The sequence below is a fragment of the Schistocerca cancellata genome, chromosome 9 (assembly GCF_023864275.1).
Source record: "Schistocerca cancellata isolate TAMUIC-IGC-003103 chromosome 9, iqSchCanc2.1, whole genome shotgun sequence".
In the NCBI taxonomy this organism is placed as follows: domain Eukaryota; kingdom Metazoa; phylum Arthropoda; class Insecta; order Orthoptera; family Acrididae; genus Schistocerca; species Schistocerca cancellata.
The window spans coordinates 329,375,511-329,447,599 of record NC_064634.1 but is presented as its reverse complement, the minus strand read 5'-3'; the positions used below and the strand labels follow the sequence as shown (position 1 = coordinate 329,447,599).

Below are 72,089 nucleotides of genomic sequence, written 5' to 3'. Positions count from 1 at the left end.
AGGTTGCAGCCTTGTCTTACCCCTGAAACTACTCTGAACCATGAACTCAATTTACCGTCAACTCTAACTGCTGCCTGACTATCCATGTAAAGACCTTTAATTGCTTGCAAAAGTTTGCCTCCTATTCCATAATCTTGTAGAACAGACAATAACTTCCTCCTTGGAACCCGGTCATATGCCTTTTCTAGATCTATAAAGCATAGATACAATTCCCTGTTCCACTCATAACACTTCTCCATTATTTGCCGTAAGCTAAAGATCTGGTCCTGACAACCTCTAAGAGGCCTAAACCCACACTGATTTTCATCCAATTGGTCCTCAACTAATACTCGCACTTTCCTTTCAACAATACCTGAGAAGATTTTACCCACAACGCTGATTAAAGAGATACCTCTGTAGTTGTTACAATCTTTTCTGTTTCCATGTTTAAAGATTGGTGTGATTACTGCTTTTGTCCAATCTGATGGAACCTGTCCCGACTCCCAGACCATTTCAATTATCCTGTGTAGCCATTTAAGACCTGACATTCCACTGTATTTGATGAGTTCCGACTTAATTTCATCCACCCCAGCTGCTTTATTCCACTGTAATCTATGGACTATTTTTTCCACTTCCTCAAATGTGATCCTATTTCCATCATCATTCCTATCCCATTCTACCTCGAAATCTGAAACATTACTGATCGCATTTTCACCTACATTGAGCAACTCTTCAAAATATTCCCTCGATCTGCCCAAGGCATCCACAGGATTCACCAGCAGTTTTCCTGACCTGTCCAAAATACTTGTCATTTCCTTCTTACCTCCCTTTCGAAGACTGCTAACTACACTCCAGAATGGTTTTCCAGCAGCTTGACCCATGGTCTCCAACCTGTTTCCAAAGTCTTCCCACGATTTCTTCTTGGATGCTGCAATTATCTGTTTGGCTTTCTTTCTTTCTTCAACATAACTTTCTCTGTCTACCTGGGTTCTGGTATGTAGCCATTTTTGATACGCCTTCTTTTTCCTTTTACAGGCTGCCTTGACTGTATCATTCCACCAAGCTGTTTGCTTCATCCTACTTTTACACACTACTGTTCAAAGACATTCTTTAGCCACTTCTAGTACTGTGTCCCTGTACCTTGTCCATTCCTTTTCCAATGACTGTAATTGACTACATTCAACCAACTGATACCTTTCTGAGATCGCTGTTATGTACTTGTGCCTGATTTCCTTATCCTGAAGTTTCTCCACTCTTATCCTCCTACATATGGGCCTGATCTCCTGCTCTTTCGCCCTCACAATCCCAATTTCACTGCAGATTAAATAATGATCAGTGTCATCAAAGAATCCCCTGAATACACGTGTGTCCCTCACAGCCTTCCTGATTTCCTGATCTGTTATTATATAGTCAATGACAGATCTGGTTCCCCTGCCTTCCCAAGTATACCGGTGAATGTTCTTATGTTTAAAAAAGGAGTTTGTGATTACTAAGCCCATACTGGCACAGAAATCCAAGAGTTGTTTCCCGTTCCTGTTGGCCTCCATATCCTCTCCAAATTTACCCATAACCTTTTCATACCCTTCTGTTCGATTTCCAATCCTGGCGTCAAAATCACCCATGAGCAGAACACTGTCCTTGTCCTTTACTCTAACAACTACATCACTGAGTGCCTCATACAAATTATGCATCTTATCTTGATCTGTCCCTTCACAATGCGAATATACTGACACAATCCTAATTTTCTTGCTAGACACTGTCAAATCTATCCACATCAGTCGTTCGTTTACGTACCTTATTGCAACTACGCTGGGTTCCATTTCTTTCCTGATGTAAAGCCCTACACCCCATTGTGCTATTCCTGCTTTGACTCCTGACAGGTAGACCTTGTATTCTCCCACGTCCTCTTCTTTCTCACCCCTTACCCGAATGTCACTAACAGCTAAAACGTCCAGCGCCATCTTAATTGCAGCCTCTGCCAGCTCTACCTTCTTCCCAGAGTAGCCCCCATTGATATTAATAGCTCCCCATCTCATTACCATTTGTTTGCCAAGTCGTATCTTAGGGGTCCCCGGTGTGTCAAATAGAGGTGGGACTCCGTCACCTCCAAAGGTCCGAGGCATTTTGCTCTGATTGTTGCCAGCATCATATTTAAAGTACCGGGGAAGCAGGTTGCTAGCCTTACTTGCCCCGCGTCCCATTGGGTTTTACCCCTAACGGCTGAGGGACTAACCGGTGGATTTGATAGTCTTTGCCGTATGAGCACAAAGGTGACCACGACTCAGAATATGTCCGAGATGCCCAGCCTTATTCCAAAGTAACTGGTATCCCGCCTGTCGGGACCACTTACTTGGCCACTCATACGTTGCCCGTGGTTCATGAACTAGGACATGACTACAGGAACCCACACCATGAACCACATAAGGGAGGTTAACCGGATTGATTAATCATTCGATATGATAATCCAAAACAGTTTTAAGTCAAGAAGACCTAGCAATAAAAATATCCGGTTAATATAAGGGAGGTTAACCGGATATTTTTATTGCTAGGTCTTCTTGACTTAAAACTGTTTTGGATTATCATATCGAATGATTAATCAACACACAAACATTTTATATTTCATACTACATATTTGCAGGTGATATATATAAAACTCTGCTCCATTTTCCCAAAAATAATCAAGAGTTTTGCTCAGCTCTCTCATTCGAGAGAATAAGCAAGAAGATCACTTCAAAAAAGACTAACAAAAAAGTGTGAAGAAAATTCACTTTTTAGTCACGTTTCTCTGACATTTTTAATGATGTACTGTTTGTTTCATAAAACTGCAGTCGCGTTTTTCAATAAATACGTAATTTCACTTACAAATTTTTAAAACAAAACATTATACTTATCACCTACTAGTTATCACATTATCATCAGTAGCCTTTACCGTACTCTTCACAATATCTGCCACAAAATGATCATTTGCAGCCACAGTCTGCAACACATAAAAATCATTACTATAATGCTGGAAGTTGCAGAAATGAATTGAAATTCGTGCCACAGATTGGACTCGAGCCTGGGTCTTTTTGCTAACTATTACACCAGCGTTGCAATGTTGCCAATATCGCTACACGAACTACCCAAGTCGAATGCCCTCACCAACAAAAACTTCAATTCATATCTTCAGCTTATTCTCCCCTGAATTGTCATTATTGCCAGGGCTCTGCGGCACTGGAATAGCACCCCAGCGTTGAACATAATGGGGAAGTCCTGTACCACAGGTGGTCGTTTAGGTCTTATAATTAAATTTTCCCCAAAAATTTATGTCTCATCCCTATCTACGATAGCTCTGGAAGCTGCAGAAATTAATTAAAATTTATGGAAGACCGGGGACTCGAACCTGGGTCTTCTTGCTTACTAGGCAAAAATGCTAACCATTGTTGACGATTGTGCTGAGGTGGTATAATGGTTAGCATTTCTGCCTCGCAAGCAGGAAGACCTGGATTCCAGTCCCGACCGTAACACAAATTTTAATTCATTTCTGCAGCTTCCAGCATTATCGTAGGTAAAGATGAGACTTAAATGTCTCGGGGAAAATTTAATTACAAATATAATTGATACAAATTTTTTCATATACGTTCATCGAGGAATACACTTGCCACAGGCTCCCGTGCCTGCATACAATATTCATCAGTCTCAACTGCAGCTAAATCAATATCTCTCAAGCTGCTATTCACACACCACTCATTTCAGTACAGCACACATTTACTTCTTCTGGCATTACAACTGATTCAGAATCTGGATTCAGACAAAATATTAGAACTGGAACTAAGCTCACTGAATAACATATAAGTTACATCAGTAGTGCCAATAGCCAAAGTGCTTTTATTTTTACAACTAATATGGACAATTTAGATGTGGACAATTCAGACATGGAACTTCTCTTTGCAGGACCTTGCCCACCATTTTCTTTAACCTTGTTGTATACATCTCTTACTTTGAACGTTTCATTTAGACCTTGTATTGTTAATAGTTGATTGTGGAAAGTAAGTGTTATACAGCCTGAGAACATTTTAAAAACTTTTGCATTGTAGTTCTGACTACTGAATGTTGCAGCCTTTCTCAAAAGTACGTTTCTATACATAGCCTCATTTAGGCCTAAAAATCAACTGTCTGCTGCCTGCTTGGCAATTAACTTTTAGTCGCATCTGTTTTTCGCTCTTAAAGAAAGTAACTACTTACAGATAAGACAGAATTTTGTATGGTTACATAGTTTTAATAAAGAACTCAGAATTGGAAATAATGTAAGTTACACCCATTATGTATTCTTTGATGCTGTCTTTGGAGATGTGAGATGATATGTACAGTATTAGACATAAACCTTTTTTCGGTATTTTTGATACCTAATACACACTGCTCGGATTCTGGGGCACAATTCAGATCGATTAAATACTTTTGAAGAAGCTCACACTTCCTTACTTTTGTCATTTAAATACTGTCAGTGACACCCATTATGTAATATCTGATAAATAATTGATTAGTTTTGAACGTGATGCAAAGTTCAAGTTGTTTTAACATGCGCGTGATGGCAACTCTGGGACTACATTGTGATTGGGTGTTTCATTCTAATGGCTTCCATCATTTCAAGAAAAGAGGTGTGGCTTCTTGGATTATGAAGGACATCATAGATAATTTGCGTGTCTTGTGACTTCACCAGGTTTACGTCGTAGACAAGGGGCGCTGCCTGTGAGGCTATGGATGGGCCATAGATATGATCACATGATTTCACACATGTAAACAAAGAGTGCGCTGGAATGAACTTTTTAGCCTGTAGCAGAGTGCGCGCTGATACGAAACTTCCTTGCAGGTTAAAACTGTGTGCCAGTCCAAGACTCGCAGTCTCGAACTCTTCCTTTCGTGGGCAAGTGCTCTACCGAATTAGCTACACAAGCGCGACTCACGTCCAGTTCTCACAGCTTTACTTCCGCCAGTACCTCGTCTCCTACTTCCCAAACCTCACAGAAGTTTTCCTGTGAAACATCCAGGACTAGCAATACTGGAAGAAAGCATATTGCAGCGACATGGCTTACCCACAAAATGGTTCATATCAGTGCAACTCTGCTGCAGAGTGAAAATTTCATTCTGAAAACATCCCCCAGGCTGTGGCTAAACTATGTCTCGGTCCGGCACACAGTTTTAATCTGCAACGAAGTTTCAAAGTGTGCTGGAGTCTGCTGACTATTTTGGAGCCCGAAGTTATTCAGGCTATACGGAATGGTATGTGTTGTTTTGGATCCAACATATTAGAGGAACAAGCAACTATACGTTGCGTTAATACTGACCCAATGGGACCGTACTCGTCTAGCCCATTGGTCGGCCGATCCCTGAAGCTCGTCTGATGCAGCCGATTAACGCGCGACACACCTTCACCGGTCGGTCAGTACCAAAGTACGTGAAATGCTTCGTTAAACGATGCACGTATCAGAAAATTATAAAAATAATCTAACTAAAGTAGAAAGAATACTGGTTTAGTTCCATGTCGAAAGAAGGAGGATTTCATCATCTACATGAAGATCTGTAGAGAAAAAGAGCTACATTTCTCGGCTACTGACGTTTGATCACGAAAATTTTCAGTGTGTCCGTACAGGTATTAGGGATGAACACGTGCAGTTTTCCGATGATCTTCACTGGGATTAGAGTGCAGTAGAGGAGAATCTGAGTATCTGTATGGCCAAACAGCACCCTTACCAGCAATCAAGACGCCCCGCACGCCCCGCTCAGTACAACAATTGTTATGATTACACTCTCTTTAAAAACTAAATCAACACTTCGCAACACTAAGCCACGTCCCTTCACCTTAACTCAGAAAGCAGTAAGCTTTGTTACTTCAGTATAAGAAGATACTAGACAACCCAGAGGCTCCCATTCATGTCTATATTCCAAATGATACAAACAAACAGCAATAAAAACTACATTTTATATAGGCTGTAAATAGGATTAAATATACATTGAAGCGCCGAAGAAACTGTTATAGGCATGCGTATTCAAATACAAAGATATGTAAGCAGCCAGAATACGGCGCTGCGGTCGCCAACGGCTGTCTATAACACAAGTGTCTGGCGCAGTTAGTAGATCGGTTACTATTGCTACAATGGCAGGTTATCAAGTTTCAACGTGGCGTTATAGTCCGCGCACGAGCGATGGGACACAGCATCTCCGAGGCAGCGATGAAGTGGGGACTTCCCCGTACGACCATTTCACGACTGTACCACGAATATCAGGAATCCGGTAAAACATCAAATCTCCGACATCGCAGCGGCCGGAAAAAGACCCTGCAAGAACGGAACCAACGGCGACTGAAGAGAATCGTTAAACGTGACAGGAGTGCAACCCTTTCGCAGATTGCTGCAGATTTCAACGCTGGGCCATCACGAGTGTCAGCGTGTGAAACATTCAACGAAACATCATCGATATGGGCTTTCGGAGTCGAAGATCCACTCCTGTACCCTTGATGACTGCACGGCACAAAGTTTTACGTCTCGCTTGGGCCCGTCAACGCCAACAATGGTCTGTTGATGACTGTAAATATGTTGCCTGGTCGCACGAATCTCGTTCCAAATTATATCGAGCGGGTGGATGTGTAAGAGTATGGGGACAACCGCATGAATCCATGGGCCCGCATGTCAGCAGGAGACTGTTCAAGCTGGTGAAGGCTCCGTAATGGTGTGGGGCGTGTGCAAGTGGAGTGATATGGGACCCCTAGTACGTCTAGATGCGACCGACAAGTGACATGTGAGTAAGTATCCTGTCTGATCACCTGCATCCATTCATCTTCATTGTGCATTCTGACGGACCTGGGCAATTCCAGCAGGACAATGCGACACCTCAAATGTTCATAATTGCTACAAAGTGGCTTCAGGAACTCTCTTCTGAGTTTAAACACTTCCGTTGTCCTCCAAACTCCACACACATGAACATTATTGAACATATCTGTGATGCCTTGCAACGTGCAGTTCAGAAAAGATCTCCACTACCTCGTACTCTCACGGATATATGGAGAGCCCTGCAGAATTATCGTGTCACCTCCAGCGCTACTTCCGACATTAAGGAGTCCATGCCATGTCACGTTGCGTCACTTTTGCGTGCTCGCGGGGAGCATACACGATATTAGGCAGGTGTACCAGTTTCTTTGGCTCTTCAGTGTTGATCCCACACACAATTAGGAATGCAAACTGACCTAAACATCTGCATTAATCCAGCATGGTCCGATTTGCCTTGACTATGTAGAAGGTAAATAAAATCTACGCAAACCATCGAGTATCCTAGAACTTCCCTCTCAGATGGGGAAAAAAATTGCTCCACCGTCTTGCATTTCTGGCGAGATGCCAGACCATTATACAGATAGTGGAGGAGTGACCTTCAACATCGTATCCGGGAAATGCAAACGACGTCCTGACACTGACTCCAAATGCTTTTGACTGCATTCAGATGTAAAATTTAGTGCTTCAAAATATTTTACAGTGCCTGTACGATATTTGCACTCTATACTAATTTATTAATGATACCATTGTTTTATGCCCGTGTAATATACTACGTGTTTTACCATGATGTTGTTGTTGTGGTCTTCAGACCTGAGACTGATCTGATGCAGCTCTCCATGCAACTCTATCCTGTGCAAGCTTCTTCATCTCCCAGTACCATCTGCAGCTTACATCCTTCTCAATCTATTTAGTGTACTCATATCTTGGTCTCCCTCTACGATTTTTACCCTCCACGCTGCCCTCCAGTACTAAATTGGTGATCCCTTGATGCCTCAAAACATGTCCTACCAACCGATCGCTTCTTTTAGTCAAGTTGCGCCACAAACTCCTGTTCTCCACAATTCTATTCAATACCTCCTCATTAGTTATGTGATCTACCCATCTAATCTTCAGCATTCTTCTGTAGCACCACATTTCGAAAGCTTCTATTCTCTTCTTGTCTAAACTATTTCTCGTTCACGTTTCACTTCCATACATGGCTACACTCCATACAACTACTTTTAGAAACGACTTCCGGACATTTAAATCTATACTCGATGTTAACAAATTTCTCTTCTTTAGAAACGCTTTCCTTGCCATTGCCAGTCGACATTTTATATCCTCTCTACTTCGACCATCATCAGTTATTTTGCTCCCCAAATAGCAAAACTCCTTTACTACTTTGTCTCAGCCCCTAATCTAATACCCTCAGCATCACCCAACTAAATTCGACTACATTCCATTATCCTCGTTTTGCTTTTGTTGATGTTCATCTTATACCCTCCTTTCAAGACACTGTCCATTCCGTTGAACTGCTCTTCTAAGTCTACAAATGCTAGAAACATAGGTTTGCCTTTCCTTAATCTTTCTTTTAAGATAAGTCGGAGGGTCAGTATCGCCTCACGTGTTCCAACATTTCTATGGAATCCAAACTGATCTTCACCGAGGTCGACTTCCACCAGTTTTTCCATTCGCCTGTAAAGAATTCGCGTTAGTACTTTGCAGCTGTGACTTATTAAACTGATAGTTCGATTATTTTCACATCTGTCAACAAGAATTACTATATTCTTCTTGAAGTCTGAGGGAATTACGCCTGTCTCATACATCTTGCTCACCAGATGGTAGAGTTTTGTCAGGCCTGGCTCTCCCAAGGCCATCAGTAGTTCTACTGGAATTTTGTCTACTCCCGGGGCCTTGTTTCGACTTAGGTCTTTCAGTGTTCTGTCAAATTCTTCACGCAGTATCATATCTCCCATTTCATCTTCATCTACATCCTCTTCCTTTTCCATAATACTGTCCTCAAGAACATCGACCCTGTATAGACCCTCTACATACTCCTTCCACCTTTCTGCTTTCCCTTCTTTGCTTAGAACTGGGTTTCCACCTGAGTTCCTCATATTCATGCAAGTGGTTCTCTTTTCTGCAAAGGTCTTTTTAATTTTCCTGTAGGCAGTATGTATCTTACCCCTCGTGAGATAAGCCTCTACATCCTTACATTTGTGCTCTAGCCATCCCTCCTTAGCCATTTTGCACTTCCTGTCGATCTCATTTTTGAGACGTTTGTATTCCTTTTTGCCTGCTTCACTTGCTGCATTTTTGTATTTCCTCCTTTCATCAATTATTATCTCTTCTGTTACCCAAGGATTTCTACTAGCCCTCGTCTTTTTACCTATTTGATCCTCTGTTTCCTTCACTATTTCATTCCTCAAAGATACCCATTATCCTTCTACTGTATTTCTTTCCCCCATTCCTGTCAATTGTTACCTTATGCTCTCCCTGAAACTCTGTACAAGCTCTGGATCTTTCAGTTTATCCATGTCCCATCTCCTTAAAATCCCATCTTTTTGCAGTTGCACATCTGCTCCTGGAAATGTGTTACAATTTAAAACCTGGTTCCTAAATCTCTGCCTTACCATTATATAATCTATCTGAAACCTTCTAATATCTCCAGGGTTCTTCCATGTATACAACCTTCTTTCATGATTCTTAGACCAAATGTTAGCTATGATTAAGTTTTGCTCTGTGCAAAATTCTGCCAGCTGGCTTCCTCTTTCATTTCTTAGCCCCAATCCATATTCACCTACTATGTTTCCTTCTCTTCCTTTTCCTTCTGTCGAATTCCAGTCACCCATGACTATTAAATTTTCGTCTCCCTTCACTACCTGAATAATTTCTTTTATCTCATCATACATTTCACCAATTTCTTCATCATCTTGTGGGGCGGCGGATGGGATTATTGTTATGTAAATGAATGTAATGTAGAAAATATGCTTTTCCCTGCTGATTCACCATATGTGGGGCGGTGGGTGGAATATTTGTTATATAATGTTCCTGTTATTTATTTAATGCTGTTGTTTGCCGTTCTCAACACTGGCTCTCTAACTACAATATTGTCAACCAGAAAGTGATCAGCAAAACATGAAGCCTGTAATTAGAATTCCTAGTGCCCACTTCATCTGAGAAATACACTTATAGCTACAGCTTATAGCTCTGAGGAATTAGGAGATTGTCTGGGATTCATAATCAAAAACGATTCTCTCTAAAATGTTCACTATATTCTGAAAGTCACAGACCAAAAAAGAATCCACACAATCCAACTACCAGAGCAGTTCAGAGTCTAATGCGCTGTTGCAACTATAACTGTTCAAATTATATGTTTAAGTGAATGATCGCCATAATTTGATGATAATGTTCATCAAACGCCACACTAAATAATGGTAGAATGTCTGTTCCGCTGTGGCACGTGAAAATACGACATACACAAACTGAAGATAGATCATTAAAGTCATCCCAGAATTAACACTTCACTCGAAAACGATTTCATGGTTACGCATATCCCGAGTAACTTATTACAGCATCCGAGGCTGTTTATAGCAATGATACCGACGCGACGCAACTCCCGGCACAGGTGGTGCGCTAATCAGCGTCTGGAGAGAACTGGGGCCTTTCTTCTCGCGCAGCGTTCTTACATATAAAGCCGCGGTGCGGATGGCTAAGGGAACGCCTGATCAAATCCGCTCTCCCGACTAGCCGCTGGGCTAGTAATGCACCACTTTAAGTTATCTAATAAATCATTGCTTCCTTTGCTGATGGCTGATGAAGCTCTCAATTTAAATGTGCAATCAGCACACAGGTAAGTAATCATAATAAAAGTCTGACGTGGCTAAGTCAAATATTTTGGGCGAGAGAATTAATTTAATTACACTACACGCAGTAGACGAGCTCTTAACTTGCCCTATGGAGATACGCTATCGCTATAGTTTTATAGTTATTCAGTTGAAACTTCTCACATCTTTATGACTATAGTGGATCTCCCTTCTACTTAAATTTAAACATCCTAGCCTTATTTATTCGCCTACTTAATCTATCTTGCTTCCTTAATTTCTAAGACAAAAACCAGAAAATCATGAATTTCAACTAAAATTTTAATTTGTGAGATCCAGAATACTGTTTCTACTAAATTATTATGAAAAAGGAATCTAAATATAAATTTTTAAGTTTCTAGCTCTTTTCTGTTGCGCCAATGATTTTTACAGAAAAACGTCCAAATTTCTAAAATGGTTAAAGTTATTGAACTGATATTCAACACATATTGATTTAATATTACTCCTGACATGCTAGAAACGTTTCATGTTATTTACTTGATTTTTAAAGTATTGAGCAACATTTATGACGTCAGATCTAGTTACAGCGGACTGGCTGGCACACAATGAAAAGACTGATGTGAATTTTATAAGACGTGAGTATGCTGCTTCCCTACAATCTGCAGAGCTACTTGGCATATAAACTTGTATTACTATAGTAGGCATGGGCTTCATGTCTATCTTGGCCACAATAATGCGTTCACTATGCTGTTTGTAGTAGCTTTCCTGCACTCCTATTTTTTTATTCATTATTAAACCTACTCCTGCATTACCCCTACTTCATTTTGTATTTATAACCCTGTATTCACCTGACCAAAAGTCTTGTTCCTCCTGCGACCTAACTCCACTAATTCCCACTATATCCAACTTTAACCTATTCATTTCCTTTTTTAAATTTTCTAACCTACCTGCCCGATTAAGGGATCTGACATTCCACGCTCCGATCTGTATAACGCCATTTTTCTCTCTCCTGATAACGACACCCTTCTGAGTAGTCCCCGCCGGGAGATCCGAATGGGGGATTATTTTACCTCCGGAATATTTTACCCAAGAGGACGCCATCATCATTTAATCGTACAGTAAAGCTGCATGCCCTCGGAAAAAATTATGGCTGTAGTTTCCCCTTGCTTTCAACCGTTCGGAGCACCACAACAGCAAGGCCGTTTTGCTTAGTGTTACAGGGCCACATCAGTCAATCATCCAGACTGTTGCCCCTGCAACTACTGAAAAGGCTGCTGCCCCTCTTCAAGAACCACACATTTGTCTGGCCTCTCAACAGATACCCCTCCATTGTGGTTGCACCTACGGTACGGCTATCTGTGTCGTTGAGGCATGCAAGCCTCCCCACCAACGGCAAGGTCCATGGTTCATGGGGGGGGGGGGGGGGGTAAATAATCAAATACAAAATGGTCGAATTACAGAGAGGCGATTCCGTCTCACGCCTCAGAATGGACTTGAACACTGGGACAAGATACATAGTCAAAATATTTCATAAGCACGAAAGAAAGAATGGTATGTAGAGCTACCATGTCGGTCGAAGTGGCCGTGCGGTTCTAGGCGCTGCAGTCTGGAACCGCGCGACAGCTACGGTCGCAGGTTCGAATCCTGCCTCGGGCATGGACGTGTGTGATGTCCTTAGGTTAGTTAGGTTTACGTAGTTCTAATTTCTATGGTACTGATAACCTCAGAAGTTAAATCCCATAGTCTCAGAGCCATTTGCACTTTTTAGAGCTACCAAAAATATTCCTAAAAATGTGTAACAGACTAGACCATCTTGTAGTACCTGCTAACTTGTAGAAAATGTGTAGCCTACGAAGTTGGGTCGTTCTATGTGAAATGTTAAAGGTAGATGGACGCAGGTTTCAAAGAGTCGGTTTCATCTGGATCAATAACAAAGCGTTTGTTGCATTTTTATCGCTGTGTCCTGGAGAATATTGTTCTTTATGGAACAGTCGGCTCCCGGGAGGACTGTTCGACGACCAAGGGGTGGTACCTGGGGTAGGATTGTGAGGATTGTGGGTGTTGCAGTTCATGTCTAACAACGAATAGTTTTCTGTGAATAAGGACATTCTTCAAATAAAGGTAAGTGACTTAGGAAAACTGATAATCGCTTCACTCTTTTATAGCTATGCTGAAATACAATTCCCATTCATACAATACTTTTAAAATATTAGGTCTAAAAAGACATAAAACACGATAATACATTGTTTACTAAACATTACAATACTTGGTTCGGTTTCAGTAACTGTTTTTCACCCTGTTATTTAATCACAAGTGGTCAACAGACCTAATTAATTATGACCACACAATCCATGTAGCATACTATAATATCTGTTTACATCTTCACGGATAGAATAGACCACTGATATGGTTTCCCTTTGTGACAAATAGCATGCAGTAAATGGAGTGCTCGAGGTGTACATCAAGCGGCTATTACACTCATTTCAACAACACTTTAATAGTAGTAGTTCACTACGGTATTTCAAGTATTTGTGTTGGTACGACTATTACATTTCTTTGCTTTATAGAGTGAAATGCTATCGGGTTTAACTATAATGTTTTAACTTTTTTCTGGCAGAAAAACGCGCAACGATGCTCGAGTGTGAAAAAGACAAACACACACGCACACACACACAATCACACACACACACATACACACACATTGTTCTTGTAGATGTTTGTTAATTTAGAATATAAACTATTAGCCAACTGTATCAAACAACAGTCATGTTATAAATAAAACAATATCGCTAGAGAAATATTTCGTACCCATGTGTGTTTAAAAATGTATGTTTATGGACTTGTTTGTGTGTGAAACCTTATGGGACTTAACTGTTAAGGTAATCAGCCCGTAAGCTTACACACTACTTAACCTAAATTATCCTAAGGACAAACACACATACCCATGCCCGAGGGACGACTCGAACCTCCGCCGGGAGGTTACTTAAACATAAGAGCGTTAATTAATATCTCAACCGGTTGCGGCCAAAGAAGTTGCTAATACGTAAGTACTGTGTTATTTACTCTCTTCTTTATTATAATTCTTTTATATACGGGTGCAACTGAAGTTAGAAGCCTCTAAATCGATCACGTTACAATAAAACTAACATTATTTAAGTGTGGTCGGAGACAAATTCATTCTTCCTCTCAGTTCCGACTCGATATAAGAAATTAGTCTTTCTATATATTGAAGCTTTTGAGATTCCATAATACGTAATTAGATATGAAACACTATAAGTCATAAGCAGCAACAAATGCCCGGCTGGCCCGACTGTGTCCGACGTAATCCATACCACAGGGTCCCATACGACATTCGGTCGTTTTCGTCCGAGCTGTACGCGTGCGGTGGACACCTTTCAATGTCTTCACCTATACTAGGTTTAGTCGGCGGCAGTCGGTCGACTGCGGCTCAGGTGTCGCAAGGATAAGGCCCGCGTTCGCGGCCAGCCTAACGAACGCTCCGTATTTCTACGCTTTTGCCATTTGCTATGTGAAATATGTCTATGAGAGGGAAGGTTTGTCAGATGTGGTAGAAGAAGAAACAAGTGTCAGTTTAGAAGAGATAGAGGATCCAGTATCAGAATTTAAGTGAGCGTTGGAGGACTTAAGATCGAATAAAGAGAAAGTGATAGATAACATTTCATCAGCATTTCTAAAATCAATGGGTGAAGTGCCAACAAAACGACTATTTACGTTGCTGTGTAGAATGTATGAGTCTGGCGACTTTCGGAAAAATATCACCCACACAATTCCCAAGACGGCAAGAACCGCCAAGTGCGAGGATTATCGCACAGTCAACTTAAAAGCTCATGCATCCAAGTTTCTGACGACAATAATATACAGATGACTGGAAAAGAGAATTGAGGATGTGCTATATGACGATCAGTTTGGTTTTAGAAAAGGTAAAGATACCAGAGCGGCAATTCTGACGTTGCGGTTAATAATGGAAGCAAGACTATAGAAAAATCAAAATACGTTCATAGGTTTTGTTGACCTGGAAAAATCCTTCGACAACATAAAATGGAGCAAGATGGTCGAAATTCTGAGAAAATTAGGGAGAGATGGGTAATATACAATACGTACAAGAGCAAAGAGGAAATAATGTGGGTGGAAGACCAAGAACGAAGTGCTCGTATTAAAAAGGTTGTAAGACGGGGATGTAGTCTTTCGCCCCTGCCGTAGAATCTGAACATCGAAGAAGCAATGACGTAAATAAAAGAAAGATTCAGGAGTTGAATTAAAATTCAAAGTGATAGGTTATCAATGATACGATACGCTGATGACATTGCTATCCTGAAGGAAAGCCGGCCTGAGTGGCCGAGAGGTTCTAGGCGTTACAGTCTGGAACCGCGCGACCGTTACGGTCGCAGGTTCGAATCCTGCCTCGGGCATGGATGCGTGTGATGTCCTTAGGTTAGTTAGGTTTAAGTAGTTCTAAGTTCTAGGGGACTGATGACCTCAGAAGTTAAGTCCCATAGTGCTCAGAGCCATTTGAACCTGAAGGAAAGTCAAGATCTGAAGAATGGAATGAAGAGTCTAATTACAGATTATGGATTGTGAGTAAATCGAAGAAAGACGAAAGTAATGAGAAGCAGCAGAAACGATAACAGCGAGCAATTTAATATCAGGATTGGTGGTCACCAAATAGACGAAATTAACGATTTTGCTACCTAGGCAGCAAAATAACCAATGACGGCAGAGCAATTAGGACACCAAAAGCGTACTAACACTGGCAAAAAGAGCTTTCCTGGCAAAAAACAAGTATCAAACATTGGTCTTGATTTGAGGAAGAAATTTTTGAGATCGTACGTTTGGAGCACAGTATTGATGGTAGTGAAACGTGCAGTGTGGGAAACCGGAACAGGAGAGGATCGAAGCATTTGAGATGCGGTGCTACAGAAGAATGTTGAAATTTATGTGGACTGATAAGCAGTGAGGAGGTTCTGCGCAGAATCGGAAAGGAAAAGAACTGGCAAGATCTCTTAAGGTGTCAAGGAATGACTTCCACGGTACTAACGGGAGCTGTAGAGGGCAAAAGCTGTAGAGGAAGACAGAGATGGGAATACATACAGCAAATAATAGAGGACGTAGGTTGTAAGTGCTACTGTGAGATGAAGAGATTGGCACAGGAGGGGAATTCGTGGTCGATCACATCAAAACAAAGACTGATGACAAAAAAAAAAGGTGCAGTTGCGTAGAGGTGTAAACACATACTGTTATGCTGACAGGGAGGTGGCGGGCGATAGTGTCACTTTTTAGGGGTCAAACCACGTCCACAACAGCAAGGCACCAAATATGTTTACGGTGGAAGGTCACAGCGAGTGCTCCAGAGTGCCGTGCGACCTGCCACAGGCGACCTTGCCGTCATGTTGGGTGCCGCTCATCCGTCAGCACGTCAGACCTGTCTCCCCCCCAATAACACCCGCATTCCTTCCTCAGTCGCAGTCGTCGCTTCGGCGCGCACGAGTCCTGTTGATGCGGGCTTTGATGCACGCACCAAGAGGTCCCAGCCAAAAGTGCTAGGTTGCGTTTACTGTGCCACACACAACGGTCGCCAGATATCGGCCGGTAACTTCGCCCGACAGCTTGGTCACAGTGAATCCGACCAGTTTTCGGCGGGGCCAAAGAGTTTAGATTAGCTTCTGTTCCAACTGTAAATAAGGTTACATTTTAACCACCAAGGGTGGTATGCCTTGCATGACGCCTCTGTGCTTCGAGACGTGTGCTGCACTGCCGCTTTTGCTATTAAAAACCCGCCGGGTGAAAACGAATGAGCCACATCTGTCTTGAAAATAACGTCGTGAGTACTGCACACCACTTCTACAGTTATTGGAATAATGAGCTTTGCGAATATACGAGACGAAGGCAGAAACGTTCTGTTACACACTCGAGGTGATTCGTGGTGACCTTCACAAGGGGGATTACAAACACTCCCCTGTGAGTACACGAAGCTCGTGTGTTGATCGAACTTAGTGGTAAAAGTTACAGCAGCTCGCCAACTGAATTGCTTCGCTGTCTGACTGTAACCCAACCTGGTGTGAATGCGAAACCCACGAGCCGTCCTTGAGGGTAGGTGGTGCACGAATAGGTCGAAAGTATTTGAAGTTGTGTAGACATATGTCACTTGACATTTAATTATTGTCATTCAGCATACATGTGAGAGACAAAAATAAAATTACTCTGATACCTTAAAGCATTCGATAGTGACAACACATTCACCACATTTTCATGCCACTTCATGTGACATAATCATCATTCTATTGGCGCAAAAAAGCCAGTGAGCAGTAATAATAATTACACTACTGGCCATTAAAATTGCTACACCAAGAAGAAATTCAGATGATAAACGGGTAATCATTGGACAGATATATTATACACGATCTAACATGTGATTACATTTTCACGCAATTTGCGTACATAGATCCTGAGAAATCAGTACCCAGAACAACCACCTCTGGTCGTAATAACGGCCTGATACGCCTGGGCATTGAGTCAAACTGAGCTTAGATGGCGTGTACAGGTACAGCTGCCCATGTAGCTTCAACACGATACCACAGTTCATCAAGAGTAGTGACTGGCGTATTGTGACGAGCCAATTGCTCGGCCACCATTGACCAGACGTTTTCAATTGGTGAGAGATCTGGAGAATGTGCTGTCCAGGGCATCAGTCGAACATTTTCTCTATCGAGAAAGGCCCGTACAGGACCTGCAACATGCGGACGTGCATTATCCTGCTGAAATGTAGGGATTCACAGGGATAGAATAACAGGTAGAGCCAAGAGGCGTAACACATCTGAAATGTAACGTCCACTGTTCGAAGTGTCGTCAGTGCGAACAAGAGGTGACCGAGACGTGTAACCAATGGCACCCCATACCATCACGCCGGGTGATACGCCAGTATGGCGATGACGAATACACACTTCAATGTGCGTTCATCGCGATGTCGCCAAACACGGATGCGACCATCATGATGATGTAAACAGAGCCTGGATTCATCCAAAAAATGACGTTTTCTCATTCGTGCACCCAGGTTCGTCGTTGAGTACACCATCACGGGCACTCCTGTCTGTGATGCAGCGTCAAGGGTAACGGCAGCCATGATCTCCGAGCTAATAGTGCATGCTGCTGCAAACGTCGTCGAACTGTTCGTGCAGGTGGTTATTGTCTTGCAGATGTCCCCATCTGTTGACTCTGGGATCGAGACGTGGCTGCACGATCCGTTACAGTCATGCGGATAAGATATCTGTCATCTTGACTGCTAGTGATATGAGGCCGTTGGGATCCAGCACGGCGTTGCGTATTACCCTCCTAAACTTACCGATTCCATAATCTGCTTACAGTCATTGGCTCTCGACCAACGCGAGCAGCAATGTCGCGATACGATAAACCGCAATCGCGATAGGATACAATCCGACCTTTATCAAAGTCGGAAACGTGATGGTACGCATTTCTCCTCCTTACACGAGGCATCACAACAACGTTTCACCAGGCAACGCCGGTCAACTGCTGTTTGTGTATGAGAAATCGGTTGGAAGCTTTCCTCATGTCAACACGTTGTACGAGGTGCATTCAAGTTCTAAGGCCTCCGATTTTTTTCTCCAGACTGGAAAGAGATAAAAGCATGCGCATTGTTTTAAAATTAGCCGCGTTCATTGTCAATACATCCCAGAGATGGCAGTGCCGTACGGCAGATGGAATTTTACCGCCAGCGGCGAGAATGAGAACTGTTTTAAATACTTAAAATGGCGACGTTTTCCTTACTTGAACAGCGTGCAATCATTCGTTTTCTGAATTTGCGTGGTGTGAAACCAATTGAAATTCATCGACAGTTGAAGGAGACATGTGGTGATGGAGTTATGGATGTGTCGAAAGTGCTTTCGTGGGTGCGACAGTTTAATGAAGGCAGAACATCGTGTGACAACAAACCAAAACAACCTCGGGCTCGCACAAGCCGGTCTGATGACATGATCGAGAAAGTGGAGAGAATTGTTTTGGGGGATCGCCGAATGACTGTTGAACAGATCATCTCCAGAGTTGGCATTTCTGTGGTTTCTGTGCACACAATCCTGCATGACGACCTGAAAATGCGAAAAGTGTCATCCAGGTGGGTGCCACGAATGCTGACGGACGACCACATGGCTGCCCGTGTGGCATGTTGCCGAGCAATGTTGACGCGCAATGACAGCACGAATGGGACTTTCCTTTCGTCGGTTGTAACAATGGATGAGACGTGGATGCCATTTTTCAATCCAGGAACAAAGCACCAGTCAGCTCAATGGAAGCACACAGATTCACCGCCACCAAAAAAATTTCGGGTAACCGCCAGTGCTGAAAAAATGATGGTATCCATGTTCTGGGACAGCTAGGGCGTAATCCTTACCCATTGCGTTCCAAAGGGCACTACGGTAACAGGTGCATCCTACGAAAATGTTTTGAAGAACAAATTCCTTCCTGCACTGCAACAAAAACGTCCGGGAATGGCTGCGCGTGTGCTGTTTCACCAAGACAACGCACCCGCACATCGAGCTAACGTTAGGCAACAGTTTCTCCGTGATAACAACTTTGAAGTGATTCCTCATGCTCCCTACTCACCTGACCTGGCTCCTAGTGACTTTTGGCTTTTTCCAACAATGAAAGACACTCTCCGTGGCCGCACATTCACCAGCCATGCTGCTATTGCCTCAGCGATTTTCCAGTGGCCAAAACAGACTCCTAAAGAAGCCTTCGCCGCTGCCATGGAATCATGGCGTCAGCGTTGTGAAAAATGTGTACGTCTGCAGGGCGATTACGTCGAGAAGTAACGCCAGTTTCATCGATTTCGGGTGAGTAGTTAATTAGAAAAAAAATCGGAGGCCTTAGAACTTGAATGCAAGTCGTAGGTGTCGCCACCGACGCCAACCTTGTGTGAATGCTCTGAAAAGGTAATCATTTGCATATCACAGAATCTTCTTCCTGTCGGTTAAATTTCGCGTCTGTAGCACGTGATCTTCGTGGTGTAGCAATTTTAATGGCCAGTAGTGTAGTAGTGTAGTAGACCCTCCTACCATAATCCAGCAAAATTCCTCTACAGTAAAGGTATGAATAAGATTTGCCACCCTTCTTCCTTGAATAAATCCTTTTTGAGGTTATAATATTTGTGATAAGAAGGTCGCGTGTTTGTGGTTTCCAGTTAACGTGCGATTTCAGTCCTTAAATTCCGAACTATGTACGTACCGATTATGACTCTGTTCATTCGGAGAATGCTACAAGCTCCTTCTTTTACTGAACTTGTCAGTTTCTCACTGTCCACATTTCGTGTCGTGTCAGCCGGGATGACCGAAGAAAACAAAACTGATCTGAATTTGACCCATTGTCGTTCGTAACCTGTATGTTCAGGCAATGAGATCGGCAACATTGGGACCGCGCATGTAGTGGTTTACTGATTCTAAAATGTCGGGCGTCTTCGGCCGATGCCTGTTGTCTGCGGAATCCATCGGAATCGGTGCCACTGTGACCGCAGACTTTAGAAGGGTATCAAAAGTGTCTCTAATAACAGACTAACGCCGTCTTCACATGGGAAGAAATATATGACATGGACGTGGAGTGCGTAGTTCGTGACCACTCAGGAACGGCACCGCAGCAATTTGCAGTGATAGTTAGCAGCTGCATCTGGCGCTCTAACCACCATGAATTTGTTTGCGTAAATGAAGAGGCGTGAACCATCTGTGTTAACTTCGTTAGGCTCTCAAATATGTGAGTGGCTCAAAGAATTTTTAAATAACCCACTATTCTGTGCCGGACGATGAGCGTTGAACGAAGACAGAAGTGTCATCAGGAATGGCCCAGGGAACCGTGATGGGCCAGCTCTTGTTCTCTATATGTGTAAACCATCGGATGTTTGTAGTAAGCTGCAACTGTTTCCTGATGACGCTGTTTTTTAAGGGGAAGTGTCACAATTTTTGGAACTTTAAAGGATGAGGGGAACCCATAGGCAGATCCTGTTGCTGCCTGTACACTTGGTCACCAAATTTCAAATATATAAACGCAGAACCAAAGTTAAAATACTACCAACTTCCTTGACTGTGTCCGACGGCCTGTCACTGAATATGTTGGGGTTTTCAAGAACGATGCCAAATATTTCGTCTATAGCTATATTAGTAAACAAAATGGTTAAAATGGCTCTGAGCACTATGGGACTCAACTGCTGTGGTCATCAGTCCCCTGGAACTTAGAACTACTTAAACCTAACTAACCCAAGGACATCACATACACCCATGCCCGAGGCAGGATTCGAACCTGCGACCGTAGCAACAGCGCGGCTCCGGACTGGAGCACCTAGAACCGCACGTCCACCGCGGCCGGCTATTAGTAAACATAGTGCTGATGTCAAAGGTTCGTTAAAACCGATCGTCACAACCCAAAGTACAAAAGGGCTGCTGAGGTTGAGTGTATTAACGGTGTAATTAGTGTCTTGTATAATAAGAAGGAAGTTATGAATAATGCTTTGTATCTATCACATCTAAATTTAGCCAAAACCGTAAGTGCTAACCAGTTTAATAAAATGTACTGTCACGTTCTCGAGGCCGTCAATAACTATAAAGATGTCATTAATTCTAGACACCTATCAAAACTGTGCAAACTGTGTAGTAGGTCTATGCCAAAAGGAGTTATTTCGTCTCCTAAATGTGGCTTTAAATTTTACCCCAGGTTTTTTAATAAGACAGCTTAGGCTGAGAGAAGCTTCTTAAATATTTTTCTCGCATAATCTAAGAAAGAATATATCTGATTATGTATCTGATGAACAAGAATCTGTGATAATTTCTCGTACAATAGTGGCTTTAGAGAGTGCTAACGTTCCAGTTCGTGTTAAATGAGGTGTCTTTGCAAACAAACATCATTTTAAAGAATAACAGTGTGTTTAGAAGTAATCGGAGCAGAGAATAGCAAACGTTTAAGTCACTTATTAAAATACTTATAGACAACGATGCCATAGTCGTATGTGCTGATAAAGGGAAAGCGTCCGTTGTCCTTTCTCAGCAGGCTAATGCTGAAAAATTTGAGAAGTTTATTGCTACTAATGATACTGTTAATTTCGGGGATCAGATAAAAAAAGTACCCCGATGAAATCAGGGAAGTACTAAAAGAAATATAATGCTGAACCCTGAAGCACCTAGACTCAGAATGACGATTAAGTTAGATAAACCTGAGCATTCGGAAGAGGCCACCGTCAAGGCACGGGTTGGTGCAGGTTACAAACTTGAGAAATTGGTTGCAGGGTTTCTAAAAGGACCCTTCAGGGATTCTAGAGTGATAGAAAAACAGGGATGGCAGAGATGGTTTAATTATAGGCAACCAAATGGCTATCTTTGTCTTCAGTACTATGGATAGTAACATAGCTGCAGACGAAAGAGGTAGTATTGTTCCTAAAAACCTTCGCAGACACAGCGGCAGGCCATCGGACGAAATCGAGGAGGTTGTCCATATTTCAACTTTGCACCTGCGTTTAAACTATTTTAAATTTGGTAGCCAAGTTTTGAGGTAACGGGCGATTTGTGAAGCCCTGGAAACAATCTAAGTTCGGAGTTGGCGTGGCCGCACGGGCTCCTCAGCAAGCCTGGGCCTGGCAACGGCCACGTGGTGCCGAACGTTAGCTGAGCAACACGGGTAGCCCCAGCGCGTGGTCCGGCGAGCATGTGGCTGGGAAGTCCTTGGTGACGCTGTGTCGACGAAAGAGACTTGTACGCCGGGAGAGTCAAAGATGGCGGACTTTGTGAAACCATCATGGCAGAATTTCACAGTTCATATAGAAATTAATAGTAGCCAGATTAATCATGATACCTTGAAAAGAAACGTGTGCATTACCATTATTTTCACGACGATTCTGATGGTGTCTTCAGATTTTCAATATATTTATTAGTTTAAAGTTTAGTATCTGACTGTAAATTATACAAGTAACATCCAGCAATGAATTTCCAAAATCTAAACAGTTGATCCGATTTTGTCGATCGACGTCTCTTTAGAAAGCTATTAGTGTAAACCTAAATTGGTATGAATTACAGGCATGTAACTTGAATATGTACTTAAGTTATTGGAGATCAAAGTGGCCGTTTACTATCGATCGCGTCGGGCCACAAGTACTCCACAGTGGCACAAAAAAAACGGTATTAGCATTCTTATAAAGATATTTATTAACCTATGCCTTTGTTTATATCCGATATACACTATTCATGAAGAAATTGGTCAATATTTACTGTGTTTTAGAAAGTACAGAGACATTAGGCTACTGCCCTACTTTTGCTTGCTATTCCTTTGATATATGTTTATTTAATTTGTGTATGTATTTAATGATGTATGTGAGAGCGTGTTTATGGTTCAGCTGTACGAATATTTATTTAATTTCAAGTTATTTAAACGTAAACCCAGTATTTCTAATGTGTTTCATTACGTTTGTGAATGTGCGTTGGCTTGAAGACATGGCGAGAGCGCTCTAGCCAATAACAGCACTCGTGATGGAAGTGGACGGGAGAGTTCTGGAGAGGACAGCACAGGACATGGGAAGTGCTGGATAGTACGGCGCGAGGGACGCACGGTCGCGAGAGAGACTTGGAGCGTGGAGCGGTTTGTGCGTGGTCCTGAGAGATAGAAATACTTCGAAATGCGGACTTGTGAACTTGTGAGATTTCCGAAGTTTCTACAGTGAAGATGTAGTATGCGTTTAGAAGTGAATATCTCGCGAGATATGTTGTCGTTCATAACTAATTACGTGCTGTAGGAATCTATTGGTTCAAATGGCTCTGAGCACTTTGGGCCTCAACATCTGAGGTCATCAGTCCCCTAGAACTTAGAACTACTTAAACTTAACTAACCTAAAGACATCACACACATCCATGCCCGAGGCAGGGTTCGAACCTGCGACCATAGCAGTCGCGTGGTTCCGGACTGAAGTGCCTAGAACCGCCTGGCCACAACAGCCGGCTAGGAATCTATTGTTTCCCTGTTATTCAACTTATATTTTATTTCATTGCTGGATCATCGACACCAATAAGTGTTTCTGCAGAAATATACCACATTCTCAAAAGTACTTCTATCATTGTACTCATCATTTAAAGTCGTTAAGATAGTATCTGCGGATTTTATTTAATTGCAATCTTTCATTTATAAATTTCTACGTTACATTCGCAATTGCCGAGTGATAGGAACCTTCGACCATCCGATTCATGTGTATATTCATATTGTATACTGTAGACTCAGCGGTATGTGGCATGTAGTGCGACAACTACATATCCCAGCCCCTAGGCAAAGAAACCCGCCAAAACTTTAATATTTCAACTCTGAGGGTACGTAGTTGAAGGCCACCACACCACACACCACACCACATCATCACATTTCTTTCTGAAAGCCCGCAAAGTGTACAGACTGGTCTGACCATGCGTTCCCCCCTAGCTTAAGTTTTAGTGAATATTTTTATGTCTCATTTCTAGGAGAAAGGATGACCTGAACGAAATTTGTTTTTTGTTATGATTGGAAGCTTTCTCTCAATGTAAAACAGTAAACTATCTGAGATGAACAGAAAAAACAATCACTTAACTTTTGAATGCAGTATTATTAGTGTGCTTCCTGACACAGTCACATCGATTAAATCGAGGGTATGAAATGGAGCCGGCCGCTGTGGCCGAGCGGTTCTAGGCGTTTGAGTCCAAAGCAGCGTGACTGCTACGGTCGCAGGTTCGAATCCTGCCTCGGGCATGAATGAGTCTGATGTCCTTAGGTTGGTTAGGTTTACCCAGTTCTAAGTCTAGGGTACTGATGACCTCAGATGTTAAGTCTCACAGTGCTCAGAGCCATTTGAACAATTTTTATGAAATGGAACTAGCACTTAAAAAAATAGGTTGCAGAGACGATGAATGATCGAGTTGGGTTTATTGGCCAAATATTAGGTAAGTGAATTCGTCTCTAAAGGAGACCGCGTACAGAATACTTGTACGATAAATTTGTCAGCATTGTTCGAGTGTTTGGAATTCCCACCGGCTCGGGTAAGGAAGACATCGAAGCAACTCAGTGGCGAGTTGCTGTATTTGTTACCGGTAAGTTAGATCAACACACGAGTGTTGCGGCAATACTTCGCGAACTCACAGGGGCATTTCTGGAGGGAAGTCGACATTCTTTCCGCAAAAGAATATTGTGAAAGTTTGGAGAACCAGCATCTACGACAGACTGCAGAACCATCCTCCTGCCACCGACACACACATTGCGTAAGGACCGTGAAGGCAAGACAAAAGAAATCGGGGCTCATGCAGAAGCATATAGGCAGTCGTTTTTCCCTCGATCCATTTGCGAGGAAAATAGGAAATGGGATGACTAATACCAGTGCAAGGCACTCCTCCGCCATGCACTATACGCCGGCTTGCAGAGTACGGATTAAGATGTAGTGACTCTGAAAGTTGTGGACATTGTGAAGGTGTCACAGGCGCTTAACACGTTTCATTTAATTTTTTTTTTTTTTGGGTCATCAGTCTACTGACTGGTTTGATGCGGCCCGCCACGAATTCCTTTCCTGTGCTAACCTCTTCATCTCAGAGTAGCACTTGCAACCTACGTCCTCAATTATTTGCTTGACGTATTCCAATCTCTGTCTTCCTCTTCAATTTTTGCCCTCTACCGCTCCCTCTAGTACCATGGAAGTCATTCCCTCATGTCTTAGCAGATGTCCTATCATCCTGTCCCGTCTCCTTATCAGTGTTTTCCACACAATCCTTTCCTCTCCGATTCTGCGTAGAACCTCCTCATTCCTTACCTCATCAGTCCACCTAATTTTCAACATTCTTCTGTAGCACCACATATCAAATGCTTCGATTCTCTTCTGTTCCGGTTTTCCTACAGTCCATGTTTCACTACCATACAATGCTGTACTCCAGACGTACATCCTCAGAAATTTCTTCCTCAAATTAAGGCCGGTATTTGATATTAGTAGACTTCTCTTGGCCAGAAATGCCTTTTTGCCATAGCGAGTCTGCTTTTGATGTCCTCCTTGCTCCGTCCGTCATTGGTTATTTTACTGCCTAGGTAGCACAATTCCTTAACTTCATTGACTTCGTGACCATCAATCCTGATGTTAAGTTTCTCGCTGTTCTCATTTCTACTACTTCTCATTACCTTCGTCTTTCTCCGATCTACTCACAAACCATACTGTGTACTCATTAGACTGTTCATTCCGTTCAGCAGATCATTTAATTCTTCTTCACTTTCACTCAGGATAGCAATGTTATCAGCGAATCGTATCATTGATATCCTTTCATCTTGTATTTTAATTCCACTCCTGAATCTTTCTTTTATTTCCATCATTGCTTCCTCGATGTACAGATTGAAGAGCAGGGGCGAAAGGCTACAGCCTTGTCTTACACCCTTCTTAATACGAGCACTTCGTTCTTGATCGTCCACTCTTATTATTCCCTCTTGGTTGTTGTACATATTGTATATGACTCGTCTCTCCCTATAGCTTACTCCTACTTTTTCAGAATCTCGAACAGCTTGCACCATTTTATATTGTCGAACGCTTTTTCCAGGTCGACAAATCCTATGAAAGTGTCTTGATTTTTCTTTAGCCTTGCTTCCATTATTAGCCGTAACGTCAGAATTGCCTCTCTCGTCCCTTTACTTTCCCTAAAGCCAAACTGGTCGTCACCTAGCGCATTCTCAGTTTTCTTTTCCATTCTTCTGTATATTATTCTTGTAAGCAGCTTCGATGCATGAGCTGTTAAGCTGATTGTGCGATAATTCTCGCACTTGTCAGCTCTTGCCGTCTTCGGAATTGTGTGGATGATGCTTTTCCGAAGTCAGATGGTATATCGCCAGACTCATATATTCTACACACCAACGTGAATAGTCGTTTTGTCGCCACTTCCCCCAATGATTTTAGAAATTCTGATGGAATGTTATCTATCCCTTCTGCCTTATTTGACCGTAAGTCCTCCAAAGCTCTTTTAAATTCCGATTCTAATACTGGATCCCCTATCTCTTCTAAATCGACTCCTGTTTAATATTCAGATAATACTGCGGCAAGTCGCTCACAGCTCGATTTTATAACTGCTTGTATCCATCAGATGCATTATAGATAATCACGTAAGACGTTCTAAGTACGATTCGGTAGCACAGTCAACTGTGAAGTGGCGTGCATTGAGATCCAATGATGTTCGCGTCTCACTGGTAAAACGGGTTTCAAAATAAAGTTGCGTGCGACCAGGTGCTGTTTTATCCGGGTACTAATTATAACAGCCGCTGTGGCCCTGTGGCCCTGTCTGCGTTCACTGACGTTCCATTCCTTCTTAATCAAAGTACCACTGATTACAGAGCCCCCATGGCCGACACTACCGGCTCACGCATGTGCGTAGGCGCTAAACTCGGCGTTAGTTGGTTCCAATTCAGATTGTTGTAGAAATTTCCATCGACAGTGTTTGTTAGGTGAGGTGTTGACGTCAATTCCCTGTTCAGCAGGCTTGGTGCCAGTGTCCTCAATTAAATATCACACCTCTCCTCAGTGTTTTGTGCAGTAACGACACGTAACGCTGTTGACGGTGATCCGTTCGTCGGGGAGAGGAACAACGGCCCCACTGGCGCTGTTCAGAATCCGAAATGAGATTTCACCTTCTCCCTTCACTCACCATCATCATCACCACCATTGTCATCGTGAAGACGAACATGACACCACAGTTTACATAGCTCAGTTATAGCAGCTACACTCAACAGATACACAACTCTCATCCAACACGACGAAAGGGACCATTGTGTGGGGAGGAAGAAAACACTTCGAGATTAGACGACTGGACCTATCCGCCGGGGTCTCCCAGCCATCAACGCCGTATGACTCTTCCGGTCTTTTTACCAGTGAAGACGGTATTTGCACAAGAAAACGAGTTTCCATGATTTTCTGAGCCATCAATGTCTTACGGCTCTTCCGTGATAACGTATTTGTACAAGCAAAATGAGTCTCGATGCTTTTACGAGGAAATGAAAAAACAAGCGGTATAATACAAAATACACTACTTATACACGTAACGAAATTACTGTCGGTGTATTTTTACATTTTTTGCCTCCGTACGTAATAAGTTAATATCAAAGAAAATTTTAAATTCTACTTAATCCGTTCAGATGCACAACGATTCTGTTTGAGTGAAACACTTTGGAAAGATTTGCACTGAAGTGCAAAAGAAACTGGTATAGATATGCGTATTCAAATTTGGAGATATGCAAACAGGCAGGATACGGCGCTGCGGTCGGCAACGCCTAAGTAAGGCTCTGAGCACTATGGGACTTAACATCTGTGGTCATCAGTCCCCTAGAACTACTTAAACCTAACTAACCTAAGGACATCACACACATCCATGCCCGAGGCAGGATTCGAACCTGCGACCGTAGCAGTCGCGCGGTTCCGGACTGAGCGCCTAGAACCGCTAGACCACCGCGGCCGGCGCCTAAATAAGACAACAAGCGTGTGGCGCAGTTGTTAGATCGGTTACTGCTGGTGCAACGGCAGGTTATTAACATTTAAGTGAGTTTCAACGTGGTGTTATATCGGCGCACGAGCGATGGGACACAGCATCTCCGAGACAGTGATGAAGTGACGATTTTCCCGTAAGACCATTACATGAGTGTACCTTGAATATCAGGAATCCGGTAAAACATCAAACTTCTGACATCGCTGCAGTCGGAAAAAGATCCTTCAAGAACAGGCCTAACGACGTCTGAAGAGAATATGTGTACGTGACAGAAGTGCAACCCTTCCGCAAACTGCTGCAGATTTCAATGCTGTGCCATCAACAAGTATCAGCGTGCGTACCATTCTACGAAACATCGATATGGGCTTTCGGAGTCGAATGACGACTCGTGTACCCTTGATGACAGCACGACACAAAGCTTTACGCCTCGCCTGTGCCCGTCAACACCAACATTGGACTGTTGATGACTCGAAACAGGTTGCATGGTCGGACGAGTCTCGTTTCAAATTGATTAGAGCGGAAGGACGTGCAAGGGTTTGGAGACAACCTCATCAATCCATGGGCCCTGCATGTCAGCAGGGGACTGTTCAAGTCAGTGGAGGCTCCGTAATAGTGTGGCGGGTGTGCAGTTGGAGTGATATGGGACCCCTGATGCGTCTAGATATGTCTCTGACATCCATTCATGTCCATTGTGCATTCCGACAGACTTGGGCAATTCTAACAGGACTATGTAACACCCCACACGTTCTATTATTTATTGTGGAGGTTGAGCTGAAGATCATTTACTGAAACTTTCATTTTTGGTAGGGTCAATAAGTTTGAAAATTACATTGGTGATACCGTCGTGGTTGCGGTAGACCACCCAGACACATCCCTGTAACTGTGATCGGTATTAGAACCACGGTCAAACCGCAGCGCCACAAAACCTCTTAAATACGGCAGGCAACACAATATGTAAAATGAGTATGGAACGGTAACATAGCAATAAATAATTTAAAACTGACTCTGAATGCTACTGTGCCCTACAGATTAAACTTTCAATCATCACCAGTCACAACACACATAACAGAGAACTACCGTGTTCAATGCACCACCTTAAGACTACTGCATTACGCGCTACGCTCTCTACACACCAAAACGTCAGTAGCCCATGCCAGTCACTTCTCGCGTAGTGGAATTTAAATAGCTTAGAGTACCTTGAGATAGATGTATCTAAAGCAGGCCAGCATAACATCTCTAGATTTCCATGGGTATCATTATTCTAGGTAATTAATAAGTATGTCAAACTAAGGGATGTGGTGCACCACATCCAACTTTAGAATAAAGGGGGTGCGCAAAAACAAGTTCTCGTACTAGTGCTCGCAGTTAAATTAAATACTACATTGACAACCAGCATAACAATGACACCCGACAAACCGCCATCCGCTGTCTCCTCCTACCGTCCCATCAGCCTTACCTCGGTCTTCAGCAAGCTCCTGGAATCCATCCTTACCCTACGCATCCACCAGCATATCCGCCAGCACTGCCTCCTTCCCACTACCCAGTGTGGCTTTGAACCATCCTTCTCTGCGGATGACCTTCTCCTTCCCCTCACTCATCTCATCTCTGAACAGCTCAACTCCCGTCGATCCGCTATCTTCCCCTCCCTCGACCTTGAGCGTGCTTACGACCGAGTGTGGCATTCCGGTCTCCTCTTCAAGCTCCAAACCTTCGCCCTTCCAATCAATTACATCCATCTGATCAGGTCCTTTCTTTCCCAACGTCCTTCCTACGTCACCATCCATAACACGGATTCCTACACCTTCTACCCCTCCGCCAGTGTGCCCCAAGGTTCTGTTCTCTCCCCTCTTCTCTACATTCAGTATATGGCGGACATGCCGCCACCTTCATCTCACCGTCCACCTTCTCCAGTACGCCGATGACACCGCCTTCCTTGCCCTCGCCCCCACCCTGCAACGCTCCCAACACCTTTTCCAATCCCATCTTGACCCGTTCACCACTTGGTGCAACCAGTGGTTGCTCAAGGTCAATCCTTTTAAGACCCAGGCGATCATTGTAGGCAAAACCATCCCTTCCTTCTGTCTCCTCGATTTCTATATCACCATTCATGGCCGTCCTATCGCCCTCACCCCCACCCTCAAGTAACTTGGCGTCACCCTTGACTGTCGCCTCTCCTGAACCCCCCATCTACAGACAATCCAAGGCACACTCCCGACTTTGTCTCCTCAAGCTCCTTTCTGGATGCACATGGGGTCTGGACCCCTCCACCATCCTCCACACCTATAAATCCCTCATCCATCCTATCCTCTGCTACGACCACCCTGCCTAGATCTCCGCCCCCCCTGCCTTTTACAAATCCCTTCAAATCCTAGAACGCCATGCTCTCCGCCTCACCTATCGCATCCGTCTCCCCTCCCCCCCCCCCCCCCCCCACATGGATCCTGTATGACCTTATTCCATTCCCGCACCTCCTCCTTTTCCTCGAACAGATACAGATCCTCTACACCTCCCGTAAACTTGATCCCCCTCACCCACTTGTCGCTCCCATCCTCTCCCACCCCCATCCACTGCCGCACCTGTATTCTCACGTGCCACCTACTCTTTTCTCTCCGTTCTCCATACCCTCGCCCAAGGTGGCTTCCACCAACTCCCCCTCCCTGATGATGCCCTCATCCCCTCCATCTACCCCTCCTACCAACTTCAATCCTCCCACACCCTGTGTTTCTTCCTTAGGACACCCTCCCTCCCCCCTACCTTCCTCCCCCCTTCTCCCCCCAGGCTTCCCCTACCCCCGCCCCGTACCTTCTTCTCTCCCCCTCCCATCTCCTCTGCCACTGGCATCTACACTCTCCCCTCTACCTCCTCTCCCACCTTTTCCCCTTTTGGCAGGTCCCCGGACTCGTACACGTTAAGTGAACATTCGCGCACCGGAGATCATCGCCATCGGTTCTGTGTGTGTGTGTGCCGTCGTGTTAGTGGTTCAGTGTCTTCAGCGCCCACGCTCCTTCGTTCAGGTGTGTCATCTCAGTCATCAGTGTTCGTGTACAGTGCTGACCGTTTTTTATTTTACTACACCTGTGAACGGCTCCGTGTTTTTTACTCATGTGTCTACTGTTTTTCGTCCACCATTATGTTTTGTTTTTCTGTGTCTTCCTTGTTTCTACTGTCTGTGGCCGAAGAGCGGCGTAAAATTGCCGCTGCCGGCCCACCTTCTGTACAAGGTGTTAAAATAACAATAAAGTAAAAAAGAACACAGCAACGACACGCAGTCTGCACATTATAAGAATTACGGTACAAAATCTTCGGTTTTTTGCTCACTCTTACTGAGGCCATAAACACACTTCCTGGTATCTGTCAATGGAATTCATTGGACGTCTAATACCTTCACGATAACTAATGCTCATGGGCAAAACCCTCCTCTTTTATCGCGCGTGCGGTGCCCGAAAGGGAAACAATCCTAAATACAATAACATCTTGCACGATATGCGCTCGTGTGTAAAATATGTAATCACATTCTCGCACAAGTGTGTAAAACGTCATTGTAGAATACCCTTACAGCATTCAGCATACTCGCCGTGCTAGCACCTCGCATTTGATTTGGACAACACTGACCTTTTTCCACGTAGACAGTGACACATGACCTACCACGCAAAGTACGTAGTTAATTCGAGGCGCTTGGTGTCCAAATGAATCCACAGAATCTCAGTCTTGGCAGCAGCACTCCCAATAGCATCTCTTTTTCACTAACAAATTGTTTCCTTGAGACAACAGTGAACACTCGCCAAAACAGCGAAGCAAAGGCTATTGTAGTAACAGCGACGATGGAACAAAATGCAACCGCACGCCACTAACAATTTCACCCACAGGAGCTTGTCTGCACAAGACGACCACCAACTACAACAATCTTAACTAAAACAATTAATAGAAGACCTCAAGTATAACACAAACCAATCAAACTCAACATAAAAGAGTCTCCCTTCAATAACCGGGTATCTGCTATGATACGTACAATCATTCCAAACATAACTGAGAAATGCGAAATTCACAGTTCCAAAAGAAATAGATCAACGATGTGGCCACGAACACCGACTATTAACACATTCCGAAACGACAGACACCATATACACTGTGTTTCCATAGGACCGTGCAAAAATTTAACTGGATGTAGAGAATGCTCCACTGAACAATCTGAAGGTAGGGAGATAACAGGAATAAAATCACATTGTTGTGGGTTTTTTAGTTATATTAGTTGACTGCAAATATCATCACTGACACAATGAATGCACAATTTGTAGTGTGTCTTAGAGAATTTGCTGAAACTATATATGACGGTAGTATCTGTTCCCGAAAGAACAGTTACCGTGGATGACCATGCAGCTTTGCTAGAAATGAAATGATAATTAAATGGACACCCTAGCTGCAAACAGGCGTTGATGAACTTCATTGGGGACATGTTGAAAATGTGTGCCCCGACCGGGACTCGAACCCGGGATCTCCTGCTTACATGGCAGACGCTCTATCCATCTGAGCCACCGCAGGCACAGAGGATAGTGCGTTTCAACGCCTGTTTGCAGCTAGGGTGTCCATTTAATTATCATTTCATTTGCTGAAACTGACGGCCATCAACCTCTATACAAGCATGGCATCGGCGAACAAGATTCTAACACACTCTGACAAATATCCGTGATGTGTTTTGAATCACATCACAGGCAGCTACAATTCTAGCAACTAATTCGATCTCCGTACACACTGTTGTCTCATACACAAGTAACTTTAGATATCTCCATAGGAAATAATCAAGGGGAAATAATCAGGTGACTTCATAGGCCATGGAATAGGACCTCCCCTTCCAATCCGGCGACCACGAAATACCGTACCGGTACTGCTTCATCACATTGTGCTGTAGTTCTCTGAACAGCACTGAGTATGAATGGGCCTGTCGTTGATTCATAGTACGTTCTGTCATGGGCCAATGTAAATACCATGAGCACCCTTACGGACAAGAAAGAGGAAACACAACCTGCATCATGACTGCCTGGTAATCAGGCCTGTCTCTTTGTTTCATTGCGGGAAATAAAGAATGTATATGTAAATAAACAGCACTGTAAGTATAAGTTTGTTCACGTTGTTGTGGTATCAGACGTCAAATGTTGCGTATTGAAACTCGACGAGAACTTTCCAAATGATTTATTTGTTTCCACTACAGTGCTCCATTCACCTCAGTCTGCGTCACAGGGCGCCGCAATGCTGAGGAAGCACCCCAGCGGCCTGTGCAACGGAACGTTGAGTTGTGCCGACCTTGTACGCCAGCTGCAGAGTTCCGATTACGCCAGGATGGCTGCACCAGCAGCCGACTCAGTGGCCACTGTCCACGAAGACACTGCGCTGCTCCATTGGGCGCCATAGGCTGGCCCATATGCTGCCTCTTCCTTGCTGACATAACAGAGAACGTGGCGGCAACAACCACCCGTGATCCGGCGTCCAAATCTGCGGCCCTCGCCTCGGAAGTCTCCAGCATCTGTCGGGAGCTGAGACGACTGCCCGCAGTAGCGAGCCGAAGAGTGGCCCGCCACTTGCTGGCTGTGGACCCGGCATCGGCCTCAGAGGGTCGAACCAACAACCCGCCAAGGACTGGGACGCTGTCGCCCCAGCTGTTGCTGCATGTAGCCCGGCGGTGTGACGCACCCCGCCATGCAGGAGAGCTGCCACACTTGACTGAATATCGTTAGAAAACAGCACCTATTTATACTCAGCTGTGCGCCTCTGTTTTGCCAAGCACGTCGCTTCGTGTCGCATATGCATAACACTTAGGTTGACCAGTGGCCCTCTTCTGCCTGTGACTTGCGCCATTGAAACTGCTGTGTGCGCCCCCTCTGGCAGTTCTACGCCCCTGTGGCCTCTGTTTGCCTTCGCAACAACTGGCCTGCGTAACTTACTATAATCTGGCACGCACCTATCTGTAACTCGTGCTCCGAATATCGCACAAAACTAACTTTCCCTATCCTGAACGGTGGTGCTGCTACACCATGTTAGTTGTAAAAAACTGGAAAACAGTAATACTAGACAAAGCTGTAGACAAGTTTACTTCCATGTCTCCTTAAAATGGCTTCTCCGATCCCACGCTGCCTACCTCGAATTTCTCAGTGGAGCATTTTCTATGTCCTGTTACATTTTTGCTTGCTCTTACGGAAACACACTGTATATATGATTAAGGCGATGATGGGCAGTGATCTTTTCACTAGTTGGGGATCAGTAGACCCTCTCCCCCTCCAGAACGAAAGGCATCCAGGCAAACAATTACAGACATGTTATAGTTTTTAAGCATCAACGTACCGTTTCCTGACATTTTGTGATAACAAATCGCACCAAAACCTTTAATGCGTCAAAGATATGAAAATATATATTCATAGTTCTGATTAGCTCTGTAAGCCGTAATCCAATATGGCATCTTCTTCGCTCAGCCTATGACGTAGAAAGTGGTCTTGCATCGTACTGGTTCACTATGCGTAATATGTTGCCGAAACCGAACGGCACTTAACTAATTTTCCACGTGTGTCAAATCTTCGAAGGTTGAAACTCGACACCTCCCGTTCCACTTCCACGTTAGATCTCACGCCACATGAGATTGTCTGAAATGTGTTTTCAAGTGGTTGATGATGATGATGACGATGATGATCGTATGGCATTGTTGGCCGGGAGGCCCCATGCGAGGGAGTTCGGCCACCGTATTGCAAGTCCTCTTTAGTTGACGCCACATCGGCGACTTGCGAGTCAATGGTGGTGGTCCGACTGGCAGTCGACGTAAATGACGAATTTTGGTTTGCGGAGCTATGAACTCAGAGAGTTGCTCAAGCAAAAGCCAGTTGGGGTAGCCTCAGAGATGGTATCGTAAAGTGCGAAGTCGAGCTGCCGAAATCCATGTGTAGTGACCGATGTGTGGTACACGAGTCAAATTATGCAACGTATAGCACCGCTATTTCTGAGAATGTACGTTTGGAGCACAGCATTGTATGGTAGTGAAACATGGACTGTGGGAAAACCGGAACAGAAAGAGAATTGAAGCATTTGAGATGAGGTGCTACAGGCGAATGTTGAAAATTAGGTGGACCGGTAGGATAAGGAATGAGGAGGTTCAGCGCAGAATAAGAGAGGAAAGGAATATGTGGGAAACACTGACATGGAGAAGGGCCAGGATGGTAGGACATCTATGAAGACATCAGGGAATGACTTCCATGGCACTAGAGGGAGCTGTAGAGGGCAAAAGCTGTAGAGGAAGACAGAGATTGGAATACATCCTGCAAAAAGTTGAGGACGTAGGTTGCAAGTGCTACTCTGAGATGAAGAGGGTGGCACAGGCGAGGAATTTGTGACGGGCCAGATCAAATCAGTCAGAAGACTGATGATCTAAAAAAAAAAAAAAAAAAAAAAAGCACCGGTAATCAAGTTCCGGATCAAAGGATCAAATGTCGGCACAGCTACACTCATCGGCTCTTCTTAATAAGGCTTGCCAACATCACTTTTGACCAGCGAAACAATGCTAAAATGTTATTATGTTATTAATACGTGATCATCGAAAGCTGCAGTACGCAGCTGCACGCACGGAGATCGGGGTGGGTCGCCTCAATTTTTTATTAATTGCTGAACAACAAAAACTAATGTGTAGATAAATAAACTACCCTGAACGAACCTAATTTTTATACAGAAGCTTGATAAGAAAAAACGCTTTCAAAAATAATAGAGTATTTAGAAGAATATTGTGCTCATTGGCACATCATTTGAAGTCGTAAGATGTAATCGGTGGAAAGCAGAGCGAGCGATGTGCGGCAGCTAAAACGCTGAGCGGGTTGAGGAGGGGGAGGGGGGGGGGGAGAGGGCGGGTCGCCACAGCGGCATCGGCAGCATCACAACAGAACCGGAGAGAGACCGGAGAAGGGTTGGACGTGAGAGCGCATACAGAAAATGATGTGAGAGTGCTGTACAGACATTGAGACAACATTCTGAAATATAGACTATTGAATAAGGAAATTATTAAATCAGCTTAATTTTTACGAAGTGATGAACAAAGCGAAGCAATGTGATACAATCAATGGTAAGGGTGTCAAAACAACGAATTGTAAATAGTAAGTGATAACTCAAAAGTTGTAATTGTAGGTCTTCTGTTTCGTTTAATTACTTTCAACGAAATAACTTCAAAGGAAGATCTAAGTACTCAAGCTGAGTTCACCAACTTCTTAAACTTAGCCCACAGCAGATTATACGCGTATTTACCTGAGTAATTGTGATTTGCAGCGATCAGAAGTAAAAGTCAACATGTAACAGACTCTTTCAATAGCATTATATAGCCGGCCGGAGTGGCCGAGCGGTTCTAGGCGCTACAGTCTAGAACTGCACGACCGCTACAGTCTCAGGTTTGAATCCTGCCTCGGGCATGGATGTGTGTGATCCTTAGGTTAGTTAGGTTTAAGCAGTTCTAAGTTCTAGGGGACTGATACCTCAGAAGTTACGTCCCATAGTGCTCAGGGCCATTTGAACCATTTTGAGCATTATATAACAGATGTCAGGACAAATAAAAACTTTTTATATTATCTGTGGCTTCACATGCTGGATTTTAAAAGACGGAAAGAGTATGAACAGTTTACAATGAAAGGGCACATTATATGTGGCGTCCCATGCCAGGATAACTGAAAGCTACATTATAACGAAGCAATGTAACAGCTGGAAAAAACGTGGTTCGGAAGTAACGCAACTGAAAGTTTAACAGCTGTCCCTTCCGGCAAACATCGTATGCAGCAACCCAAAAGCTCATATCAGACGAAACCACTTAAAACCAGTCACATGTGCACATATCAAGAAGCAACGAACGTCTATACTATTAGAAATAACTCATCAAGTACGTACGAACATACTTGCAAATTGTATTAAGCTTTTCATACTAAGCGAATCTGGATAGTAAACTTCAAACCTGAAACGCACAACATGCCTCCATACCACAGAGTCCACAACTTACCTCCTGCCCCATCGAGGGCTGCTGACAAACTCGCGGATTCTGCAAACTCCGAGCTCTACCAAGAATGTTCACACATTGAGGCACTCAGACCACCAAACTCATGAGCATGCAAGATCACTCCATGAGTAACATAACTGCATAAAAGTTTCTCAGTTTATCCACGAGTCCCTAGAAAGTAGTACAGGTGATGTACAGTATAATGGGTCATGCTTTCAGACAAGAGACTGCAGAAGTTATGTTAACCCTTTCCTGGATTACGTAAATGAATTGGTGCGTCGGATTTCCTCCAATCTCTTTTCTATGAATCTCTCATCAGCGTTCTCCTTTGATGAAGTTCTTGTAGCGCATTGGATTTTTTAGAACTTGAAAGCAGGCGATCAGTGATAATTGAAAGTGCAAGTAGCTAACCCACTATAAACAATTACTGGGATGCACTTGCAGAGTTTTTATTATCGACCATGGTCAAGCTTGGCAATGAAGTAGTCGAAACAGTTTAGCTAAAGTTAATTTAACTCTGTGCGAGCAGGTCTCGGAACACCCCAACGAAACTGACCGACTGCTATGTTATCCTCAGCCCATAGGCATCACTGGATATGAATGTGGAGGGCCACGTGATCAGCATACCGCTTTCTTGGCAGGTGTAATTTTTAGTGACAGGAACCGCTACTTCTCAAGCAAGTAGCTACTCAATTTGTCTTACAAGGTCTGAGTGCACCGCGCTTCCCAACAGAGCTCGGCGGACAGCACTGTCACCCATCCAAGCGCTAGCCAAGCCCGACCGTGCTTAACTTTGACCTAACGTAAATCAGTGTTATCAACGCGGGAAGGTCGTTGGCAGTCGAAACAATTAGTCGCAAAAATTACTAAAAACCCAGAGTATGGTTAAGGCAACTAGATACAGATTACATCCCATTGCCGAGTGGCGAAATCGATGTACGTAAATCATTGACAGTTTATCAATATTCACTTGTTTAATGTTTTAACTGGTTTACAGCTTAGTTGTTTTGTCGTATTAAAGCTCTGAACACGAGGCCTCCTCCTAGTATATGATGTGCCCAACATGCACTTTAATATTTAATTAATAAGATTCGGGGTGTTAAACGTGAATATCTGCGGTTCCCATATGTATCGACAACCAAACAAGACTCCTTCTCATGGCTTACTTTCTCTTCTCATTCTAATGACTCACTACTGTGCCATATGGGGCATTCATTACCGATGCCTTGTTGCTGTTTCATTCTGGAGTACTGGCAAATGAAGTGAATTACTTCTACTATCTACAGATATATGCCAATGAAATGTAAAATTTAGAATATAAAATGGTCTTGGATATAAGAGGAACCTAACATGCACATTCTCGTTGGTCAATTCAAGCTGCCACTAAAAGCACACCTCTGGAAAGTAATGTCCCCATTAGCAGGACACCTCTGGAAAGCAGTGTAACCACTAGGAGCACACCTGCGAAGAGAACTGGCCCCACTAGGAGCACACCTCTGGAAAGCAGTGTCCCCACTAAGAGCACAACTCCAGAAAGCTGTGTCCCTACAAGGAGCATGCTTCCAGAAAGCAGTGACACCACTGGGAGCACACCTCTGAAAAGCAGTGTTCCTACGAGGAGCATGCCTCCAGAAAGCAGTAACCCACTAGGAGCACACCTCCAGAAAGCTATGTCCCCACTAGGAGCACGTTTCCAGAAAGCAATGTTCCCACTAGGAGCACACCTCCAGAAAGCAGTGACCCCACTAGGATCACACTTCTGAAAAGCAGTGATACCACTAGTAGCACACCTCCAGAAAGCACTGTCCCCACTAGGGTCACACCTCTGAAGAGCAGTGTCCCTACGAGGAGCATGCCTCCAGAAAGCAGAGACCCCACTAGGAGCACACCTCCTGAAACCAGTGACCCCACTAGGAGCACACCACTGGAACGCAGTGGCCCCACTAGAAACACACCTCCAGAAAGCAGTGTCCCCACTAGAAGCATACCTCAGGAAAGCAGTGTTCCCACTAGGACCACACCTCTGGATAGCAGTGTTCCCATTAGGAGCACACTCTGGAAAGCAGTGTCCCCACTAGGAACACACCTCCAGAAAGCAGTGTCCCCTTTAGGAGCACACCTCCAGAAAGCAGTATCCCCACTAGAAGCATACCTCAGGCAAGCAGTGTTCCCACTAGGACTACACCTCTGGATAGCAGTGTTCCCACTAGGAGCACAATCTGGAAAGCAGTGTCCCCACTAGGAACACACCTCCAGAAAGCAGTGTCCCCTTTAGGAGCACACCTCCAGAAAGCAGTTTCCCCTGTGGGAGCATGCCTCTGGAAATCAGTGGGCTCACTAGGAGAACACCTCTGGAAAGGAATGGCGCCACTAGGACCACACCTCCAGAAAGCAGTCTTCCCACTAGTAACACACCTCCAGAAAGCAGTGTCCCTACGAGGAGCTTGCCTATTGAAAGCAGTGATACCACTAGAAGCACACCTCTGGAAAGCAGTGTCCACACTAAGAGCACAACTCCAGAAAGCAGTGTCCTTCGAGGAGCATGCCTCCAAAAAGCAGTGACACCACTAGGAGCACACCTCCAGAAAGTAGTGTTCCTACTAGGAGTGCACCTCCAGAAAGCAGTGTCCCCACTAGGAGCACACCTCCAGAAAGCTGTGTCCCCACTAGGAGCACACATCCAGAAAGCAGTGACCCCACTAGGAGCACACATCTGAAAAGCAGTGTTCCCACTAGTAGCTCACCTCCAGAAAGCACTGTCCCCACTAGGCTCACACCTCTGAAAAGAAGTGTCCTTACGAGGAGCATGCCTCCAGAAAGCAGTGACCCCACTAGGAGCACACCTCCAGAAAGCAGTGTCCCCACTAGGAGCACACCTCCAGAAAGCACTATCTCCACTAGGCGCACACCTCTGGAAAGCAGTGTCCTTCGAGGAGCATGCCTCCAAAAAGCAGTGACACCACTAGGAGCACACCTCCAGAAAGTAGTGTTCCTACTAGGAGCGCACCTCCAGAAAGCAGTGTCCCCACTAGGAGCACACCTCCAGAAAGCTATAACCCCACTAGGAGCACACCTCTAAAAAGCAGTGAACCCACAAGTAGCACACCTCCAGAAAGCAATGTCCCCACTAGGATCACACCTCTGAAAAGCAGTGTCCCTACGAGGAGCATGCCTCCAGAAAGGAGTGACCCCACTAGGAGCAAACTTCCAGAAAGAAGTGACACCACTAGGAGCTCACCTCCAGAAAGCAGTGTCCCCACTACGAGCACACCTCCAGAAAGCAGTGACCCCACTAGGAGCACACCTCTGAAAAGCAGTGTTCCCACAAGTGCTCACATCCAGAAAGCAGTGTCCCCTCCAGGAGCACACTTAATGAAAGCAGTGACCCCACTAGGAGCACACCTCTGGCAAGCAGTGGCCCCACTAGGAACACACCTCCAGAAAGCTGTGTCCCCACTAGAAGCACACCTCTGGAAAGCTGTTCCCACTAGGACCACACCTCAGGTAAGCAGTGTTTCCAATAGGAGCACACTCTGGAAATCAGTTTCCCCACTAGGAGCACACCTCCAGAAAGCATTGTCCCTTTTAGGAGAACACCTCCAGAAAGCAGTTTCACCAGCAGGAGCATACCTCTGGAAATCAGTGGCCTCACTAGGAGCACACCTCTGTTAAGCAATGGCCCCACTACGAGCACACCTCCAGAAAGCAGTGACCCCACTAGGACCACACCTCTAAAAAGCAGTATTCCCAGTAGTAGCACACCTCCAGAAAGCAGTGTCCCTACGAGGAGCATGCCCCCAGAAAACAGTGATCCCACTAGGAGCACACCTCCAGAAAGCAGTGTCCCCAATAGGAGCACACCTCCAGAAAGCTGTGTCCCCACTAGGAGCACACATCCAGAAAGCAGTGACCACACTAGGAGCACACATCTGAAAAGCAGTGTTCCCACTAGTAGCTCACCTCCACAAAGCACTGTCCCCACTAGGATCACACCTCTGAAAAAAAGTGTGTTTACAAGGAGCATGCCTCCAGAAAGCAGTGACTCCGCTAGGAGCACACCTCCAGAAAGCAGTGTCCCCTTTAGGAGCACACCTCCAGAAAGCAGTATCCCCACTAGAAGCATACCTCAGGCAAGCAGTGTTCCCACTAGGACTACACCTCTGGATAGCAGTGTTCCCACTAGGAGCACAATCTGGAAAGCAGTGTCCCCACTAGGAACACACCTCCAGAAAGCAGTGTCCCCTTTAGGAGCACACCTCCAGAAAGCAGTTTCCCCTGTGGGAGCATACCTCTGGAAATCAGTGGGCCCACTAGGAGAACACCTCTGGAACGGAATGGCCCCACTAGGACCACACCTCCAGAAAGCAGTCTTCCCACTAGTAACACACCTCCAGAAAGCAGTGTCCCTACGAGGAGCTTACCTATTGAAAGCAGTGATCCCACTAGAAGCACACCTCTGGAAAGCAGTGTCCACACTAAGAGCACAACTCCAGAAAGCAGTGTCCTTCGAGGAGCATGCCTCCAAAAAGCAGTGACACCACTAGGAGCAAACCTCCAGAAAGTAGTGTTCCTACTAGGAGTGCACCTCCAGAAAGCAGTGTCCCCACTAGGAGCACACCTCCAGAAAGCTGTGTCCCCACTAGGAGCACACATCCAGAAAGCAGTGACCCCACTAGGAGCACACATCTGAAAAGCAGTGTTCCCACTAGTAGCTCACCTCCAGAAAGCACTGTCCCCACTAGGATCACACCTCTGAAAAGAAGTGTCCTTACGAGGAGCATGCCTCCAGAAAGCAGTGACCCCACTAGGAGCACACCTCCAGAAAGCATTGTCCCTTTTAGGAGAACACCTCCAGAAAGCAGTTTCACCAGCAGGAGCATACCTCTGGAAATCAGTGGCCTCACTAGGAGCACACCTCTGTTAAGCAATGGCCCCACTACGAGCACACCTCCAGAAAGCAGTGACCCCACTAGGACCACACCTCTAAAAAGCAGTATTCCCAGTAGTAGCACACCTCCAGAAAGCAGTGTCCCTACGAGGAGCATGCCCCCAGAAAACAGTGATCCCACTAGGAGCACACCTCCAGAAAGCAGTGTCCCCAATAGGAGCACACCTCCAGAAAGCTGTGTCCCCACTAGGAGCACACATCCAGAAAGCAGTGACCACACTAGGAGCACACATCTGAAAAGCAGTGTTCCCACTAGTAGCTCACCTCCACAAAGCACTGTCCCCACTAGGATCACACCTCTGAAAAAAAGTGTGTTTACAAGGAGCATGCCTCCAGAAAGCAGTGACTCCGCTAGGAGCACACCTCCAGAAAGCAGTGTCCCCTTTAGGAGCACACCTCCAGAAAGCAGTATCCCCACTAGAAGCATACCTCAGGCAAGCAGTGTTCCCACTAGGACTACACCTCTGGATAGCAGTGTTCCCACTAGGAGCACAATCTGGAAAGCAGTGTCCCCACTAGGAACACACCTCCAGAAAGCAGTGTCCCCTTTAGGAGCACACCTCCAGAAAGCAGTTTCCCCTGTGGGAGCATACCTCTGGAAATCAGTGGGCCCACTAGGAGAACACCTCTGGAACGGAATGGCCCCACTAGGACCACACCTCCAGAAAGCAGTCTTCCCACTAGTAACACACCTCCAGAAAGCAGTGTCCCTACGAGGAGCTTACCTATTGAAAGCAGTGATCCCACTAGAAGCACACCTCTGGAAAGCAGTGTCCACACTAAGAGCACAACTCCAGAAAGCAGTGTCCTTCGAGGAGCATGCCTCCAAAAAGCAGTGACACCACTAGGAGCACACCTCCAGAAAGTAGTGTTCCTACTAGGAGTGCACCTCCAGAAAGCAGTGTCCCCACTAGGAGCACACCTCCAGAAAGCTGTGTCCCCACTAGGAGCACACATCCAGAAAGCAGTGACCCCACTAGGAGCACACATCTGAAAAGCAGTGTTCCCACTAGTAGCTCACCTCCAGAAAGCACTGTCCCCACTAGGATCACACCTCTGAAAAGAAGTGTCCTTACGAGGAGCATGCCTCCAGAAAGCAGTGACCCCACTAGGAGCACACCTCCAGAAAGCAGTGTCCCCACTAGGAGCACAGCTCCAGAGAGCAATGTTCCCACTAGGAGCACACCTCCAAAAAGCAGTGACACCACTAGGAGCAAACCTCAACTTTAGGAGCACACCTCCAGAAAGCAGTGTCCCCACTAGGAGCACACCTTCAGAAAGCACTATCTCCACTAGGCGCACACCTCTGGAAAGCAGTGTCCTTCGAGGAGCATGCCTCCAAAAAGCAGTGACACCACTAGGAGCACACCTCCAGAAAGTAGTGTTCCTACTAGGAGCGCACCTCCAGAAAGCAGTGTCCCCACTAGGAGCACACCTCCAGAAAGCTATAACCCCACTAGGAGCACACCTCTAAAAAGCAGTGATCCCACAAGTAGCACACCTCCAGAAAGCAATGTCCCCACTAGGATCACACCTCTGAAAAGCAGTGTCCCTACGAGGAGCATGCCTCCAGAAAGGAGTGACCCCACTAGGAGCAAACTTCCAGAAAGAAGTGACACCACTAGGAGCTCACCTCCAGAAAGCAGTGTCCCCACTACGAGCACACCTCCAGAAAGCAGTGACCCCACTAGGAGCACACCTCTGAAAAGCAGTGTTCCCACAAGTGCTCACATCCAGAAAGCAGTGTCCCCTCCAGGAGCACACTTAATGAAAGCAGTGACCCCACTAGGAGCACACCTCTGGGAAGCAGTGGCCCCACTAGGAACACACCTCCAGAAAGCTGTGTCCCCACTAGAAGCACACCTCTGGAAAGCTGTTCCCACTAGGACCACACCTCAGGTAAGCAGTGTTTCCAATAGGAGCACACTTTGGAAATCAGTTTCCCCACTAGGAGCACACCTCCAGAAAGCATTGTCCCTTTTAGGAGAACACCTCCAGAAAGCAGTTTCACCAGCAGGAGCATACCTCTGGAAATCAGTGGCCTCACTAGGAGCACACCTCTGTTAAGCAATGGCCCCACTACGAGCACACCTCCAGAAAGCAGTGACCCCACTAGGACCACACCTCTAAAAAGCAGTATTCCCAGTAGTAGCACACCTCCAGAAAGCAGTGTCCCTACGAGGACCATGCCCCCAGAAAACAGTGATCCCACTAGGAGCACACCTCCAGAAAGCAGTGTCCCCAATAGGAGCACACCTCCAGAAAGCTGTGTCCCCACTAGGAGCACACATCCAGAAAGCAGTGACCACACTAGGAGCACACATCTGAAAAGCAGTGTTCCCACTAGTAGCTCACCTCCACAAAGCACTGTCCCCACTAGGATCACACCTCTGAAAAAAAGTGTGTTTACGAGGAGCATGCCTCCAGAAAGCAGTGACCCCGCTAGGAGCACACCTCCAGAAAGCAGTGTCCCCACTAGGAGCACAGCTCCAGAGAGCAATGTTCGCACTAGGAGCACACCTCCAAAAAGCGGTGACACCACTAGGAGCAAACCTCAACTTAAGGAGCACAGCTCCAGAAAGCAGTGTCCCCACTAGGAGCACACCTCCAGAAAGCAGTGACCACACTAGGAGCACACATTTGAAAAGCAGTGTTCCCACTAGTAGCTCACTTCCAGAAAGCACTGTCCCCACTAGGATCACACCTCTGAAAAGCAGTGTCCTTACGAGGAGCACGCCTCCAGAAAGCAGTGACCCCACTAGGAGCACACCTCCAGAAAGCAGTGACCCCACTAGGAGCACACCTCTGGGAAGCAGTGGCCCCACTACGAACACACCTCCAGAAAGCAGTGTCCCCACTAGAAGCGCACTTCTGGAAAGCAGTGTTCCCACTAGGAACACACCTCTGAAAAGCAGAGTTCCCACTAGGAGCACACACTGGAAAGAAGTGTCCCCACTAGGAGCACACCTCCAGAAAGCAGCGTCCCCACTAGGAGCACACTTCCAGAAAGCAATGTTCCCACTAGGAGCACACCTCCAGCAGGCAGTGACACCACTAGGAGTAAACTTCTGAAAAGCAGTGTTCCCATGGGAGCACACTCTGGAAAGAAGTGTCCCCACTAGGAGCACAAATCCAGAAAGCAGTGTCCCCTTCAGGAGCATACCGCCAGAAAGCAGTGTACCCAATAGGAACACACCTCCAGAAAGATGTGTCCCCACTAGGAGCACACCTCATAAAAGCAGTGTTACCATTAGTAGCATACCTCTTGAAAGCACTGTCCCCACTAGGATCACACCACTGAAAAGCAGTTTGCCTACAAGCAGCATGCCTCCAGAAAGCAGTGACCCCACTAGGAGCACACCTCCAGAAAGCAGTGACCCCACTAGTAGCACATCTCTGGGAAGCAGTGGCCCCACTACAAACACACCTCCAGAAAGCAATGTTCCCACTAGAAGCACACTTCTGGAAAACAGTGTTCCCACTAGGACCACACCTCTGTAAAGTAGTGTTCCCATTAGGAGCACACACTGGAAAGTAGTGTCCCCACTAGGAGCACACCTCCTGAAAGCAGCGTCCAGTTTAGGAGCACACCTCCAGAAAGCAGTGTCCCCACTAGGAGCACACCTCCAGAAAGCACTGTCCCCACTAGGCGCACACCTCTGGAAAGCAACGGCCCGACTAGGAGGACACCTCCAAAAGGCAGTGTCCCCACTAGGAGCACACCTCTGAAAAGCAGTGTTCCCACTAGTAACACACCTCCAGAAAGCACTGTCCCCACTAAGATCACACCTCTGAAAAGCAGTGTCCCTATTAGGAGCATGCCTATAGAAAGCAGTGACCCCTCTAGGAGCTCACCTCCAGAAAGCAGTGTTCCACTAGGAGCACACTTCCAGAAAGCAATGTTGCCACTGGGAGCACACCTCCAGAAAGCAGTGACCACACTAGGACCACACCTCTAAAAAGCAGTATTCCCAATAGGAGCACACCTCCAGAAAGCAGTGTCCCTACGAGGAGCATGCCTCCAGAAAACAGTGATCCAACTAGGAGCACACCTCCGGAAAGCAGTGTCCCCAATAGTAGCACACCTCCAGAAAGCAGTATCCCCACTAGGAGCACACCTCCAGAAAGCACTGTCCCCACTAAGATCACACCTCTGAAAAGCAGTGTCCCTACGAAGAGCATTACTATAGAAAGCAGTGACCCCACTAGGAGTTCACCTCCAGAAACCAGTGTCCCCACTAGGAGCACACCTCCAGAAAGCAGTGACGCCCCTAGGAGCACACCTCTGGAAAGCAGTGGCCCCACTAGGAACACACCTCCAGAAAGCTGTGTCCCCACTAGAAGCACACCTCTGGAAAGTTGTTCCCACTAGAACCACACCTCTGCAAAGCAGTGTCCCCACTAAGAGCAAGACTCCAGAAAGCAGTGTTCCTACGATTAGCACACCTCCAGAAAGCAGTTTCCCCAGTAGGAGCATACCTCTGGAAATAAGTGGCCTCACTAGGAGCACACCTATGGAAAGCAATGGCCCCACTAGGAGCACATCTCCAGAAAGCAAAGGCCCCACTAAGAGCACACCTCCGGAAAGCAGTGACCCCACTAGGATCACACCTCTGACCTGCAGTATCCCTACGAGGAGCAAGCCTCCAGAAAGCAGTGACCCCATGGGAGCACACCTCCTGAAAGCAGCGTCCAGTTTAGGAGCACACCTCCAGAAAGCTGTGTCCCCTTTAGGAGCACACCTCCTTAAAGCAGTTTCCCCAGTAGGAGCATACCTCTGGAAATCAGTGACCCCACTTGGAGCACACCTCTATAATGCAGTGGCCCCACTAGGAGCACACCTCCAGAAAAGAGTGTCACCACCAGGGGAACCCCTCCAGGAAGCACTGCCCCCACTAGGCGCACACCTCTGGATAGCAATGGGCCCACTAAGAGCACACCTCCAGAAAGCAGTGTCCCCTTTAAGAGCACACTTCCAGAAAGCAGTTTCCCCAGTAGGAGCATACTTCTGGAAATCAGTGGCTCACTAGGAGCACACCTCTGGAAAGCAATGGCCCTACTAGGAGCACCCTTCCAGAAGTAGTGTCCCCAATAGGAGCACACCTCCAGGAAGCACTGTCCCCACTAAGCGCTCACCTCTGGAAAGCAACGGCTCCACTAGGAGCACACCTCCAGAAAGCAAAGTCCCCACTAGGAGAACAATTCCAGAAAGCAATGTTCCCACTAGGAGCACACCTCCAGAAAGCAGTGACACCACTAGGAGCAAACCTCTGAAAAGCATTGTTCCAATAGGAGCACACTCTGGAAAGAAGTGTCCCCACTAGGAGCACAAATCCAGAAAGCAGTGTCCCCTTTAGGAGCACACCTCCAGAAAGCAGTGTAGCAAATAGGAACACACCTCCAGAAAGAAGTGTCCCCACTTGGAGCACACCTCAGAAAAGCAGTGGTACCATTAGTAGCATACCTTCTGAACGCACTGTCCCCACTAGGATCACAACTCTGAAAAGCAGTGTGCATACAAGTAGCATGACTCCAGAAAGTGGTGACCCCACTAGGAGCACACCTCCAGAAAGCAGTGACCCCACTAGGAGCACACCTCTGGGAAGCAGTGGCCCCACTTGGAACACACCTCCAGAAAGCAGTGTCCCCACTAGAAGCACACTTCTGGAAAGCAGTGTTCCCACTAGGACCACACCTCTGGAAAGCAGTGTTCCCACTAGGAGCACTCACTGGAAAGAAGTGTCCCCACTAGGAGCACACCTCCAGAAAGCAGCGTCCACTTTAGGAGCACACCTCCAGAAAGCACTGTCCCCACTAAGATCACACCTCTGAAAAGCAGTGTCCCTATGAGGTGCATGCCTATAGAAAGCAGTAACCCCACTAGGAGCTCACCGCCAGAAAGCAGTGTCCCCACGAGGAGCACACTTCCAGAAAGCAATGTTGTCACTGGGAGCACACCTCCAGAAAGCAGTGACCCCACTAGGAGCACACCTCTGAAAAGCAGTGTTCCCACAAGTACACACATCCAGAAAGCAGTGTCCCCTCTAGGAGCACACTTCCAGTAAGCAGTGACCCCACTAAGAGCACACCTCTGTTAAGCAATGGCCCCACTAGCAGCACACCTCCAGAAAGCAGTGACCCCACTAGGACCACACCTCTAAAAAGCAGTATTCCCAGTAGTAGCACACCTCCAGAAAGCAGTGTCCCTACGAGGAGCATGCCTCCAGAAAACAGTGACCCCACTAGGAGCACACCTCCAGAAAGCAGTGTCCCCAATAGGAGTACACCTCCAGACAGCTGTGTCCCCACTAGGAGCACACATCCAGAAAGCAGTGACCCCACTAGGACCACACATCTGAAAAGCAGTGTTCCCACTAGTAGCTCACCAGCAGAAAGCACTTTCACCACTAGGAACACACCTCTGAAAAGCAGTGTCCTTACGAGGAGCATGCCTCCAGAAAGCAGTGACCCCACTAGGAGCACACCTCCAGAAAGCAGTGTCCCCACTAAGAGCACAGCTCCAGAGAGCAATGTTCCCACTAGGAGCACACCTCCAAAAAGCAGTGACACCACTAGGAGCAAACCTCAACTTTAGGAGCACACCTCCAGAAAGCAGTGTCCCCACTAGGAGCAGACCTCCAGAAAGCACTGTCCCCACTAGGCACACACCTCTGGAAAGCAACGGCCCGACTAGGAGCACACCTACTAACAGCAGTGTCCCCTTTAAGAGCACACCTCCAGAAACCAGTTTCCCCAGTTGGAGTATACCTCTGGAAATCTGTGGCCTTACTAGGAGCACACATCTGGAAAGCAATGGCCACACTAGGAGCAAACCTTCAGAAAGCAGTGACCCCACTAGGACCACACCTCTAAAAAGAAGTGTTCTCACTAGGAGCACACCTCCAGAAAGCAGTGTCCCTACGAGGAGCATGCCTCCAGAAAGCAGTGACCCCACTAGAAGCACACCTCTGGAAAGCAGTGTCCCAACTAAGAGCACAACTCCAGAAAGCAGTGTCCCTACGATTAGCATGCCTCCAGAAAGCAGTGACCCCACTAGGAGCACACCTCCAGAAAGCAGTGTCCCCACTAGGAGCACATCTCCAGAGAGCATTGTCCCCACTAGGAGCACACCTCCAGAAAGCAGTTACCCCACTATGAGCACACCTCTGAAAAGCAGTGTTCCCACTAGTAGCACACCTCCAGAAAGCACTGTCCCCACTGTGATCACACCTCTGAAAAGCAGTGTCCCTACGAGTAGCATGCCTGTAGAAAGCAGTGACCCCACTAGGAGCTCACCTCCAGAAAGCAGTGACCCCACTAGGAGCACACCTCCAGAAAGCAGTCTCCCCACTAGGAGCACACCTCCAGAATGCTGTGTCCCCACTAGGAGCACACCTCCAGAATGCAGTGTCCCCACTAGGAGCACACCTCCAGAAAGCAGTGACCCCACTAGGAGCACACCTCTGAAAAGCAGTGTTCCCACTAGTAGCACACCTCCAGAAAGCACTGTCCCCACTAAGATCACACCTCTGAAATTCAGTGTCCCTACGAGGAGCATGCCTATAGAAAGCAGTGACCCCACTAGGAGCTCACCTCCAGAAAGCAGTGTCCCTATGAGGAGCATGCCTCAGGAAAGCAGTGACCCCACTAGAAGCACACCTCTGGAAAGCAGTGTCCCCACTAAGAGCACACCTCCAGAAAGCAGTGTCCCCACTAGGAGCACACCTCCAGAAAGCAGTGTCCCCACTAGGAGCACACCACCAGGAAGCAGTGACCACACTAGGAGCACACCTCTGAGAAGCAGTTTTCCCACTAGTAGCACACCTCCAGAAAGCAGTGTCCCCACTAAGATCACACCTCTGAAAAGTAGTGTCCCTACGATGAGCATGCCTATAGAAAGCAGTGTCCCCACTAGGAGCTCACCTCCAGTAAGCAGTGTCCCCACTACGAGCACACTTCCATAAAGCAATGTTGCCACTGGGAGCACACCTCCAGAAAGCAGTGACCCCACTTGGTGCACACCTCTGAAAAGCAATGTTCCCACAAGTGCACACATACAGAAAGCAGTGCCCCCTCTAGGAGCACACCTCCAGAAAGCAGTGACCCCACTAGGAGCACACCTCTGGAAAGCAGTGGCCCCACTAGGAACACACCTCCAGAAAGCTGTGTCCCCACTAGAAGCACACCTCTGGAAAGCTGTTCCCACTAGGACCACACCTCTGGAAAGCGGTGTTCCCACTAGTAGCACACTCTGGAAATCAGTTTCCCCACTAGGAGCACACTTCCAGAAAGCCTTGTCACCTTTAGGAGCACACCTCCAGAAAGCAGTTTCCCCAGTAGGAGCATACCTCTGGACATCAGTGGCCTCACTAGGAGCACACCTCTGGAAAGCAATGGCCCCACTAGGTGCACACCTCTAGAAAGCAGTGTCCCCACTAGGAGCACATCTCCAGATAGCAAAGGCCCCACTAGGAGCACACCTCCAGAAAGCAGTGACCCCACTAGGAGCACACCTCTGGAAAGCAGTGGCCCCAATAGGAACACACCTCCAGAAAGCTGTGTCCCCACTAGAAGCATACCTCTGGAAAGCTGTTCCCACTAGGACCACACCTCTGGAAAGCGGTGTTCCCACTAGGAGCACACTCTGGAAATCAGTTTCCCAACTAGGAGCACACTTCCAGAAAGCGTTGTCCCCTTTAGGAGCACACCTCCAGAAAGCAGTTTCCCCAGTAGGAGCATACCTCTGGAAATCAGTGGCCTCACTAGGAGCACACCTCTGGAAAGCAATGGCCCCACTAGGTGCACACCTCCAGAAAGCAGTGTCCCCACTAGGATCACACCTCTGAAATGCAGTGTCCCTACGAGGAGCATGCCTCCAGAAAGCAGTGACCCCATAGGAGCACACCTCCAGAAAGCAGTATCCCCACTTGGAGCACACCTCTATAATTCAGTGGTCCCACTAGGAACACACCTCCAGAAAGCAATGTCCCCACTAGAAGCACACCTCTATAAAGCAGTGTTCCCAATAGGACCACACCTCTGGAAAGCAGTGTTCCCGCTAGGAGCACACTCTGGAAAGCAGTGGCCCCACTAGGAGCACACCTCCATAAAGCTGTGTCCCCTTTAGGAGCACACCTCCAGAAAGCAGTTTCCCCAGTAGGAGCATACCTCTGGAAATCAGTGACCCCACTTGGAGCACACCTCTATAATGCAGTGGCCCCACTAGGAGCACATCTCCAGAAATCAGTGTCCCCACCAGGGGCACACCTCCAGGAAGCACTGCCCCCACTAGGCGCACATCTCTGGATAGCAACGGCCCCACTAAGAGCACACCTCCAGAAAGCAGTGTCCCCTTTAAGAGCACACCTCCAGAAAGCAGTTTCCCCAGTAGGAGCATACCTCTGGAAATCAGTGGCCTCACTAGGAGCACACCTCTGGAAAGCAATGGCCCCACTAGGAGCACACCTCCAGAAGTAGTGTCTCCACTAGGAGCACACCTCCAGGACGCACTGTCCCCACTAGACGCCCACCTCTGGAAAGCAACGGCTCCACTAGGAGCACACCTCCAGAAAGCAGTATCCGCACTAGGAGCACACCTTTGGAAATCAGTGGCCCCACTAAGAGCACATTTCTGGAAAGCAGTGGCCCCACCATCTCTTCATGCAGTATTGTTAGTGGTGCTCCCTGAAAGGTACACTGACGTGACGAAAGTAATAGGATACCTCATAATATCATGTCGGATCTCCTTCTGCCCGGCTAGTTACGGCAACTCGACGTGGTATGGACTCAACATGTCGTCGGAAGTCCCCTAGAGAAATGTTGAGCCATTCTGGCTCTATAGCCGTCCATAACTGCGAAAGTGTCACCGGGGTACTGCGTTCTACAAACTGACCTCTAAATTATGTCCCATAATTGTTCGACGGGATTCATGTTGGGTGACGTGAGTGGCCAAATCACTGTCCAGAATGTTCTTCAAACAAATCGTGAAGAGCTGTGGCTTGGTGACATGTCTTGGAACATGAGGACTAGGAAAAGCAGCAAATGGTCTCCAGGTAGCCGATTCCAGTCAATGGTCGATTCAGTTAGACCATAGGACCAAAACCATTCCGTGTAAACACAGCCCATGTCATTATGGAGCCACCACCAGCTTCCAGAGCGCCTTGTTAACAACTTGGGGTACACGCCACATTCTAAACCTACCATCAGCTGTTACCCACTGAAATCTGGTCTCATCTAACCAGATCACGGTTTTCCAGTTGTCTAGGGTCCATGTGATATGGTGACTAGCCCCGGAGACGCTCTGCAGGCGATGTCGTGCCGTTAGCAAAGGCACTCGCGTTGATCGTCTGCTGCCATAGCCTATTAACGCCAAATTTCGCCGCTCTGCCCTAACAGATATGTTCGTTGTACATCACACATTGATTTCTGCGGATATTTCACGCAGTGTTGCTTGTCATTTAGCACTGACAACTCTACACAAAGGCCGTTACTCTCGCTCGTTAACTGAAGGCCGTCGGCTACTGTGTCGTCCGTGGTGAGTGGTAATGCTTGAAATTTGGTATCTCGGCTCACTCCTTACCCTATGGATCTCGGAATTTTGAATTCCCTGACGACTTCTGAAACGGGAAATCCCGTGCGTCTAGCTCCAACGCCATTCTGCGTTTAGAGTTTGTTAATTCCCGTCGTGCAGCCATAATCACGTCGGAAACTTTTCACGTCAATCACCTGAGTACCAGTGACAGCTCCAACAATGGACTGCCCTTTTATACATTGTGTACGCGATCCTAGCGCCATCTGCATAGATGCATATCGCTACCCCATGACTTTTGTCACCTCAGAGTAAACCTACATTTGAATCACATTTAGGTTTAGAAAAAAACTTTTAACAATTTTGATTGGATTGCACTCTTTGAAAATTTGAAGGTAGAAGCAATAAAAGGCAAGGAATGAAAGATTATTTACAGCTTGTACAGGAACGACACTGCGGAGGTAAGAGTAAAGGACGCGAAAGGAAAGTTGTAATTGATTAGGGACTGAGTTTGACAAGATACTACCGATCAATTTCGACAAAAGTGTAACAAGGGTAATGGTGTGCAATCAGAAGATGAATTGGAAATTAGATTAGCAAATGAGAAACTAAAAGCAGTAGATGATTTTTTCTATCTGGGTAGTGAAATAACAAATCATGGCTGAAGTAAAGAGGATATAAAATACAGATTGCCTATAGAATGGAGATAATTCATGAAAAAGGAGAATTTGTTAACATCTTACATAAATTTTAGTGTTAGGAAGTCTTTTCGGAAGATATCTGTATGGAGTGTACCATTGTACGGAAGTGAAATGTGGGGAAAAAAGAAATTTATGGGACAACTTGATTAAAAGAAGGCATCGGCTGACAGAACACATCCTGAGACATCATCGTATTGTCAGTTTGATAAAGGAACGACGTGTGATGGGTTAAAATTGTAGAGGGACACAGTAGGCAGGTTCAAATCAATGTAAGTTGCAGTAGTTATGCAGAGATGAAGAAGTTAGCAAAGAATAGACAAGCGTGGAGAATTGCATCAAACGAGTCTTCAGTCTGAATATCACAACAATAACATTATACTGGGAGCTCTATAGTCAATATAACAGGATTGCGGCCAGTTAATCGACAAGCACAACTGGAAGCAAACATTGTTCTTGAACTGCACACAGTATACGAAATTTACAAGAAGACATCTAGGTGCAGGCATTTAGATCTGAACGTAACATTTTTTTACGCACAGCACAAGAAGTCCATTAGTGAAAGTGCGAAATGTGGCAACGGCGATGACATCCGAGCTTAGCGCGTGTGCTGCGTGGAGTGTATTATCAACGATATTCCTTTGCCACGTTAACATGCGCTCTTTTTACACACACAGCTGAAGAAGGTCAATAATATGAATGGATCAAGTGTCATGTGGCGACGGCGGAAGTGTGCTTGGGTACGGACCTTCTAATAAAGAGACTGCCTGCACCAAGCTTGTCCGCCCTGTCGTGGAGTATTGCGTGCAAGGCGGGTTTCTCACCAGATAGGGTTGGCGAAGAAATCGAAAACGTTCAGTAAAGGACTGCCCGTTTTGCAGTATGGTGAAATGGGATAGAAAATGTCACGGATACGATGTGCGAGTGGGGGGACAATATATAAAAAAAAAAAAAGGTGGTGGAGGGGGGTTGTTCCGGTGAGAACTTTTCACGGAGTTTAAATCACCAACTTTCTCCTCCGAATGCAAAATATTTTGTTGACTTCGTCCTATATATGGAGAAATCACCCTCGTGATTAAGCAACAAATTGTATAGTAAGTAACTGTGTGGCCTGAAAAACTATATTTGTCTTTTTCGAAAATTATTAATACTCACTCACATTGCCCCAGACAAGTTCAAGTCATGCCCGAGACTGAGGCGGCAGTAGGAAGTGAGCCGATATGTCACAAGTGGACCAGGTCGACGACACTGTCTGCCACGTAAGGATGCGCATTCAGCAGAAAGTAAACTATGATAGAAAACCAAGGACAGTGAGACAAGCAAATTTGTTAGCTCCTGAGACATGTTTCAAGAGATTCCATCTCTTTCATAACAGTGAGGGTCCAAGACAGCAGTTAACAGCCTGTTAAGTGAATATAGCAGAATAAGGAGGACGCTTTCGGTCATTATGAATCGAGCCTAGGATCATAGTCTCACGCTACTTCCCACTAAATAATCCAGCTCTGCAGCTCTCGTCATGAGTTGATCTTTGGCATCAATGGCAGTCACAGCAACAGCACTCGATTCCATGATTACGGTTCTATAGTGAATCTATGTCGTAGATGCTCCAATGCAATCTAATGGAACAGACAAAGATGTACTCAAGATGATGGCCTTCATTTGATGAAATTCATGCTGTTTCCCGCCTACCATCTTCTAGAGGAGAAACTGACTCTCTTTCTACAAACCACATCGTAGAGTGCTGCCAATAGCAGACGTTAATGTGAAAGCCAACAATAGGGCCTCTTGCGGTCCACGTTCCTGTTCAACACTCAGGCCCCTTCGGGAGTTGACACCTAGCAAGAGTAAGGAGAAGATCAACCGACCATATGACTACTGATATCAGGTACATCGCAGCTGGATCATCAAGGGTTATCATAGAATCCGGAGTAGAACTGTGTACATTCCAGGTGTCAATTCGAAACGGCCATGCCTGCTCCCCGGCAGGCCGTCGCTGACATCTTCTCCTGGCTGCGCAATTGCTGAGCTGACTTGACAGACGTCAGTTAAAATCTAACACATAGCTGAATGAGCAATAGCCGAGGCTGCTGTGGAAGAACAACGACTTGTAAACTTTGTGAATAGACGACTGAACTCTAATAATGTTTTTTCTAGCGTCGAAGATGCTTCACAGACTCCCAACAGCTATCCTGACTTTCACTGTCAGAACGAAAGCGCTATTCCTTGTAAATGAGGCAGGGGCCAGTCCAACTCACCTTTAGAAATGTCAATGTGAATCTGTTATGAGGTACTAGTTTCTTTTTTTTTTTTTTTTTTGTCATCAGTCTACTGACTGGTTTGATGCGGCCCGCCACGAATTCCATTCCTGTGCTAACCTCTTCATCTCAGAGTAGCACTTGCAACCTACGTCCTCAGTTATTTGCTTGACGTATTCCAATCTCTGTCGTCCTCTACAGTTTTTGCCCTCTACCGCTCCCTCTAGTACCATGGAAGTCATTCCCTCATGTCTTAGCAGATGTCCTATCATCCTGTCCCTTCTCCTTATCAGTGTTTTCCACATATTCCTTTCCTCTCCAATTCTGCGTAGAACCTCCTCATTCCTTACCGTATCAGTCCACCTAATTTTCAACATTCGTCTATAGCACCACATCTCAAATGCTTCGATTCTCTTCTGTTCCGGTTTTCCCACAGTCCATGTTTCACTACCATACAATGCTGTACTCCAGACGTACATCCTCAGAAATTTCTTCCTCAAATTAAGACCGGTATTTGATATTAGTAGACTTCTCTTGGCCAGAAATGCCTTTTTTGCCATAGCGAGTCTGCTTTTGATGTCCTCCTTGCTCCGTCCGTCATTGGTTATTTTACTGCCTAGATAGCAGAATTCCTTAACTTCATTGACTTCGAGACCATCAATCCTGACGTTAAGTTTCTCGCTGTTCTCATTTCTACTACTTCTCATTACCTTCATCTTTCTACGATTTACTCCCAAACCGTACTGTGTGCTCATTAGACTGTTCATTCCGTTCAGCAGATCATTTAATTCTTCTTCACTTTCACTCAGGATAGCAATGTCATCAGCGAATCGTATCATTGATATCCTTTCACCTTGTATTTTAATTCCACTCCTGAACCTTTCTTTTATTTCCATCATTGCTTCATCGATGTACAGATTGAAGAGTAGGGGCGAAAGCCTACAGCCTTGTCTTACACCCTTCTTAATACGAGCACTTCGTTCTTGATCGTCCACTCTTATTATTCCCTCTTGGTTGTTGTACATATTGTATATGACCCGTCTCTCCCTATAGCTTACCCCTACTTTTTTCAGAATCTCGAACAGCTTGCACCATTTCATATTGTCGAACGCTTTTTCCAGCTCGACAAATCCTATGAAAGTGTCTTGATTTTTCTTTAGCCTTGCTTCCATTATTAGCCGTAACGTCAGAATTGTCTCTCTCGTCCCTTTACTTTTCCTAAAGCCAAAACTGGTCGTCACCTAACGCATTCTCAATTTTCTTTTCCATTCTTCTGTATATTATTCTTGTAAGCAGCTTCGATGCATGAGCTGTTAAGCTGATTGTGCGATAATTCTCGCACTTGTCAGCTCTTGCCGTCTTCGGAATTGTGTGGATGATGCTTTTCCGAAAGTCAGATGGTATATAGCCAGACTCATATATTATACACACTAACGTGAATAGTCGTTGGTACTTGTTACAAGGTATTTAAGATCGGCCTCCAGTACTAACAGGACAGTAAATGGAAACTGTAAATTTGTGGTAAGGTCTTATGGGACCAAACTGCTGACATCATTGGTTCCTAAGCTTACACAGTATTTAATCTAACTTAAACTAACTTACGCTAGGGACGACACACAGACCCATGCCCGAGGGAGAGCTCGAACCACCGACAGCGAGAGCCACGCGTACCGTGAAAAGGCGCATCAGACCGTGCGGCTACCCCGCGCGACGACAGTTAATTACTTTTTACTTTAACCGGTTATTCATCGGTATTTACTGTTGTGCAACTTTTCTGCTTCAGTAAGTGCTGAAGTAGATGGTGAAACAAGAAGTACCTTTCTGCGTTTATATCAGCATCAGGTAGGTGTTTCTTTATTAGAAAAGTTATCAAACGTTTTATGTTTTATTCCCTCCACTGAGAATGACACGGCGGTCGGATGCTCCCGGTAGGTCACTCGTGGCCTGAAGACAGAGTGCTTTATATAATTAGTCAGCATTGCCCAGGTAGGTATTTATTCCAGCCTTCTATTGGTCGAGCTACTCCTTACCCCTCTCTCTGCCCTCTTCCTCATTCCCCTCTCTCTTCCCCCTCCCTCTCTCTTAGTCCATCTCCTCCCGCCCCCTCTTGCCCTTCTCTCTATCCATCTGCTCCTCCGCCTCTGTCTATGTGCTCCTGCTCCCTATTTGTGTCCACCTCCTCATTCACCCTATCTTTCTGTCCATCGCCTCCTTCCTTTTCTCTCATCACTTTATCACCACCATCCCAGTAGAAGTTTGTTGTTCCATGTCACCACAATATTCCTTTCCAGTTAGATAGTAAGTAATACTAGCTGCTACCTGTGGCTGCACTTGCATACGGTAGTTTTCTATGATGAGTAATGATGCGTAAGCGACCGTGTTGTACATGCAACGAAGTCAGTGTCTACTCACTCCAGTAAGCATAGCTAGTGCTATGCTCTGCAACCCCCCCCCTCCTCCTGCCCCCTCACCGCGCTGCACCATGATGTGACTTGATTGCTTAGCACACTTTTATGATTCTCAGTCTGTTGTAGCAACAAAAACTGGTACTTTAGGGAATTTTTTATAGGAGAAACTATGTGAGTATGGTGTCATTGCATGTACAAACTATCAAAAGATAACACTGTAACTGTTTTCTTAGGGGTCGTGGAAATTCTACGTAGTTTAAAGTGGCTGGTGATATGACTTTGTACGGTAGTATTTGAATATAGTACATCAAGAACGTGTAGAAGTTAGAGATCTAACAATCTGTTACATAAACTATGCATTGGTCTTGTCAAAATCCAATAAGTGATTTCTTATTTTCTTTCATAACCCCCTGGCACGTTACTCTATTATCCTCCCCTAGGTTCCTCTATGAACTCTTATGATTACGTAAGGTATTGCAATGCAATGTCGTGGCCTGTTGATCTTGGCAAAATGTGGTGGGATGTGCAGCATTGCTAGTGAGTGGTACGTTTGGAGGTGTGTGGACAAGAGCACGAATAACTTTCTAAAGTGGCGTGTGCAGTGTACAAGCTAACTTTGTGCCAAATTTCATCAAAACCGTTTCAAGAACGTAGCAGACAGAGTTACTTTCACATTTAAAAATGTTAGTATGGAGCTATGTTTAAACAGATGAGGATTGTATAAGCAATGTATCCGTTATGCTGGCTCGCGCTTATGTAGATCATATCAATTAATGAAAGCATTTTCACAAGTATCATATAGTTAAAACGTCAAATGGTAAACAGCTCTTTCAAAGATAAAATGTGAATCCCCATCTACCGTCATAATTTAAATGAGGATGTCTTTTTTATTCAGTTGCCTGGAAAACCCTATGAAAATTGATATAGTAGTTTTGGAGATCAGCATACTCAAACAAACAGACAGAAACGGCGGTTTTATACAAAACTTTAAATTACTATATTTTTCCTTTTATACGATTTTGACGAGATGAAGACGTTGTCCCAACTAAATTTACACGTGAATACTCCACGAAAATTTGTCTAGTAGGATGGGAGATTAGCGTGTTCGAACAAAGCCGCGAGCAGTGACCTAACGGTTTGAGGCGCCACGTCACAGATTGCGCGGCCCCTCCCGCCGGAGGTTCGAGTCCTCCCTCGGGCATGGGTGTGTTTGTGTTGTTCTTAGCATTAGTTCAAAAATGGCACTGAGCACTATGGAACTCAACTTCTGAGGTCATCAGTCCCCAAGAACTTACAACTACTTGAACCTAACTAACCTAAGGACATCACACACATCCATGTCCGAGGTAGGATTCGAACCTGCGACCGCAGCGGTCGCGCGGCTCCAGACTGTAGCGCCTAGAACCGCCCTGCCACTCCGGCCGGCTTAGCACTAGTTAGTTCAAGTTAGCTTAAGTAGTGTGTAAGTCTAGGGACAGATGACTTCAGCACTTTGGTCCCTCAGGAATTCACACACGTGTTCAAACAAACAAATAGACACGACGGTTCCACAGTTTTATTAGTATAGATAGACTGAGCAGACTCAGTCATTTCATAATTTCTGGGGAGTAGGAGCATTCCTCCTGAAACAGTTCCCTCCAATTCTTCGCTGGGTCGGTTCAGTGAAACCAGTATCAACCTTTGCTTATTACTTAATCTTCGCCCCTTCTAATAGGACGGACGTGAGTAAGGCATTAATCTATAGCAAAAGCAAATGCTGAAGGTCAATAAGTAAAATCTCCCTTGTCTCAGCTTCCAGTTGTACTGTAGCTGCATCTTGAGGTACAACCAGAGAATGAGTAGTTTTATTACCCAGGACAAGAGAACGGTTCTTAACTAATAATCTACTGGTTTGGTGCTTATGTTCGTAGCCTTTTCGTTTTATACATTGGTATTCCGTTTTGCTATAGGTTTACTTATCGATTGTCATCGTTTATTTGTAGTTCACTGTTGCTATTTGAGTTTAAATATTTTCATTATGTTATTTAGAGATAGTAAATGGAGCACTGGATGCTACAAAATGGAGTACCATGTGGAGAAATCGAAACATTACAGACATATTCTTCTGCTTAAGTTCAGTAGAGGGTTGACAATAGCGGAGGCAGCCAGAAATATTTGCGCCGTGTATGGAGTAATGCCATTGGACAGAGCACGGCATGAAAATTGTTTCCTCGTTTTAGGTAGAACCGTCTTGACATTAGTGATCCTTCATGTTCATGAAGGCCTTGAGGGTTTGATGAAGATTGTTTAAACACATTCATCGAAAATGACCTACGCCAGTGTGTCGGAGAACAGGCAAATGTGATGAACTGTGATCATCATCATGCGACATTTTCATCCAATGGGAAAGGTTCAAAACTCGGACGTATTTTACCGCGTGCTCTTAGCCGAAATCACAAAAAATCAGCAAGTGGTCATCTGTGCATCTCTGGTTGCTCGTCACCAACTGCCTCGAGAACAACATCGACCATTTCCTGAGGCCAAACAAAGCAGCAATTCCCCATTCAAGCACCTGGCACATCCTCAAAAGGTAATGCTATGTGTTTGGTGGAACAGCGAAATTCTTCTCCAAGGTGTAACCATCATTGCTGACATTTATTGTCAATAACTGAGACATCTTGCAGACGCAGTCAAAGAACAACGACTAGGAAGACTGCGCGAAGCAACGCTGCTCCACGATAACGCCCGCCTTCATTCTGGCAGACTGACAAAAAAGTTGGGAAGGAGTTGCCTTGGGAAGTCATGCACCGGCCCGGATGAAATTGCGCTCCGAACATAGCTCAACAAATTCTTCGCGTCAAAACCACGTAATTTCTACAGTCGCGGAATCGAAAAGTTACCCCAGTGTTATCAGACTGTTTAAAATAGTGAAGGTGAATATATTGCTGATGACTAAACTCTCTGTTATGTGTATTTGTTGTGTTTATTAAACTTACGGAAAAACGCTACGAAATTATGCGACAACCTAATAATTTTAGTTGTTAGTCTCAGCCCTGAGTTAAACAACGGCTGGCGAGACCCTAGTGTATGAGGACTCATTCGTCAGGATAGAAATGTTATCCTCCACACACACACACACACACACACACACACACACACACACACAGGCACACACAGACGCTCTGTAAATCTTAGTAGCTATGGTAAGCCACGGGAAGTAGCCCCGACAAAAAGAACATAGTTGTGTACTATGGAGGTGGTCTGAAGCAAACTGGAAAGTATAATTTGGGTCTGGCTGGCTGGCAACGCAAAGGCGTGACGCCAAACTGCACTGACACACCTTCCTGCTGCCTAGTAATCGGCACTTCGCGCAGAGTGCAGCCAAGTGGCGTCTACAGAGGAGGGGGCCAACAGAATATCTCTCCGTAGTAGACGCTCGCACCCGCCTCAGGTTCAAATGGTTCAAATGGCTCTGAGCACTATGGGACTTGACATCTGAGGTCGTCAGTCCCCTAGAACTGAGAACTACTTAAACCTAACTAACCTATGGACATCCATGCCCGAGGCAAGATTCCAACCTGCGACCGTAGCGGTCGCGCGGTTCCAGACTGAAGCGCCTAGAACCGCTCGCCTCGGGTCAAATTTGTTATGGAATGTGTTACGTATGTGGTGAGGAGGATGATTTGCCTTTGACATCCTTGACTAGTTCACTGTGGGTTCTCTGTGAGGTTGACAGTGAATATGTGATGAAAATAAAGTTAGTTAGCCGGCCGCGGTGTCCGAGCGGTTCTAGGCGCTGCAGTCCGGAACCGCGCGACTCCTACGGCCGCAGGTTCGAGTCCTGCCTCGTGTATGGATGTGTGTGATGTCCTTAGGTTAGTTAGGTTAGTTAGTCCTAAGTTCTAGGGGACTGATGACCTCAGATGTTGAGTCCCATAGTGGTCACAGCCATTTGAATCATTTTTTAAAAATTAGTTATGTGTTTAACAAGAAACATTCGGTGATAAGAGATACCAGCACTTTCAGTAGAATGTATCTTAACCTATTCGTTAATTCATACCGCTCAAGAGATATTATACTTTTACTGAAGCATTCATGAGAATTACGTTAAAATTATTGACCCATTTCGTTAGTCCCAATAATTTCTAAAATAACACAGTGTTGTATGTAGCAACAGAGGAACCAGTATTTTGAATATAATAACGTAATGTATTCTGCGCATCATGGCTTTAGATATACCCTAGACGTGAAAGCAGTTGATAGTATTATAACAAAAGTGTGTGACGCTCTGAGAATAAGTCAATAAGCTTGTCAACGCTACTGTATTTAAGGAAAGCCTTTGATACAGTGTGCCACAGTATACTAATAGGAAAGCTGGAGCACTATAGAACAGAGGAGAATGCTCTTCTCCTATTGTGGTCATACCTAAGCAATAGGAAACAGTTAATTTGTAAATAAACAAGAATCAGATCCTTTACGTGCCACAAAGGGAGTGCCGCAGAGCTCTGATGATGGACCATTTCTACTTACTATATCTATAAATTATCTGTTTACCACATTGCCCTGTGAGGCTACACTGTGCGCAGACGACAGTACTTTAATTGCTTTTAATACCAACATGGATGAGCTACAGCAGGATGGAGCAGTAGCAATAGAAGGCTATACCTCCAGGTTTGAGGCTAATGCATTATACACAAATAGCAGCAAAACAGGAAACATTGTATTTAATTTAAATGCCCCAAAACTCGTAAATCAATGACACTTCTTCCACTTCATATTGGTCAAAGTCTTAGATAGGTTACACTCACAGATAAATTATGCTCCAGACTCACACGTGTGATTTATTTGCTCAACAAGTGGAAAGGCCGTATTAGTGAAACTTCCCTGCTGTAAGCATATTTTGCTTTCTTCAGTTCCTACGTGACGTATGGAATTTTGCTATGGGGAAACTCATCTGGGCCTAAGACTGTATTTAAGTGACAAATAAAGCTATCAGATGCACTGCAGGACTCATAACACGACAATCAAATAACGTTACTTCAAACAAATGTATATTCTGACAGGCCGTCTAATGTACACCAAAGAAAACGTGAATAATGTAGAGCTTAAACAGATGTCAATACATCATTGATGTTCATCTTATATACTCCTTTCAAGACACTGTCCATTCCGTTCAACTGCTCTTCCAGGTCTTTTGCTGTCTCTGACAGAATTACAATGTCATCAGCAAACCTCAAAGCTTTTATTTCTTCTCCATGGATATTAATTACGAGTTTTTCTTTTATTTTCTGTACTGCTTGCTCAATATACAAAGTGAATAACATCGGGGATGTGCTACAACCCTGTCTCACTTACTTCCCAACCACTGCTTCCCTTTCTTGTATACCTAAAAGTGATAGAAATGTTATGCTGCTGCGTGAATGTAAAGTTACTGTGGCTTATGTTCCGACACATCACCAGATGTTTGTTGGAAGTAATCAAACTACTATTTACCTAAAACAAAAAAATACGTATGGCTAGTTGTAAGGGAAGGAATGATTGCCTTGGTAAATTATGATTTCAGCGTACTGAGGAGTATATCCGAACGTGAGGGGTGATAGATTCATTTTGTAAATAGTTACACAATATAGCAATGCGAGAGCTCAACTGGACCTGCTATTCTCGCGTTTTCCTTGTTACAGTATCGACAGTGTGACACCAATCCGTATCGGTGATGTCATTCCAACCCTTTCGTCCGCAAGAGCGTGGTTGATTATCACGTAGTGCTTTATAACACTTGTTTGAGAGAGTCTTGGCAGGATACGGCACCTTCCAGAAGCATTGACTGTAAAACTTAAACGTCAAATAATTTCCTACAACTGAAGAGAATCGTGACACTTAACTGGTGAGAGTGTGGGCATACCGTAATTTTTTGGCTGTAGTAGGCACACAAATGGTAACTGCACTGCTTGTCTGAAATGTGTATATGTCGTAGTGTAAAGTTACTGTCGCTAACGTTCTGGCATATCCAGGGAAAATGACTGTGTGTCCTGTCATGAGGGAGGTATGGAAAACTTCGATAGCCATAAGGGTTTAAGAGACAAGTTTTATGTGTAACAATGATGTGCACTGTAGATATTGAGATTCGTTCCAGAACCCCGGCCGTCAAAAGGACACATTTCCAGTACATCGCTCAGTATCAGACTGCAGCAACAATCGTAATATTTAATTGTAGTCACACTGGTGGATATGTGCCTGGTTCCTAGTATTTTCTGGAGATGGCCATAGAAAGCATAGCTGCAAGCAAGCTGGTCAGGGCCAGAAACAGTAACGCCTTTGTTCCGAGCTGGGGCTTCCCTATCCTTTGTACAGCAGTTCAGAGAGTCCTAGAAAGCTTCTAGCTTATGAAAATTTGCGATTTATCTCGTGGGTACCCCTGGGCGGGTGAATAGTGAACTAATACCCAGTTTGCATTGAGTCACCTTCAGGACCAAGTGTATACTTTGCGGGAACTTGAGAAGATTCAAGACGACGAGTGTTTGCGCTGGGGGTATTGACAGCGTTCGAACTGCTATCACTCAGGTCCTCCTGGGAAGGGACCTGCCGTCCACAACCAGCTGGCCTCTCTTTGGCTGACAAGCCCTTCTGCGCCTGTGGTCATGGACAACGTTTACGGCGACAGTTTCCTCCGTCGGCGCTGCACTGTCGCACAGTGAGTACGTCGGATGTATTTGATGATCTGTAGACCACTTTTGCGAGGTTTAACTGTCAGTGCAATATGGCGATCTGTAGAAAATAGTTTTGCCAATAAAAGTCTCGTCTGCTGGCCGGTGTGGCTTGCGGTTCTAGGCGCTACAGTCTGGAACCGCGTGACCGCTACGGTCGCAGGTTCGAATACTGCCTCGGGCATGGATGTGTGTGTTAGGTTTAAGTAGTTCTAAGTTCTAGGGGACTGATGACCTCAGAAGTTAAGTCCCATAGTGCTCAGAGCCATTTGAACCATTTTGAAAGTCTCGTCCACAGAAAACAATGGCACACAGTGCTTTCACACCGGCAGCAGCAGCAGTTTGAAGGGTAAATTCAGTGATGGACGGGTTGTCCCATTAGGATCATAAGCAAGAAAGCATTCGGTGTTATTCAGGGCTATTTTCATCAACAGGTCGTGTTAGGACAAGAATTTCCATGCAGACAAACTGAGACATCACGAAAGCTCCTACAAAAGCGACTGTTAACTATTTCTGTGGCACTTAACGATTTCCGAGAGGTAGACTTGGTTCTCATTTACATAGACATGTGATGGCAATGAAATACTGAAAGCATTTCAGCTGCACCTGTGCGGGTGTGCTGCTAAGTAACCATCTCACTTTACGAGTAGATACGAAACCTATGCATCATCACATGAGCAATGGTGCCTAGGTGAACACGTGTTTCAACAGGAATTTTTCAGATGTCAAGTATGAAATGAATGCTCCCGCTTTGTGGGGCCTTCAGGGAATTCTGACTCCTGGCACAGTGTGTGGTCCAGTGGACAGGGAATGGCGGGCGGTGCATGAACAAGTGATGTGTGTCCAAGACGGTATTCCTTGCCCAATCAGAATAAAAGAAGGGCTATCGATTTGATTACTTCATAGAAGACCTGTATCTTTACAAACATCATAGAATGATGAGCAGAAGAAATCCAACCTCTGCATCCAGATTTTTTATATGTAAATAAACTATGTACACTTGAAGTTCCCTTCATGAGATCCTTTCTCTCCACCACAGAGTCGCCAATTTCCAGGTAGGGGAGGGGAGGGGGAGAGGGGAGTTTGGGGGATGGGGGGTTTACCAGAGGGGGGATCGATTTCTTGAAAATTATTTAAATAAATAAATAAACTATATTCCATACACCGGATTGAATCCCAAAAATTGTTTAAATAAGCAATGTTCCACACATTGTCTAAATTTTTAAAATAATATTCCATACACTGAAATCGATTTCCAGACAAACTCTTTGACTAAATAAATAAACTATATTCCATACATTGCTATAAATAATTAAACAACATCCCACACATTTTATAAAATGTTTAAACAATATTCCATACACTGCAATCGAATTCCCTCCAAATGGCTGATCAACTGAATCTTTTTCCCGCCAATTTCTGGGAGAGAGGGTGGGAGGCGAGGGGAGAGTTTTACCAAAGGGAGAGAGGTTAATTAATTGATCACTTAAATTAAGTAGTCAATCAAATTCAGGAGAGTGAGAGGGGATGTTCCAATAACTCATACCTGAAAGTGTACCAGTAGCAGTGAGGGGAGAAGGGATGAGTTGGAGTTTTCCTGAGGGGTGAGTGGGATTGGGAGGGGGCGCGGTGACAATAGGTTAAGGACCTGTCAATCAATAGGAAGGATTCTTTTAGCAGAATAATTGGATAATGACCTGTCAATCAAAGGAGAACAATAGGTTTGCCATTGACTGTATACCTGCCCCTGATGTAGGCAACCTGCACTAACTAAATGCACTGATGTCCTTGTTGCCCTGCTAGTATTATCGTCTTGACTGCAAACTGCTCAGCCGTATGGAGATGAGCCTTTGTTGATGCGAAGTGAACCTCTACAAGGCATTCGTCGATGCAGTAGGCAGCGACTACATTACTCTGTGGTTACACTGCGAGATGCCAGTCTTGCTTTGCAAACCCCGCTCTTGCGAAGACACTACATATCGCGTATTATTTTTGTTTATTTGCAGTTTAAGCAACTTGAAAATTGAAAATAAAAAATGGAAAAAGTTTTTGCATAGGACTGAACATCATGGCAGATGCATTTCTTTTCCATACTTTTTCCTCTGCACCAACCACAATTGGAGGTTAAGCTAGCATAAACGAATCGTACCTCACCTGATCAGCATAAAACATGCTATTTTTTCTAGGTGGTGGGCCATTGGGAGCTTCCACTTATGTTACTCTCATTTCTTGACAAGCCCTCCATATACCAAAAATTTGGAGAAAAATTGGAGAAAATCGGTGATCACACTTTGGTACCATCCCCTTGTTAGCCACTTTCTGCGCTGGTCGTTTTGTTTGTCTACTGCACACAGTGGCCGAGACTGCAGCGAGCAGGCGTGTTTGGGGCAGCTCTGCACTGTTCTGGAGTGTGTTGCAGCAGCAGCCTTCTGCTTCAGTTTCGATTCACGAGGAGGCACAGTGCTCTACTGCTAACGGTCCTATAGTTGTTCTTCTCACAAAAAAATGCATCACACAACAAGCTTCCAGACTACTGTTCTAGTAACATATTGTTTTACTTTTCTCACCTCTGCAAAATTCTTGATGCTTTCTATTCGTCTTCCCTAGTGGTATAAGCCTGTTTGACACTCACGTTCTGTTTGTGTATGTCAGTTTTCTTTGTGATATGGCTGAGACTCGAGAGTGAGGTTGTCGGTTGTGTCAAAGTGTTCTTACCGAATCATACGTCTTTAGTCAGTTATCATGTTTTTCGTGTGCTCGAGGACGTATTCGCGGAAGTGTTTGCGCAACTGTGTTTCCCGTGGACGCGTCGACGGACGTGTGAAGGCGATTGCGGGGTGCTATCGGTTCTCCATCTGATGACGTCACAGCTCTCGTCATGGACATCGTGTCGGACACTACACTGGGTGACACTGTACCGCAACTGCAGCACGACACCTCGAAACAAAGTCTGAAGGCTTGATCTACGCCAGACACAAAGGCTAAACACCGGGAGGAGAAGTACGAAGACCACTGACGTCATCTCAAAGAAGCTTTGCAAGAAATACGTTGTATCAAACATTTACTTCAGGAGGATACAGGCGATGATTCTGAGGAATTATTGTCGTCTGACTCTAACCAAGGAGCGACAGCAGCAAGTCCTCACAGAACAATAAATCAGGATGAATGACAATCTACTGTCGACACTGTGGCTAAAAGGGGTTTCAACCAGATCAGCAGAGGAAGACCACTCGCCGCAGTCCTTCTCAGGCACTGGAATGAGCTGTGTGCAACCGACACTCGTCATTACAAACAGATACGACGCCCCAGCTGGAGCGTCGCTGCAGTAGCCTCCGACCGCCGATTCGCCACCCCGCCTCCATCGGTCACAAATGCGTCGAAGATACCACCCGTAATGATTTACAGCTGTGCCAACCATGTTACGCTGTCCCGCGACATTAAGGAATAGATTTTTGGTGGTTTACGAGCTGCATTCAGGGGAGATGGTGTAAAATTCTGTGTTGACACCCTCGAGGATTACCAGAATGTGTTCCAGTTTTGCAAGAATCAACAGTTATCATTTCACACATACCAGGATGTCACCAGCGGGGATATGAAGATGGTGATCAAAGATTTTCCTCCTTTTGTTACTACAGAGGAAGAGTACAAAGACCTACAAGAGCAAGGCCTTAACATAAAGGATGTACACCAGTTCAAGGGTAAAATGTAAATGTCATGTGACTAGGGCCTCTCATCGGGTAGACCGTTCACTGGGTCCAAGTCTTTCGATTTGACGCCACTTGGGCGACTTGCGCGTCGAAATTCGAGCGTAAGAAGCAGGGAAAGCTCCACCCTTTACGGTGCAAATTGTGACACCACCAAAGGGAGATAAATCTCACACCGTCTATGGAGTCCGCTATGTGCTGTCGGCGAAAGAGCACGTGGACTTTCACCGGTCGCACGACGAACTCTCTCAGTGTAAACGTTGTGAACGTTGGACACACACATCTAATTATTGTTAGTTATCGGCATGCTGTGTTAAATGTGGCGCCATGCACCCCAGTACTGAATGCACACTAACTCCAAGTTCACCTCTTAAATGTGCAGGTTGCCTGTGCCTGGATGCAGCTTCTTGGGAGGGCTGTAGCGAACTTCACAAAGCTCTCGAGAAGTTCCGCACGTCAGCCTCGTGTCCTGCACAATTCAAGAAGAACGTCCAACGGTTCCCAACCGTGTGAAACTTGTAATGGCTGAAACAGCTGGCATGGTTGCTCCAAAAGCCACCCTCCACCACCATGGTACCAGGTGTGGAGTGCAACTGCAACACGGGAAAGACGAACGTTTGCTTCAGCAATGTAGGGGATACAGCGTGATGCTGGTCGTTCAACACTGAGGGCGTCTCGGGACAAAGATACTGATACTGTACTTATGAAGGTGAGAACTGTTCTCAAAATTCATAGCAGTCAGAACATTTTACACAAACTCTGGGGGAAACAAACTGCTGGGGAAAAGATGTTGGCAGCTGAAGACAAGCTGTCTAAGATAGTTATACTGGACGAAACACTGGATCAACTCGAGTGGTCAGATTAATATAATGGCTGCACATACAACAGATCTTCACATCTGTCTATGGAATGTTACTCGAGTTCGCGATAAAAAAACATGAATTACAAGATTTCATTAGCCATCGCAAGATCAACATAGTTCTCTTGTCAGAGATTCACCTACGGCAACTTGAAACTTTCAAACTTCGAAATATGGTGGGTTACCGCACTGACGGACATACACGAAGTAGTGACGTAGCAGCTGACATTCGCTGTACTATTACTCACTAGCATGTCGACCAACCCAACCTACAGGAGCTGGAGACGACTGTAGTTTCAGTCTGGACAGATTTGGGAGAGGTCGCATTTGTGGCGGCATATCTTCACCCTGCAGCACAGCTCGTAGCACAAGACTTACATCGTATCTTTGCACCAAACGGCAAGACGTTTATTGGCAGTGACTGGAATGCGAAGCATCCTACCTGAAATTCATGTACCATCAATCCTAGGGGACTGGTGCGTACTGGCTGGAGCAGGACTTCGAGATCTGGGGACCTCTTGAGCTGACTCACACTCCTTCCCTCAGTCATCAACGTCCAGATGTCATGACATCGTTATCATTCAATGACTTGGAATTGACCCCCATCTTGTTACTATCAATGACTTATCATCGAACCACGATCCTGTTCTGGCGTCGCTACCACGCACAAGTCACTTACCGAACCAGCGAGTTCAGCAGGAAAATAATTGGCCCCAGTTCAAGAGGTACTTAAATAACAACATCGTGCCTACAGTGGAAACTCAGACGCCGGCCCAAATCGATGATGCCGTCGATTGGTTAATGTGGGAGCTCTCGAAGGCACACCAGCTGTCGTCTATAACGGTTCGTGAGAACTTGCAGACCCACGATCCGTTGTCTCCCTATCTTGAATAACTACGGCTACAGAAGAACCAGTACTGGAAGTAATTGCAATGGCCTCACAACCCGGCTTACCGCTATCGGGTGTGTCGCCTGAAAGGCAGCTTCGACGGCGAATACTTCAATGGCAAATAGAAAGGTGGAGGATAAGATGTCCTCCCTCCTCCTGCGAACCAGAGAAGAATGGCAGTTAGAGAAAAACTTGAGGACCGACCCCATGCCCAAACGACTGCTTCAGACTCCTCGCGGATTAACGGAAGACCCTCTAACAAGAGTTGAAACATTCGCGACGGCATTTGAGAGACAAATGTCGCTTCTGAGGGTGCCTCTGAACAGAGCCCAGGGAGACCACGAGTGTTCCACTATACAACTTCTCGATAGGATCATCACCGCTCCTCATCTGTTCCGTCCACAGCCGCGTGATGTTAGACCAATAAAGTGCAACTAAATTCCACCAAGACGACAGACATTTATTTCAGCAAGTAACGCCCCTCAATGCCTACCAACTTAAGACTGCATGGGCGGGATATCTCCCTAATTATTTTCATAATCTTTATCTTGAAAAAAGGAGATACACGAGATCTTTCACTCAAAACAGTAAAGAATTTTAATTATATCATTGCATGTATATTGGAGAAAAACATAATGTGTAACTTATAAAGCACAGCACAAATAGCCGGCCGCGGTGGTCTCGCGGTTCTAGGCGCGCAGTCCGGAGCCGCGCGACTGCTACGGTCGCAGGTTCGAATCCTGCCTCGGGCATGGCTGTGTGTGATGTCCTTAGGTTAGTTAGGTTTAAGTAGTTCTAAGTTCTAGGGGACTGATGACCACAGCTGTTAAGTCCCATAGTGCTCAGAGCCATTTATTTGAACAGCACAAATAGATAGCCTGTGATGATACTGATCACAGATGCATGGAAAATAATAATTATTGCGTCATACACTCGTAATTAAAGTCGACTTTTTCTACGTACATGGTTCTTCAATATTTCTATTCGAGAACAAACTTGTTTACGTTCATAAAGAGTTCTCGGTCATCGCATAATTTCATCATGCATCACGCATATCTCTTATAAGAATTACGGAATGAAAAAAAGAAGAAGTATACCAGAAGCGAGATTCGTTTCAGAGATCTGGCGATTATGAAACTAAGTGCTTTCTATCCCGGTTGCAGACTCCCCGAATGCTAGCTGTCATCATACAAATACAAATGTTTTATTGCACCTTTGAACATATTTACATGCCACTGGTGTTGTCAGAGTTACCACAATATGTTGTGGGTTGGCAGGAGAGCCAACACCAGTATGAGAGGAAGCCGAAAGGCACGCGTTTTAGCTCACACAGGCTGGCGTGAGGTCTGGAACAGGACAAGGAAATTAGACTGTAGAAAAAACTGACGTAGCGGGTGGAATACTTAACTTTAATCCATAAATGGTGAACGTCGCTCTTGACGGTGCATGTTTTACAGTATCAATAGTAACTGGTAATGGCGCCTTGCTAGGTCGTAGCAAATGACGTAACTGAAGGTTATGCTAACTATCGTCTCGGCAAATGAGAGCGTATTTTGTCAGTGAACCATCGCTAGCAAAGTCGGTTGAACCACTGGGGCGAGTGCTAGGAAGTCTCTCTAGACCTACCGTGTGGCGGCGCTCGGTTCGCAATCACTGATAGTGGCGACACGCGGGTCCGACGTATACTAACGGACCGCGGCCGATTTAAAGGCTACCACCTAGCAAGTGTGGTGTCTGGGGTGACACCACACAATAATTATAACAATAAAGTAATATAAACTTGGATCAATGTCATTAACTACAATATAATAATCCAAGATGGATGCAATACGTATTTATGTAAGTGTTTGCTAAATATCAATTACAAGATAAATGAACTACACAGTTTAGTGAATGACAAATGAATAATCAAACAGATAATTAACAATATGTTCATGATGCAGAAATAAAATAGTTGCACATTGTGGCATATGTATAGTTTGCAATTAGGTTAGGTTAGGTTAGGTTAGTGTTTAACG

The 72,089-nt window shown here is 45.4% G+C and overlaps 3 protein-coding genes and 1 non-coding gene across 4 annotated transcripts; 3 read left to right on the top strand and 1 right to left on the bottom strand.

The window, feature by feature from the left end:
- Positions 1–32,560: 32,560 nt before the first annotated feature.
- On the bottom strand, positions 32,561–32,635 carry Trnat-ugu (transfer RNA threonine (anticodon UGU)). Its single transcript has one exon. It is a non-coding gene; the product is annotated as a tRNA-Thr (tRNA).
- Positions 32,636–43,379: 10,744 nt separating this feature from the next.
- On the top strand, positions 43,380–45,119 carry LOC126101398 (uncharacterized). Its single transcript, XM_049912062.1, has 2 exons — positions 43,380–43,946; positions 44,475–45,119. The coding sequence occupies exons 1-2, from the start codon at positions 43,380–43,382 to the stop codon at positions 45,117–45,119; spliced, it is 1,212 nt and encodes a 403-aa protein (XP_049768019.1).
- A 1,442-nt stretch (positions 45,120–46,561) lies between these two features.
- On the top strand, positions 46,562–47,077 carry LOC126101397 (uncharacterized). Its single transcript, XM_049912061.1, has one exon. It carries the CDS (start codon positions 46,562–46,564, stop codon positions 47,075–47,077), a length of 516 nt encoding a protein of 171 aa, XP_049768018.1.
- Positions 47,078–48,976: 1,899 nt separating this feature from the next.
- LOC126101396 (polycystic kidney disease protein 1-like 3) lies at positions 48,977–50,011 on the top strand. The gene has a single exon (XM_049912060.1). It carries the CDS (start codon positions 48,977–48,979, stop codon positions 50,009–50,011), a length of 1,035 nt encoding a protein of 344 aa, XP_049768017.1.
- The last annotated feature ends 22,078 nt before the right edge of the window (positions 50,012–72,089 follow it).

What these genes read in the sequence shown, in the direction of transcription:
- LOC126101398 (XM_049912062.1), top strand. Translation starts at nt 43,380, where the DNA reads ATGCCTCCAAAAAGCAGTGACACCACTAGGAGCACACCTCCAGAAAGT. An exon ending in CCACTAGGACCACACCTCAG is followed by an intron (nt 43,947 to 44,474) that starts GTAAGCAGTGTT and finishes GCATGCCTCCAG; the next exon opens with AAAGCAGTGACCCCGCTAGG.
- LOC126101397 (XM_049912061.1), top strand. Translation starts at nt 46,562, where the DNA reads ATGGAAAGCAATGGCCCCACTAGGAGCACATCTCCAGAAAGCAAAGGC.
- LOC126101396 (XM_049912060.1), top strand. Translation starts at nt 48,977, where the DNA reads ATGCCTCCAGAAAGCAGTGACCCCACTAGAAGCACACCTCTGGAAAGC.